The sequence below is a fragment of the Embiotoca jacksoni genome, unplaced genomic scaffold (genome assembly GCF_022577435.1).
Source record: "Embiotoca jacksoni isolate LCO1_2020_lvr unplaced genomic scaffold, fEmbJac1.0.p SCAF_5, whole genome shotgun sequence".
Lineage (NCBI taxonomy): Eukaryota > Metazoa > Chordata > Actinopteri > Embiotocidae > Embiotoca > Embiotoca jacksoni.
In genome coordinates this window covers 14,734,972-14,787,925 of record NW_027185403.1, presented here as the reverse complement: position 1 = coordinate 14,787,925, position 52,954 = coordinate 14,734,972, and the positions used below count along the sequence as shown (strand labels likewise).

Genomic DNA, 52,954 nt, shown 5'->3' with positions numbered 1-52,954 from the left:
CAGTCCGGTGCTTTTTTTTTTTTTTTTTTGGCTGCCCCCAACCCCCACCCCTCTTCCCTACCTCTCCTCAACCCACATTTTAGGATAAAGAAGACGGTGAAAGCCAAAAGTGAACTGAAGATTTACTGGGTGTCCTAAATGGGGGACTACGGGTTTGGAGTTCTGGTGAAGAACGGCAGTGGTAACAAATCTGCTTTCCCTGTGAGGATCCCTCCTCACCTTCAACCCCAGCACCCTCACCACCCCTCCAACCCCCCCAGCCCCCCTTCCTTCGTAAACAACACCTGCTCCACCAATGGGGGCAGTGCTTGGCTGTTCCCCACCGTAGCTCAGCACAGTAACATGCAAGATGAGATTCTGGAGTCAGACAAGTCCAAGGCCTTGGACCTCCAGGACATGCAGGAGAAGTCTCAGGTCCAGGCCCAGCCTCTGTCTCCAGGTCAACAGGAGGCTGGAGGAGGCCTAGGAGAGCTTGAGGGAGCTCTTCCTGAAGATGGCTCATTGGAGAAGGGTTCTTTGGAGAGCAGCGGTGGGAAGGAGAAGCTGAGGATGGAGTCCCCGGTGCTAAGCGGTTTTGATTACCAGGACAGCCTGGGAATGGGTACAAGCTGTGCACAATCCACCTCGTCCTCATCTTCACTGACTAGCTTCAACAACTGGTCCCCTGCTGTCCCATCCACCCAGTCTCCAGTGGTCGGGGAAGACGTTGGAGGGTTCTTTGGTCCCGCTGGCTCCAACGCCAACGGACCACCACTGCTGTTCCAGAACTTCTCCCACCATGCTGGCCCTGGCTTTGGAGCAGGAGGCAGTTTCTCCCCACAGATTGGACCAGTCTCCCAGCACCACCCTCCCACACCTCACCCCCAACATTACCACCCCCACGGTCAAGGGGTTCCACAGCAGCACCGGCGTTCCCCAGCAAGCCCCCATCCACCCCAACCCTCCTTCCCTCCGCATCCCCATCGCACTGGACCGTTCACCCAGCTGCCCCACCTTGCTCCTGCCCAGAGCAAACCCCCTTCACCTTGGGGAAACTACCAGAGCCCCTCCACCCCCTCATCCACCTCTTGGAGCCCAGGTGGGTATGGTGGCTGGGGAGGCACGCAGGGGGTTCGAGAGTACCGGCGAGGTGTGGGTGGAGGAATGACGGGCCTTAACTCCATCTCTCCACTGAAGAAGTCCTTCCCCAACAACCAGGTAGATACATTTGTAATTACTCATCTCACACATTGATTAATCATAATGGGTCGTTACATTTACTGATATGAAAGTACACACTATATTTGTTTACCAGACTCCTATGAAACTCATCAATCTGTTCTCCAGGTTCCCTCACAGAAGTTTCCCAGAAATAGTTCTGGCATCAATCACAAGGGCTGGGTGGAGGACAATATGAGCCGCAATGACAGCGTTTATCCTTTCCAGGTGGGCATACAAGCAAGAAATTATACTGGAACTAATGTTGAGGCAATTACTAGATGCCTAAAAGTTCAGTTTAGTTAATTCTCATCAAAACAGCACTAGACTTGGACTGTGGGCCCATATAAGTGTAAATATGTCTTTTGTATTTTTGAGAAGCAAACGATGTTAATCCTGTTATACATGTTCAGCCGTAGCAAATGCAACAAATAAGCCATTGAGCAAAACGGGATATGTGACAGTTCAGCCAAGTAAATGGATGAATTGAAACTTATTGTGTGTGCTTATGATGGCGGTCCTATTTAGATCATTTGGTTAAAGGAGCGCAGTCTTATCATCTGCTCTGATCACATGGTCTTCCTCTTGTCCTGATTTGAGAAGCCTTGTGCTCTACTGCAGCTTTGCATGCTCTCAGCCTTTTTATACACACAGTGATGCACACTCACTTGTTATCTATTACTCACCGATTTTCTGTATTTTTGGAATTATTTCAAAAGCCCAGTATTTCTTTTCACAGTTGGCTATCTAATTCGAATTTGTATTGATTTGAATTGGGTCAGGTTGAGGGATGCATTAGGTTTAGCTCCTTAAGTAGCATATCTTCCTAGCTGATGCTGTCAGATACACCGTGGAAATATGTGATACGACTCCGGTTAAATGCGGGTGATTTTCTTTGCTTTTTTTGCTACATGCTTTGGGCTCCATTTTCTGTTTACAGTGCTTTTGGCTGAATGTCTGAAGGGATTGTCTCAGTTGTTTTTCCCCAAAAAACCGTATTAGTTATAAGCATCACAGCGAACTATGTCAGGGATGCTGCAGCTCGTGCTGTTTCAGATGGTGACGTGGGAAGCGGGGAGGCTAATTGTTGTCTTCCTCTCTTTCAGCAGGAGAGAACACGGTCCTTTGATGGTTTCAATATGCACTCTCTGGAGAGCTCTCTGATTGACATTATGAGGGCTGAGCAGGATTCCTTAAAAGGTTGGTTCCCACACAAACAATAGTGAGGAAGAGATCGTTTTTCTGACCGCTAGCTGTAGATAAATACAGCAGTTGTTGCATATAATTAACAACAAGCAGAAATTGTTTGAGAATGCATGCTGCTTATCAAGTGATTGGTTACCCCGAGGCATTTTCATTCTTCCTTGCTAATGTAGTTATATTTGTGATCATTTTTGTCTTGGAGCAATTTACTCTGATCCTAATGACACCAACTAAAACCAATATTAATGGGCCTTACCAAATTTTAATAAGTGATATTTTGGTGTGAGTTGGGCTGGCTATCATTCCAAGTTTTTAAATATGGATTTCTGTATGACACGCGAGTCTTGGTAGGTAATGACAGCACAAAGATTCCATGATGTGATTCGTGATGGGCACGATTTTGCTGACACTCAAAGTATTCAGGTTAAATGCCTTAAAGCAGAGGTAAGATTATTTTTTTTCTTCTATTTTGGCTATCCCCTTTTGGCTACTCTACAGAATCCAGCTATCATACTAGGACTTGGGATCACCCAAAATGTTGAATATGTAAACTATTTTTGAATATTGGACAGCAGCAATATATCTCCCCATATATTTTTCCCTTTTTGATTTTAATACTCTGATTTCAAATGAAGTTGAAGTCTGGAAGGATGTTTAACGTCAATACGACGAAAATATGTCCATAGCAGTGACTTTCAAAAAATACCAAATGCTGGCATCTCCTGACTCTTTGATCCGATAAACATTTTAAACTATTTTACTCATACAAATTTGTACTTTGACGGGTGCTTTAGTTTAAACGGTTTACCATTACCATCTGTAGAAAAAGATGTTCCATATTTCGTATCCGTATCGAGGGTTTTGCTTTGGTGCTGGTATAAACACTGTACACGTAGAGTACGTTTCAGTCAAACCGGATGTAACATGTCAAGAATGAGACCCACTGAGATTAGTTCCAGTTCAGTCTCATTTCTGTCTTTCCATAAGGAAAACAATCACCTGCAGCATTTTTGCACTGGAGTCTGTTTGATCATGAAACGAACTCGCTCATTAATAAAACATTTCAGTTCCAATGTGTTACAGTCAGTTTTTAAAGGAGGCAGTTTACTTCCCAGCCAGTTCGGCTGATGCTAATGTGGCCTGCCGACCCACCTTCTGTTTTTTCAAACGTGTCTTTGATCATTTCTACAGCCATCCTGCCATTTGTCGTGAGGGGGTTTTCCATCACTTAATTTACAAGTCAGTTTACTCAATAATCAAAAATCCACTGATAATATGTATAGTGGTCAAGCAAAAAGTGGTCAAACACACATTCCTGGACTTATTTCAACAGCGTCATGCATATGATATCACATTGCGTTTGATATACATGCACTCATAATCTTAACTACATTTATAGGACCTTTTGGTTTCTTTGCCAAATTCTTCATACTTCATTTTCCTTTCCCTACAGAAACAGACCCCTAAACCGTTCCAACATAACATCAGTGGGTTGGCTGGTTATTTATACGTGAGAAAGAGGAATTAATATAGGTCGTACTGCAGGTGGAAATCCTTTCATGGCATCATGTTCTGAGGCCTCTTCTGTTTTTGTCATTTAGGGCGCTACAATTTCTCTCACCAGGGCGGAGACGGTCCCTTACCCATGAATGGTATGTAAATGATGTGCATATAAATATGCATTACTGTAGCTGAGGTCGGAGCTTGAAATTAATGCCTACCATATGCAGATAAAAACTGTGGCTCTTTCTTAAAATTGAAGTACGGATCCGCACCCTCGTTGCCATTTCAACATAATCGATAGGAATTTGCTTTGGTGAGCTCGTAAAATACAAAACAAAACTTGAAATGTCTGGATATCACACCACTAAGACTTTAAACAATTGGTAAATAAAATAAAACGACTATAGTCACATGACTTGTTGCTTACTAAATTGGCAGTGCTCTGCAGTGTGGTAAATTACCAAAATGGCGGCTTATTCACATTAAAAAATGATGCTTTTGTCAGGCAAGTTCAGAGATTGCAAATGAATAACTCCACAGATATGCTGTCAGAGGCCAACTGTGTGCGTTTGTTAACTGAATTTGTTTTAAGTGATACTGAAAATCCAGTCGCTGAGATTCTTTTCTTTTTAATGTTGCATCATAGTTTTTTTTTTAAGCTTCAAAGACATTTTGATTCATGGAGGGTTTCTTCAGTCATAATAACACTAATGCAAAGTTGTTTTACTTGCACACAGTAATGAGGTCATGAGGTGAATGTTATAAATTGTCTTTAACTACTATACGCAGTACAGATATACCAATTTGTCATCACTTACATTTTATGGATGCAGATACAATTAGATGCAGTAGATTTAAGTTGTTTAAATGGATGCATTTTCATGAAAATAGTTTTGGCCATTGTAATTTTAGAGTTATTTAAAGAATGCAGCTATGTTAGCCGGTGACCCCAAACATTAATTTCAAGCCCTGGCAGTGTTTCACATACTGTTTTTACATGTGCCTTTTCCAAAAAGTCATTTCAAGAGTGTTTTGTGTTGTTTTACATGCAGCGAGAAGTTATGGCAGAAGACGAGGTAAAGTCTGTTAATGTGTCTTGTCTAATGTTATTTAGAAAGCAGCAATGGCTCCTGATATGATCACTTTGTTGTTTTGGCTCTTTGTTTGTCTGCTTGATTTTGTCAGCGTCACTGATTATTTTCGCTTGAATGTTGTGAGGGTTTCTGCAGGGCATAAAAGTCTTTCAGGTTACCAAGTGCTAATCATGATAAAACTCTGGCTTATATCATCAAGGATAGCTGTCATGGCTGTTTTTGTCTTTCTTGACTTCATTTATTTGCATTTAATCAGTTTCCCTGCTCTTTGTAACATCCCTTTACAAAATGGTAAGGAGATCTTTTTAACCTCAGTAGTGGCGTGCCAACATGTGTGAACCAGATCCTTCTCTCCATCAGGCCATTCATCTCTGTTCCCAATGGAGGACGAACGCTCCTTTGGAGAGGACGAGTCCGGTGACCAGGGGCTCGCTGGCCTTGGGTCAGCCCACTGTTTCCCCCACCTCAATGGTGAACGTGTGGAGCGATATTCTCGTAAGGTGTTTGTTGGAGGTCTGCCTCCAGACATAGACGAAGGTAAAGACAACATTTCCATAAACCGTAACAAAGCAACAAATTAAAAAATTACTACAATTATTTTTCAACATTTATTTGTGAGAACTGATTGCATGCACAGTAGCTAGTGTTATATTTTGTGTCTACAACCTTTGCGCCCTAATTGAGATATACAGGAAATACATTCTTTCAGTTTCTCTAACAGTAATTAGTTTTGATGATGATCAATAATACCATTACTGATTGATTCACTTATTGGCTAACTGAGCTTCCTTTTTTCAGATGAAATCACTGCCAGTTTCCGTCGATTTGGCCATTTGTTCGTGGACTGGCCACACAAGGCCGAGAGCAAGTCCTATTTTCCACCCAAAGGTGAGTCAAACCAGTTTAACATAGTTACGCCAGTGTGTTGTGATGATTTATTTTGTTGTTGTTGTGTACACTCATTGTTCTGAATGTTTGACGTTTCCAGGATACGCGTTCCTGCTGTTTCAAGATGAGAGCTCTGTTCAGGCCCTGATTGATGCCTGCATTCAGGAGGATGGCAAGCTTTACCTGTGTGTATCCAGCCCCACCATCAAAGACAAGCCTGTGAGTGTGCTCGTTTGTTCAGCTGCCAGCTTGCTTGCTTGTTATCGGTCTGAGCCAACAATTAACACACTGAAACCAATGTTCAAATTGGAATCGCAAGTGAGCTTTGTTTTTGTGTTTCAAGCCACAGCACAGAAGAGTACAAACGCTAATGTTGACTTCCGTGGTACACCTACACTTCTAACGGGCTCATTGGCAACATCCTGCTGTAGCAGTCAAATTGAACCAAAAAAAATGTGTTAATCATACTACATAAACAGAAAAGCGCTTTGATTTTAAATCCAAAATGTGTGTTTGTCATAAAGGAGGAGTGTAACTTGAGGAAATGAATGACTTTTGTTTTCCATGTTGGTTTTTGTAGGTCCAGATCCGACCCTGGAACCTGAATGACAGCGACTTTGTGATGGATGGCTCTCAGCCATTGGACCCGAGGAAGACCATCTTTGTAGGAGGTGTCCCTCGTCCCCTTCGTGCAGGTACATGTGTGAGGTGACCCTTGAATGCGTTGAATTACTCGTCATTAACTTTCAAAATCACATTAATGTTCATCTTGTGTTGGTTTTTCCAGTCGAGCTTGCCATGATCATGGACCGTCTGTACGGAGGAGTTTGTTACGCCGGGATCGACACAGACCCTGAACTCAAGTATCCGAAAGGGGCGGGGCGAGTGGCCTTCTCCAATCAGCAAAGCTACATTGCAGCCATTAGTGCCCGATTTGTTCAACTGCAGCACGGGGAGATTGATAAACGGGTGAGTCCATCGGATGCCAGCAGGTCCATATTTAGATCCTAAAAATGACGAGCGGATGGTCATAAAATATGAATTTCCTCCTTTTTAACAGCTTTCCCGTCATCCATTTTATCTCCCCTCTCAGGTGGAAGTGAAGCCATATGTCCTGGATGACCAGCTGTGTGACGAGTGCCAGGGCACTCGCTGTGGGGGCAAGTTCGCTCCTTTCTTCTGCGCCAACGTGACCTGTCTGCAGTACTACTGCGAGTACTGCTGGGCAGCCATCCACTCCCGGGCCGGCCGCGAGTTCCACAAGCCGCTGGTGAAGGAGGGAGGAGACCGACCACGACACATCTCCTTCCGCTGGAACTGAGGCGAGAGGGTGAGGGAGGAGGTCGGCGCAGGATAGGGGAGGGACTGAGAGAAAGGGGTAGTTGGGGAAGGGGTGTGGGCTATGATATGAAAAATAAATGCACTTTTCTTTTAGTTTAAAAACAAAACAACCTAATTTATTTTTTTTTTATTATTTTTTTTTTTAAATTGGGCCTTCTAAAAGAAGTAAATGCTAAGAAGAGTGAAATCCCATTTCTGTTTTGACTTTAAGTGTGCATGAGCATATGGATGCATTAGATTTGGATTTAGATGTTTTTTGACTTGACTGTACTTTCTTTTCGTGTTAGCTGGCAAAGCTGCTTACATTTGTTGTTGAGAGTAACATAAAATTTAAGTGAGGTTCATCATACCTAAATCAGTATACTAACTATGGAAGTTGAGTTGAAGAAGGGTGCATTTTCTTACTTTTTGCTTGCAGGATTAGAGAACAACTGTACCATTTACCAAAGGTTAAGAGCAAATGGTTGAACAGAGGAGGAACTCAGTTTCAGACAGAAGGATGATTGGAGTTTTTCAAGCAGCTCAGTGTATAGCATCTGGCCACGTCACAAAACAAAAATCTCCCCTCAGTTTGGCACACACGCGTTTAGATTGTCGGCATGAGTTTTTAGGTCTCGGTTTAAAAGTCAACACTTTGTAACCAGAAAGGACAAACCAAAGATTGGCCTAAACGCATCATTTAAAAAACAGTTGTTGATCTGAGGGTTTTCAGGATATCGTTGTGTCCTCGTGTCATACGACGGAGGAAAAGCTGGAGTTTCGGTTGGTGGTTTTCAGCTAATAAAGACACAGCCCTCAGGGCTCAGGTATTGGCAGTAGTATTTACTCACTTTATATTGTCAGGGATATTAGCACTGGAAGCTAACATGCTAATGTAGTACAAACTAATGGGAATGCACAGTCCAGTCTCCCTGAGCTGTCCTCATGGTGTACCACTGCACGCTCTACCATGACTGGAGCTTCTATCACAAGTGTTGTGGTTGGATATGGTAGTAGCTAGAACTTGCTGTCACAGAGATAAAGATATTATTTTATACATGGCCTGCTGATTTTTGTACAGTGTTTTATAGCTGATTATTTTGTCATGAACATATATACATTTATTATGCACTACTTTTCTAAATATTTTTTTCAATAGTCATTTTAGGCACATTTTTCACAGATGGGAGAACTCCTTTTGCAATACCTCATTTTTTTCACTTGGTGAAAAATAATTTTGTACCTTTGTTACTAAGAGATCTGCATTTATGGTAAACTTAATTTAAAAAAAAAAGATGATATTAATATAATTTTCAATTAGCTTTTATATATTTAAGTGCTGGTAAATCTGAAAATTGTCTGGTGCATTGGTGTGATTCTGTAGATAAAAAAATAAATAAACAAAACAAAACAAAAAAATAAGGCTATCATACATTAGCCAGTCATATATGGATTCTCCTCTGTCCTAATAAACATAATTACAGGATCCTAAGGCATGGCAAGACCTTTCTAAACTGATTTTGATAGTCTTGAAAATATAACCTGATATTTTGCTCCTAGGTGTAGTCAATAAGATTATCATTAGGGTAAATGTTTTGGCTTTGGTCAACGTGAAATCTTCCCTTCAATCACCGGAGTGGATATCAGCTGTTTGAATATTTAGATCCTCTTTCTGGGACTGCCTGTAAGTTCTACTTATTATTGGCATGCATAAGAGATAACATGGCTAGTGATAATGCAGGACCTAATGTAATGCACTAGATCTCCTTTTTCCTTTTCAACTTTCTTTTCCTTATCTCTTTGAGATCGCCTCTCTTGTAGCCTCTCTTTACATGATGGAGTCTGCCTTCCTTACACAGACATGATGTTTATGCAATCTACACAGTGACAACACATTGGATGCGTTTTTGTAATGTAGAGGACACTCAGTAGGACATAGGTGAGGAGACTTGATCACTTGACCCCCTTTGTGATGTGGCATGCTTTGGGACATAACCTGAATGTGATTTAATGTTGCAAGTTAACTTTGAGCCATTATGTGCAATACTTATTCTTTCCAGAAACAGTTCTCTGCAGTGCAAGTCATTCAATCCGTAAAAAACATGCAGTCATTTTCACATTTTATTTTGTTTCCTATTGTTCATGCTGATGTCTGCAAAAGAAAAAAAATAATTTATACCTGAATTTATTTTTAAACATTAGTTTTGTGCTTATTTACTTATTTTGCTACTACCATGCTACTGTGATTGAAAACATTGTATATACTAGGTCGATAATGTATTTAGCATTTGCTATATTTTCAAATGTATAACTATCATTTTGATCAGATTTTTGTTATATTTTTTGGGGTGATGTGTTAAACTCGTTGATGTGTCTAGTTTTTCTAATTGCTGTATTGTGCTCCACATTGTCACATGAAAAGTATATTGATTATGTCGGTTAGTATTACTTGATTGCAAAATTTCAATAGTTTTTAATTGAATGCTGGGAAGGTTATATTTATTAACTTTTTTTTTTTTTTACCTGATATCATTTTGATTTTTATTCAGTCATTTCACATTTATATGTAAGTTCCAATTTTTATATTTTCTTCCTGATTAATTTACGCTACAATACAGACGTCAGTTTTTATAGTTGGTTTGTAGTATTGAAGTAAACAAAGATCTAATGTCATATATTCATTTGCTGCCAACTGTTTGTAACTGTATGCATACATTTGAAGTATTTGTAATGTGAGATGTTGAACGAATAAAACAGCTGTGAGGAAGAATGTCTGCTCTTATGTTGTTTCACAAGAATTATGCTTTTCTTCCCCTTTATCTCTATTTAATGAGGCCATTAATTGATTAGCTGTAAATGGGAATCGCATACCTGTCTGATGCCATTGTGTTGTGTGAAGGTACTTTTTGGCACATCAAGTTGGGAAAATCAGGTCAGAGGTATTTATAGGCTGAGGCTTATTGCAGGCCTGAGTGTTATTTAACTTGCCTAAACCAGCTGTCTTTTGTCCGAACAAACATTTTCCAGTCTAAAAAAAACTATTTGTTCCAAATGAGAATTCCAATATATGTGTGTATTTAAAGGGTATGAAGGCTTTTGCTAAATTAATGAGTAGTTTTGTCCTCCATCTAAAATACTGCTCGGGCTCGGAAATAAACTCAAGATGAGCTCATAAAACGAGATGCTTCATTTTCAAATTAAACTGCAGTGTAACAAAAAAAAAAATATTGAAATGAATGCATTAAAGATAAAAAGGCGAATATTCTTTTTATTTATTTTTTTTAATTCTGTACTTGCAGTGTTTGGGGTTTAGTGACATCTACCGGAGAAGTTGAATACTACAACAGAGTACTTCCCCTTCTACGGTGGCCCCAAAGCTCGAGAAACGTTTAAAGGCCCCCGGTGGTGCCCGTGCTCCGTTTGTCTGCTCTGGGCTACCGTGGAGACATGGCGGCGCACCACGGCGGGCTCCGTGGAAGAGAAGAAGACCCACTTCCAATGCAGATTTGAACAAGGAAATCAAGGAAAACACCTTGAGGAATCAGCTGGCGTTGCTCGGGATGTAAACGTATATTAGTGAATTAAATATGCACCAAAAAAAAAAACGACGGCTCCGTCTCCAGCTGTTCTTTTTCCATTAACAGTGACACCTGCTGGCCGACTGCGGTACAACACCCAAAAATACAGGACACACCGTGAAACAGGAAAACTGACAGAAAGGACAGAGGAGACAAGTTTATTCTGTCAGCTGGAGAGACACGGAAGACAAAAGATGCCGCCAGCTAAGACTGTGTACGTACCCCGCTTTGGCTCGCAGCAGGACTCCGGTCAAAAACATGAACCGCAACCGGGCCAGACCGGGTCGTCCTCTCGGGGCCAGACCGGGTCGTCCTCTCGGGGCCAGGAGGACAAGAGCGGGAACAAACGGGCTAATGACGGACGTGAAAAAACTCCAGGCTTAAAAGTCAAATTACCAAAACTCAACAGAGGATCTTTGCTCGCGAAAGTAAAGAAGGAGATCAAAACACCGACAAAATGGATGTTGGACCGCGCTGCAAATAAATCAGAGACAGCTGTGAACCTCGGAGCAGAAACACGGTGTAAGTGCTGCTGTGAACATTAGCTAATGGGCAAATGGCTTCGTTTGCTCGCTGGCAAGCTTCGTTTTTTGGGGCGAGGCATTAATCCAGATGTACAATTAGCACAGTTTTGGAAAGACAAACCAAATGAAACACAGTAAATACTCTGCGGGTCAGTGGTTTGTTATTAATGGTTCATTTGATATATGGGCAAGGGAAAAAAAAAACACGTGGGGATTTGCTCTTTAGTGATTACTGGTGTGTGTATTCATGTTAATCAATGTCCCTGTAAAATAATGAACACAACTTGGACTACGTTTTTCTCCTCGGGCTCTAAATTTCATGCAGCTGAAATTCCAGTTAAAAAGTTCAGGAGCTGCTGCTGCAAGGAAATCTGGTGGTGTTGCGGCTGCGCAGTGAAATACATATAACATGTGCTTTTGTAAAGATTTTGAGAGAAGGAAGAGTTAACGTTGACCTGATTTGTACAAAGCTGGCACAACAAAGCCTAAATATGTAATGAACTGCAGCTGTATATTTATAGACTAAACGGCAGAAGCCTCACATTCACGTTTTATTGTTGTTGTTGTTGTTGTTGTTGTTGCTGCTGTTGTTGTCAGGTGCGGACACCGGCTCTGCCCTTGCTGATGGAGATGTTTTCTTCTTCTCTCAAAGATGCAACACCAAGGCAACGAACGTAAAGGAAAAGGTGGGTCATGTGCAAAGTAAACGCTCCATGAAATGACAAAGGACACTCAAAATAGGAAAAACAGTGCTCAAATATTTTGTGCTCAAATTGCACTTCGCCCTGAATGATGTGGGGTTTAACATATTTAATAACAACAACAACAAAAAATCATTCATGTCATGTTTCCCCTTGAACATTCACTTTGTCAATGGAGACTTTAAGTGCATCCAAAACAACAAAGGATGGGCTGTACCTCTCTTTTTAATCAAGATATATATATGAACAGGTTTAACTACCAGTCTGTAAAAAAACTGTCTAAAACATATCTTCACTTGTTAGAAAAGGATCTGTTTCAAAGCCAAATCACTATGAATATTTATTCAATTTGGACTTTGATATTGATCCATTAATAATTGCTAGTACAAGTCACACTTCATGTTCTTTAAATCCAGTCAAAAGTTAAGCAACTCACGTTTTTTTACAAAACACATTTCTGCAAGTCACAGTTGGAAAAGTGCAGGTTTAAACAAGACAATTATTTATGGCTGTCTTTAATTTATAATATTAGAACAGAGTCATAGTTAAAGTGATCAGGAAAACCTGTCCTTTTTCTACGAGAACATGTGAAATTGTTTGCTGTGAAAAGCTGAAACTGCGCTGCTTCATCCACCGCACAGACACGCGTACTTTGTCGGTACGAGACGATCAAGCTCTTCTATCGCCCCCCTCTGTCTTTCCTTTGGGATGTGTCCTGCACTGGACAGGCCAAGCTTTCGGTTCTTAGGACCATCTCCAAGATGCTGGAGGAGAACCAGCTAATCAGACAGAGACTGGCCGCCCTCAGCCAGGTCGGCTGAGTCGGCATGGATCGAAACGACACACAACCACTGCAGGTTCACTTCCCCCACACTCATCGGTGTTTCGCCACACCACAGTTTTAGTTTGTGGATATTTGTAGTTCTTTAAGCGTGGAGGGTTGAAACAAAGAGAGCAGTCATTTACACAATGTTCAATGGGCTGTGTTATTTTATTAAATGAGTCCATGTTCGAATCTCTTTTGCTTTTCATCGTATTAGTCTGGTATTTTACAGCTCCATAATACAGGCTCATAAAGGTTTTCGGCTGTTATATGTGGATTAATTGGTACACATGAATGCAGTCCAGTACAGTGACGCCGCAGTAAATGTCTCCTTTGTAAAGCTTTTACTGTTCAGTGTAGGTTGAGACTATCACAACAGTACAGTAAATAATACTGCAATGTGTTTATATTTTGTCACCCATTATGAGGAGAAAAAAAATGATTTGCCATTCCTTACATGTTAACTTGTAACACAAAGTTTCCTCAGAAAATAAAATGTTGTGTTGCCTTAAGACTTAACAGTTATTTATGGTACAGAGTCCATCTGCAGTAACAGCTTGTTGCAGGGATTACCATCAGGATGTCAGATCTAACTGTATCCACCAGGGGGCACCAGCTCCTCTAGTATTAGTCTTCACTCTGGTTGCTCAGTTAATGGTTAGGAAACACCAGCCTCTAGGTTAGGTTAGGTACTTACTTTATTAATCCCCAAGGGGAAATTTTTTTCGCTACAGCAGCATACAGGAAAGCAATACAAAGCAATAAAATAACAGTAAAAAAATATTAAATATAAAATGCACAGTATATACAGTACAGTGTATATATATATATATTTTTTTTAAATATGTAAATAACCAAGAAACACAGACAACAGTGTTATTGTTGTGTGATGGATTTTGCCAGAGGTGAGTTATTGTACAGTCTTATTGCAGTGGGCAGGAATGATCTCCTGTATCAGGAATGATCTCCTGTATCTGTCCTTGAGACAGCGGAGCTGGAGGAATCTTTTGGAGAAAGTGCTCCGCTGTCCCTGCAGAGAGGGTGGTCAGGATGATCCAATATGGATAATAGTTTGTTCAGCGTCCTCCTCTCCACCACCTTTTCCAGGCTGTCCAGTTTGTAGCCGATGATGGAGCCGGCCTTCTTAACCAGTTTGTTAAGTCTGTTGGTGTCACCGGCTCTAATGCTGCCCCCAGCAGACCACAGCGAAGTACAATGCACTGGCCACAACAGACTGGTAGAACATCTCCAACACCTCGCTGCACACATTGAAGGATCGAAGTTTCCTCAAGAAAAAGAGTCGACTCATCCCCTTCTTGTAGACAGCATTGATGTTGGTCTTCCAGTTCAGTCTGTTGTCGATGGACACACCCAGGTACTTGTACTCCTCCACCATGTCCACCTCCTCTCCCAGAACTCTCAGCGGTTGTGGAGCCGTCGCCTTCCTCCTGAAGTCGACCACCATCTCTCTGGTCTTGGCTATGTTCAGGAGCAGGTGATTTCTTCCCGCCCACTCCACAAAGTCCTCCACTACTGCCCTGTACTCCTCCTCCCGTCCATCCCCTATACACCCGACCACTGCAGAGTCATCAGAGAACTTCTGCAGATGGCAGGACTCTGAGTTGTACTGGAAATCAGAGGGGGGAGGGAGGGAGGCAGCAGAGGTGTTTGGGAGGTGTGGGGGAGACAGATGAGGGCGGTGAACTAAACCTGTTGAAGAAACAGTTTAGGTTAGGTTAGGTTAGGTAGTTACTTTATTAATCCCCGAGGGGAAATTGTTTCGCTACAGCAGCATAAAGGAAGCAATAGATAGTAATAGAATAATAGAAAAGCAATAAAATAGCAGTAAAAACTATAAAATATAAATATAAAATGCACAGTATATACAGTACAGTATATATCTATATATATTATATACAAACAACCAAGAAACACAGTCAACAGTATTATTGTTATGTGATGGATTTTGCCAGAGGTGAGTTATTGTACAGTGTAATTGCGGTCGGCAGGCTCATTGGCCCTCTCCAGGGAGCCCCCTGGTTGTTCCTCTCCAGGTTCCCCCTGGTTGTTCCTCTCCAGGTTCCCCCTGGTTGTCTCTCTCTCCCCTTGAACCCAGTAATCTCCTTCATACCGGTCCACACCTCCCTCACGTTGTTCTGCTGGAGTTTGGCCTCCAGCTTCCTCCTGTAGGAGTCCCTGCACTCTCTCAGCTTCTCCTTCAGGTGGCGCTGCACTCTCCTGAGCTCCTCCCTGTCCCCAGACCTGAAGGCTGCTTTCTTCTTATTAAGAAGCACCTTCAGGTCACTGGTGATCCATGATTTATCTATGATAATGAAATAAGGAAAACTGATACATGCTATAATTTAAAGGATGCACGCCCTGATGTATGTTTGTACTACAGTAGATTAAAATGTAAAAGTTGCATTTATCACCGGGGTTTACATTTCAAATAGCAGCTTGTGTTCTGCTCCTGTTAATGGAAAAAACAAACATTTCCCCAAGACGAAGGATTGTGGTGTAATCTGTCCTCAAAACGTATCCTGTTTTACATCTTTTATGGTTACAAAGTTGCTAATTTTCCAGGTGCTACTGTACATATTTTAAAAGAGAATTGGGATTTTGAGTGATTAGAAGTAACTATTATATTAAATGTTCAAAAGTAAAGAATCTTTTTTAAAATGTATTTCTTTACAGTTTAAAATTAAATATTAAGTGGTAAATAATAAGAACTATTGACCCGGCTTCTAAAATTTATTCTCTTCAACTGGATTTATATTAGTAAATCAACTTGAAGGGTAGCATATGGCTGTGATTATTTTAACTGTAAAATAATTGCTGTTAAACCACGGAGTCGGACAATTTGATTTAAATTGTTCTGCAGTTTGTTAATGTTTTGATTGATGGGCCTCATTGCCTCTGTGCTCAGAGGCCAGTTGTTTTACCCTTTTCTGAGCCTGAACATAACATAGCGGCCTTATCAGAGTTCTCGGTAAAAGTTGTTGCCTCTGTAAGTATAGTATGTGCGGAAACATACAGCTCTTACTGTCTTTATGGAGTTACATGCGTTTTAGGTAAACACCTTGCAAAGATTTTTGTTGTAGCTTTTGAACGTTAATGGTTTATTAGATATATTGCTGACAGTATCACTACATTTAAGTTAAATGGTAAATTGACTCCACTTTTTATTCTCTGGTCTTGATATACTTGCGGCCACCAGTGTGATTATTCCTCTCATTACCTCTAAACCACCACATCATATAATACTTGTCCTCAAAAATAATTCACCTACAGCCTACCACTTAAAACAGGTTTGATGACAAGGTACGCTGTCAAACTGAGTGATGACAAGCTTCTACGGTTGACCTGTTTTTTTTGTGGATGTGGGCACTTTATTAGTCCCATTTATGCAATACAGGTGCAAGCAGCTTGGGTGTACCGAGTAATGTGATGAAGCCACACTACATTCAGATGGTATGAGTGCAAAAAATTGAAGGTTTTAGAAACAAACCGCTGTTGACAGATGCACTCTGCAGCAAATAGAGCAGGTGGTTTTAAACTAGTGAACAGGCAGATTTTGCGAGTGTTTTTTACAGCATTGACGATAAATGACTGTTGGAGTGGTGATTAGCAGTTGAACATGCCTTCAGACTGGCAGGCTGTGGCAGCTGTACCTCCAGACCGCACTGCCAAGCCTGTTGATCAGTGGGTCTTTGCATTGTTTAGGTGGTCAGAGGCCCCTGGAGGATGTTCAGTTTAAAACTAGATGGTTCTGTTGTGCTGGAGCTGTTCAGGAAATAATGTAGTCAGCAGAAACAGGCAAAGTGTTGGAGAGGAAACCAATAAAACACATTGAGCTGTAAAATCAAATGTAAAGTAATAAAGTGTGTTGCCCAGCTGCGAGTTCATGTTTATATGAAGTCACTCTGGGGTTTTTGCATCTATAAAATGTATTTTTTTAATCTAAGATGCTAGATAGTGTTGTGGTGGTGCCTCCGCTTTTGATGATGATGGTTGGTTCATTTTGTTTTAACACCTACTGGCACACGTCTGGACCGAAAAGGCTCAGTGAGAAACGGGACAATAAGTTTGAGGGCTGTGTTGTGACAACCCTCAAACATTTGATAAACATCTTTCAGTCAGCAGTGACTCAAAGATGTTTATCAAAATGCCAACCACCTGTCCTCTTAAAGCAAACGTACCAGCAGGTCAACCAGTTTATACAATCACGTAAACCAGCTTTTTAAAAAAAATTTTTTTACTTAGTCACAAAAGCTCCCGTGTCATTTTGTTTACCTTTGTCATAGAAGTGTTACACCCCTGATAAGACGTCAGATGGATCTTTTATAACAGCAACTTCTGGACAAGGTGAACAAAATGCACAGACCACACTTCAAACGGACTCCACCTGGATTTACCTTTCCCTAATTACAGATGGGTACATTTTTGCAAGTCTACATTTTATTTAGATAAATATATTTCATGTTTTTCATTAGGAATTTCTTAAAATAAACAATAAGCCAGTATTGTTATTGGGCCTTTCTGGGGCAGCACTACAGACTCTTAACACAACATAGACATCATATCACCTTATAGGTTGTTTAGGTGCGTCCAAGTCCAGTTTTCACACTTCTGTAAGATGCTTTTGTCTCCATCCACTCTGCTGGGTAATATGTACTTCTATATACTCCGCTATTTTCACCGTTTAGTTGCTTATTTTTCTTGTCAGCTGTTTGGTGGTTTATTAAGTGCCATGATAGCACTGAGTTACTCCTTTCCGATTACACGCAGACTTTTCTTCCATGTTTAAAATAACAAGACAATAATCTACAGCGATGCTAACAGCTCTCTGAGGGTGTATTACAGCACAGCAGGGTTTTGAGTAAAATGTTAGCATCAACATATTTATATGTTCACAATGACAATTTAGCATTTCAACATTAGATGATTACCACTGAGACAAAGTACAGTTCATGCAGGCTGGTTGAAATGTTATTTAATGAGTTAAATTCAAAATCTAATCTGTTAAAATCCCCAGAGTTTGTGAGAAAAGAAATCGAACCAATAATAAAAAAGAAAAAACTGAATCCGTCGTAGTGACTGGAGATGCCTTCATTGGACTTTACACCTTTCTAATTAAATGCTCACCATAGCTTATTGTCATTACTTCTCTTTTTTTTTTTGCCTCATAATATTTAGTATGCAAGTGGTTTGACAGCATGTCAGCATTTCACTTTCATCCCAGAAAAATCTAAGAAATACGTGCAAGAAGCACAACCTGAAATTACTAAAACCACGACTGGCTTGTGGTGCCTCGTGTTTTATGTAGATATCAACTCCTTAAGAGTATTTAATTATATTCAGTGCCAGACAGAGTTCAGAGTGTTGAAATTTGCAGGAAAACAAACGCTGTCACAGAGTTTCATCAGCCGTTACTGAGTCAATAAGCAGCATCTGTTCACAAGTGCAAACTGCTGAAGTGCGAGACTAATGTGTGTCTTAGCTCTGGTGGCTGCTGCAGCAGAAGAGAAGAAACATTTACCAACTAGGTGGTTTACCTGATGTCCTAGTGAGGAAAACCTGACCTTGGTCTGTGCATTTGTTGTATAACGATTAATGTTAGCATGTAGTTGATGTAAAGGTGTTTGTTTGTTAGATTGTTTCTAACAGATGAGTTCATGGGACAGACTGCACTTAATTTGAATGGGCCTCACCTTAACTTTACTGTAAGTAGTTCAGACTTGGATTAAAAACACTTTGACAGCAGAAAAAAAACCCTATCAACTCCAAATTATATTTTTGTCAGTGTTTTATCCTTATGACCAGTGGACTCTTGTGTATGTCGGTGCTGTCAGTCATACCTTGACAAATGATGGCAGTATTCTTTTGTGCAGGTGATGTTTTACCTGTGGATCACCGGGTTGCTGCCACACTACAGTGTCACCACGTCAACAAAGCCAAGCGAGAGGCACCACCCCCTGCAGGTGGTGCTTGTATTTATGTGCTAACGTCAGCTAGTTTGTACTATAATTGTACTTCTACTATACTGGACTAGTATTGTAATCAAGTACAATCACTCTCCTCAATCATATTGAAAGAACCGCAAACTTTAGAAACTTAAATATTGTAAAGTGAACTTTATTGTACTTTGTTTTACGAACACCACTTGTTTTTCCCTACTTTTTGAGTCTTATGGTGGCTTTAACTTTTATTATCTTTAGTGTTAATTGGTGTTAAAAAAAAAAAGAATAAAACTTGGAGAAGCAAAACACAACAATAAAATAAGCAATCAATGGCCAGTCTATAGCTGGATTAGATTGAAGCAATCTATCTTTAATTAGCAGATGAAAAAACAAGAGTTCAGACATGAAATTGCTTTTGCGACCTTATTGCTTATGTAGTGGTCACCTTTACAACCACAAAGCAGCACGCTTACTCACTTGTAATATCTCTGGCACCTGTGAGCTGAATCGTGTGATGACTCATATTTCCCAGTCCTTAATGTATTCTGAAGATTCACAGTGACCTTATAAAGCTGTCGCTCATTTTTTAGGAATTAATTTATGAGATCACGTAACTGAATCATTTTGGTGGTTTGTCTTGTGCAGTGTTACTCGGTTAGAAGTGTCACGTGCTACTAGACTCAGAGTCACGGTGTTAAGTGTGCATTATGCATTTGCATATACTGTAAGGTAGCGATACTTTGCTGGGGTGAGATGTTTTTTTTTTTTTTTGTCAGGGTATTTGTTTAATTGCATTTCTTTTCTCAAAACTACTTGCTATTAACAGCAGAGTGAGGGAACACAGCGACGCTTCTGAGATCCATCAGTGATGATTACATGGACTGAAGGGCCTGAAGAAGCAATAATGAGAAAACACATTTGACCACTTCCAGCTTCCCAGAGATAATTACCCCCTCAGATTGAACCCGGCTCCCCCTTTGCCCTTGCAAAGTATGATTAAAATCTAATAATTTGAACAAGTAATGTCTTCTGCACTGATTGTATTTGCATTTGGTAACCATGTTATGAAGAACCAGAAGGACACTCGGAGAGGGGAGATGTCCACCAAGGCCATTTGAAACAATACTCCTGGTCAGTATTACTGCTTGTTCTTGTGACGTGTCAACTTCAAAGTTTTTTCCTCAATGTCTTTGGTGGAATTTAATGCAGACAGTTCAGATTTTGATGTAAGAGTTAGTCGCTTGTGTGTATTTACATTTCCAGACCCACATCTTCAAAAGATGTGGTTTATTCGTAATTATTTCTATACTATCACAATGGTGTTATTGAAATTGTACCAGTTCTAATTCTCCCCTGTGAAACCACTGTCTTCTACTGTCCGTTAACGACCGCTAGCTGTATTAAATTTGACCAAGTATGTGTTTATCCTTGTGGATTACTGTTAATCCTGAATGTGGATTGTGATTCGGAGTCATTCTTTTTTCTAGAATTGTCTGTTTTGTTACTTTTGAACCTTGAAACCATTTAATAGATGGCATTTACAAGGCCAAGTACTCGCGCAATGGTAATAAAACTGTAACAATTATTTGTGACTCTGTACTAAAATTTTATTTACACAACTTTCAAGTTCAATGAAAATCGGGCTGGTGGTGTTTCTCTAATACTGCTGGCAATCAGACAATAAAATAACAGAAATAACCTGCTTGGTGGAGATAGTTACTTAAATCTTTAAAAATGTCTCAAGTTGTGTTACCTTTATATTTATTTGTTAGATCATTTTCATTTTGATAGCGCCACCCGGACGTTCTGTAGCTCCATTTCCATCTCACTCAGTTTGTCTTGCAAGGAAATTTTATTTGCAAAATCTTAAACAGTTAATGAACCCTTCTCAGAGCTCAAACTGAGACATTTATTCGCTTGTCTTTTTTTCTGTCCTGTTAACTATTATGATGTTGAAAATGTATTATTGCAAAGTAAAACTTTGACACACATTAGCATGTAGAAGAGTACTGAAACTTGAGTTGCAGTACTGTGTGAGAGCGTACTCTCCACTCAAGCAGTAATTCACCACGCTTTAGTAAATAAACAGTTTTGGGAGGGGTGGGTGTCAGCTGTATAACACAAGACCAGTCTGAAGACATGCAGGCCAAAGTGCACCCCAAATAAACTCCTGTCTTTAGATTTGGGTAAAACATTGTAAGGGCTCATTTTCCTTTTAGCTGTAATCCGTCCTAACCTATACTTATAACAACATTAAACATCAGTTATCTTGACGTTGTCCTTGATTGTGCCGTCTTGTTTTTTCCTGAGTTGTTTATGTTGGCTGTCTCCAAATGAAATATTGATTCGGTCCTGATTGGTCCACAGTGGAAAAGTCTGCGGGTTGTTATGTGAAGCAGTAGTTAGTGTTAGTGTTTAATTTTAAAACCTGTGAACATGTGCTGCATGTCTTGGAAACAATGTCGTTTGCTAAAATAGATGTAAACATCCCTAAAATTGCATATATAAGGTGTGTATGGAATGGTGGTGTCAGCTTATGATGGCGGCCATCCTATATTTAGGCCAGTACATTATGTAGCTGCGCAATGTTTGTTCAATGATCAATGGTGTAATACGACTACCTTTCTTTGGTCTTATGTTATCATCACCTGCTGCTGCTGTTATTCAAGTGTGTTTCACAAAGGTCACACCTCTGTACGTAATACCAACATCACCGCCATGATTCCGAAAAAAGTATTTCTCACGGCTAGCGCTAGTGTTGTTTGTAAGACCACAGAAAAAGCACCCCTTGATTTTGCAATGTGTATCCATACCCTACACCGTTGCCAGCAGAACTAATACAGGTGAAGCAAAGTGGAAGAGATAACAGGGCTAACTGGTGTTTTGGGCAGTCAGTGTGAGCTGAGGGTGTTAGATCTCTGGTCTGCTGCTCTGCCTTGACGGTCAGATTACTGCAGCTCCATCAGTAACTCGGGCCTGAACGCTGGAAGAGATGCGTTACACTGCTGGCAGATTGCAGGGGGCTTTTCCAATGCTTTTCCAAGCAATAGTTCATACACGCCTTTTCCCATTATATATTTTTGGGGAACATATAAAAGTCAGAATTTGGCAAAAACCAAACTGTTAAGCAAAGTTACAAAAACAGAAAAAAAGAAGCTTCCCTGTCACTTCTACTCTACTCACATCTTGTCAACTATGCGTACAATCTGTGAAATAAAAATATTTATGAATAAAAATGAAGACTAAGTAGAAAACAGCCATTTCACTTATTGGTTAATCCTCAAAGGCATAACTCAGGTTGTTAGCGAGCACGGTCTCCCTTGTATTCCTCAAAGTATTTGTCTTTCTCAAAGTTCTCGTATCAAATATGATACTACTACTACTACTACGAAACAAGCATTGTTTATTAATGCTTGTATGTGAAGAGCATACAGGGGTAAACCTGATATATGTAATGACAATTTTATGATTTACAGAGCACAATGTTGTAATTTCCAGTTTAACCTGACAGTAGCAGTGTTTCTCACCGTTTTAATGCCTAAAGGCAGACAAAGTGGTACAGAAGTGTATCAAACCGTGACATGAAGGTGCTGCAGCGGGTTCAGTTCACAGTGTTTGATGGTTTTGATCACAACAACAGCTCTGAAAATGAAAAAGCCACTAACAGCTTGTGAGAAAATATCACATCGTTACCTCAACTGCCGGACCGTGTTTCTATAAACATACACGTAAATAAGTACTTTTCCAGGCCAAATTTCCAAGATTGGAGACCAAAAATGGTCCTATTCAGCTGGGACTGAATACAATAAATTGACAGATAATAACGGCTTATTTTCTTCCTCTAACTTACCTCCATGCTGCAAAGTCAAATGCCTGACACTGTAACTTTAATTACAATAACTAAACCACTTCTCCATTGATCGACTACTATTATTACTCTTAATAGAGTTTTTCTGGCACTTTGCCGTGATTACTATGGAGATAGACAAAGAAAATGTGGGGAAAGAGAGCAAACACACTTGAATGCATATATCGAGTGCTTACAAATGACAGCCTAACAGTACTTCCCTCTTTAAGTACTTTTCCGTCTGTCCACCTGCCCCAGTATTGACTGTTAAAATACGATGATACAGCATGTTCTAGTTTAAATACATTTTTGTTGATGACTGATTTAGGATGATTTTATATGTGATTAGAGAGTTATTTTCAATAATGATTTGCAGCATGAGGATAATGGTATAAACTGTATCACCATTATCACATATACTTCCTGTTGTTCGTTCAACCTGACTTAATTTTTCCAGCTAATTGGACTCTACAGAAATGTAGTTGTTGTTATTAGCCTGTCGCTAAGTGTTTCCAGCGACTTTTGATCTTCTAAACTCTTCAGTCTCATTTGAATTTCCAACATGCATGTACACACTCACTGCCACGTGTCTGTGAACACCATGAACCTGCTGGGAGGGAATCAGTTGGGAGCACTTTGAAATAACAGAGAGGCCTCCCCTAATTGATTTGCATGTGTTTATTACAGGAGAATGAACTCGTGCTGTGTGAGCACTTTGCTTCACATGGAGACTAATAGCATTGAGGTGCTGGGGAGTGGAGACCCTGATGCCACTGTAATCCTGCTGATTACAGAGAGCACACGTTCTCTGAGGGCTGATCACAGAGCGGTGGACAGCACACTCCTATCACTTCACAGGTGGCCTTTGTATGTGTGGACATTTGTCTATGAGGAACACAGCGGACAAGGAGACAGATATAAGAGTATAAAAACAGACTGTCGACGCAGCGACCAGAACACGTCATGCAATAAGCACATAAATATTTCATCATCTTCTATGTATATCTAATAAGAAGCAGCAAACGGTGACTGATATTTGCCAGGCAGGTTCTCGGCTAAATTAACACTACATCTTATCAAGAATGGTATCATACATTATATTCTTTATAATTTGATGTCAGTTTTAACATATGTACATTTTCTGGCTGGTTTTCAGGATGCTGTTCTGTACTTCACTGAGTGGTTACAGGCTGTGTTTAGGAAGTCAAGAGCCGCACCTGAACTTCTCATGATGTTTCCTAATACCCCAGAGCCCTGCAGGTATGAGCTTCAAACAGGCATGAGACACCTCCGTCTCTACCGACAGAGCGGAGACTGGGCCTAATCGCAGCGGGCGCCACACACCTCGGGAAGGTAGCAATTTTCCATCATTACAGTTAAATCCTGCTTAAAAGAACCGGATTCCACAGACCTAATTACAAGGTGTTAATAATAACAATGTAATGACAGTCATTTTAAAGCCTGCCCAAAACCATAATCCATCTCCCAACTGACTCTCACGTCTAAGTGACTGGTTGCTGTACAGTGATGTCTGCATTTTAAAAGCATGATGATTCCGATTGATTACCATTGTGATTACTCCCACAATTGTGGTGTGGAGTCCTGCGAGTTAGGGCTTGAATTAGAAGCTCTGTCAGCTTTTGTCAGGTGGAAATACAGCTCTTAAGATGGATGCCAGACCAGTGCTTTTCACCATGGTGCTGCTGATGCTCTGAGACACAGCCATGTCTATGCAGCAGCAGAGTTTAGCAGGCAGGTGGAAGATTTATATATATATATATATATAAATATGAAGTCTTGTTCAAGGCTTCATTCTCAACCTCAATTTTTGTAATATTGATTCCAGACATCAAGCAGGACTATGTTCCTGTGCTTTAAATGCCAGCTGAGTGAAAGAAATTCAGGATGTTCCTGTCAGTGGTTATGATACAACTTTGTGAGCTATTTTGAAGAAACAATCCTGGTATATCAATCTTGATAATTACAGCTAAATGAGTCTGATGTGTAGCTGACCAGCTGTCTGGTTAGGGGTGTGGCAGACTGGCCCGTCCAATCACAAGTCTTCCCCAAACCCCAGGATCACACTCCGATTGGCTGAAAGTCCCGAGTGCCTGCCAAAGTGGTCCCCGCATTAACTTTGTCAACTTTGTGACAACTCGAGAGAAGTTCCTCCGCATTTCTGTCCGACTGGACGCTGCGTGTATGCACTCCGTGACATAAAGTTATGTGTTTGCTGGATTGGAATTAAATATTGATTCCGACCTGCCCCCCCAAAAAGAAAGTATGTCTGCCCCGGGAGACTCCAGAGACGAGTTTTCAACAGACGAGGATGTGCTGAAGAGACGCACTGCGCAGGTGTCCAGTCTGCCCTTCAGCGTTGAGGCTCTCATGTCGGACGGGGCACACAAGGGACATAACGATGTGAATGACGACGCAGCGCAGCAACAAGTGGTATCTGTTAAATCAGAGCCATCGGGACAAGGGGAAATCCCCCACTGGATCTCCAGCACCATGAAGATGTCTGCACCACCCCGTAAGTCAATTATTTTCAACACAGTTTTACTGCAGGTCGAAATCACATTCAGCATTGCTTGAATTCTGAAAAGATGAAGAAAAAGTTTCACAGCTGGCTCCAAGTTCTTATCTGGTAAATTTAAGGAGAGATAAACATAAGTCCAATTCATATATATACATTAATAAACAGGTTTAACCAACTTTGCTGATATCTGTATATATAGGAGGCATAACAAACAACCAATAATTATTTTCTAAACAAGTCAAATCTATTATTAATAATGATTTTGTTTTATAGATATTTATTTTTCCTCAATATTCAGTGATTAACTTATTCATCATTTAGTCTTAAAAAAAAAATCATAAAACAATAATTGTTGCCCACAACAATTCCTAAAGTTTCAAGTTTTTAATCAACCATTCAAAGATAATCAGTTTACATTGATATAATGATGTAAAATGGGAGCAAACATTCAGAGAAACAGATGCTTTCAGATTTGATTCAATCATTTGGATATTAAACCAATGAAATGGCATATAATAGCTGGTCTGTGTATCCATCTCTGCTAATTTAGTTGTCTTATATTTTCTTCATGTCCTCTAGGGCAGCTCAAACCAGCAGTCTGCCCCTTGAGAAAGCACAAAACCAACCGCAAGCCTCGCACCCCCTTCACCACGATGCAGCTCCTGGCCCTGGAGAGAAAATTTCGCCAGAAGCAGTACTTGTCCATCGCAGAGCGGGCTGAGTTCTCCTCCTCCCTGTCACTGTCCGAGACGCAGGTCAAGATCTGGTTCCAAAATCGACGAGCCAAAGCTAAGAGGCTTCAGGAGGCCGAGGTGGAGAAACTCAAAATAGCAGCAGGCTTAGGGTCCAAAGCTGTTTTCTACCCAGGCTTCTCATCTTTAGGTTTTCCCCTCCGTGTTAACCTGCAGACTGGTTCACCAGCGCTCTACGGACTGGGCTGCTCATACAGCCGCTCCCCCGTTCTCCCTGCTGCACATCTGGCCATGTACGCCTCACAGGTCGGCTACAGCCTGTTCCACCTCTCCTGAGAGGAAGCAGAAATATACAGACAGAGTGTTTAAGAAGGAATGATAAGAGTGTATCATTAAATCATGGGACTTAAAGGACCTGAAGTCCACGCTTCATGCTCTTTACTTGTTCTGAGTCACAAGGAGAATTAATACACGACTAATACTTTTATCAAGTGACTCGATGGACAAGGATACACCCTGAAGATCCTTATTTGTTGTTTGTAAACATATTTAAATACCAGAATGCATACATGCATTCCAGTATATCTTTCACTTGTATATGCAGTGAAATTTTATAATCATTCGGTAATAATAAGAAGCTGCAAACGGTGCCTGATATTTGCCAGGTGAAGTGCATGCTTTCATCGAAGCACTCCCAAATGACATTTATTTTTATATGATAGCAATTTGATTTATATATTTCATGATGCATATCTACATTGTTAAAGGTAATTATTTTATGTGTATGATATTCAATTGAAGTGTTTAATTAACAGTCTCTTTTGCACCCATTGTTTTTACAATATAGTACAAAGAAGCATCAGTTACCTTGTGAGCAAACTCTGGCCTTGCTCGAATACAGTTTTCTATTTACACAGCGTTATGGATGTTTCTGTACTGAATGGTGTTTTAGTTCTTCAGTTAGGTCTGACAGCCCGGATGGTTCTGTCAGCCAGCTGCCTCCTCTTGTTCACTCCACATCCAGCAATTAGCTCTCTGATTCTCATCCTATTCTGCATGCAGTGTTTTCATTCAGAAGTGTTCAGAGCAGTTAGAGGTTGACATATTGGAATTACCGCTCTCTTACTACTGAAGCTTTACATCAAACAGACCTCCTTTGCCTCCTCTCTTTTCACCTTGTGCCCCACCGTTAGTGTGGCTAATGATGGCTGTGTTCTATTCAAGTTCCCCAGTAAGCAACGACGGCGCGACACTCGTGTTTTTTTTAATTTTATTTACTCCTTTTTTAATTTTTTTTTATTCTGCTGCTGTTACATGTTAAAATGTCTTTAGTGAAAAAGCCCAGTAGGCTACAGTGTGTTGGATTTTTTTCTCCTCAACACAAATGGTTCCATCCTGGAGAATAGTGACAGCTGTGCTCACTGCTGCTCCAGTCCGGAGTTATTGCTTAAGAAAGTCTGCTAGACTTCTTCTTTTTTTAAGTTTAGAGCCTGAGTCATACTAATTTATAAAAAAAAAAAAAAAAAAAAAAAAAAGATTTTGTATTTCACATGATGTAAGCTGATTACAACAGTAAATCATTTGGGCCTTAGAACTGTGTTGTAGTTTTGAAGAGCTTATGAGTATTAAATGTAGAATGAGTTGCACTGTTATGGTTGTTCTTTATCTGCATTTTAACAATGATGCATCAAAGCAGCTTTAAAAAAATGATGACACACATGGTTTCATCCGATTATTGAAGTCGGTGTCTTTTTCAAACCTGATATTGAATGTCTGTATTTATCTTTCAAGACATCTTGAGCCGTGCGTGATGAACTAAAACATATTATTCAAACCACTGAACGATACAGTGTACCAATCTGCTTTGGAGCTTTACGCTGGAGATTGAAAGTATGCTAAAGTACTGTGTGACTGTCGGCTGCTCTCATGCATGAAGGGAAATGAGTTGGGATGTATGGGTGGATATGCAACTGGGTGGCCCAAGTGAAGAGGTGTTGCAATCTTTAATGGTTACTTATTTGGACAAATTTCCCCTAAAGATATGAAATTATGTTTGTGAAAAGGAATGTTTTTCTGCAAATAGCACACCTCGTGCCGTCTTAATTGTAAACATATTTAATGTTGCTGAGGCACACATTTGTTTGATGTGAGCTTTACTTTTAAACTGTATACTTTAAATGAACTCTTTCTGTGAAGTTAGTAACACAGTATTATACCAAGCTGTCCCTGGTTTAATTGTGCTTTTCCCAGAACTCTGATTCCAAAACTCTGTGAAATTATATGTGCAGACTCAGTGATAACAGAGCAGGGCATTATATGCGCTCTCCGCTCTCTCCTTCTGTAAACTTGGAGAAAGCTTGTTACCATTAGCACATATTTCACAGTCCATTTGCTCCCCTCCATTTTGAAATGAAACCCGGCGTTAAGCTGATAGTAAGGTCCTTAATGGCTTTGATTGGCCAGTAACCACAGTCTCCAGTTGCAGATGGATTCAGTGTGAAACATAAGCAGATGAAATGATCAGGGTGGTTATGTTTTATAATGAATAAATATGTCAATAATGATAATTATAAACATGTGAAAGGAATCACCAAGAATGCCATTGTTCAAATAACATGAGAAGTTATTTAAGTGATTGGGCTAATCTGAGTTTCTCAGGTCATGCAAGCTTCATAATATCCTCAGCCAAGAGTTCAAGGGGTTAAACAGAGCTCATACAGAGGCTTAAAGGATAAGTCCACATTTTTCATCTTAATTCAATACTCACATGTCCAAATGTACATTGAAACAGACTTTGGTTGCAGTAATCAATCCTCCTCTTCAGACTGGCCATGAAGACATTCCTTCTCAACTCACTTCCAATGTAGGGAATCATCCTGACATTAATATGAAACTTCAGCAGTCTGAATTAGACAAATTAAGTTGTTGTCTTCCGAAGTTTCTCTTTAGCCCCAAATGTTCTCTTTGTGTTTACCAAGACAGCATCAGGGGAGGAATAGACAGTACATCCAATCCATTAAGTTGAAGAGGACTAAAACGACAGAGACTTCCATTTCCATTACTTGCACCAGAACGATGACTCATTTCTTAAATTCGAATTGTTGTTGTCTCTTCAGGGCCCATATTGATGCACACCTCCTCCCACAACCAATAACAAACAATACACCTGAGAGCATGTGAGTATTATTTTATAATAGACTTGATAAAACATGTTTAATTCAGTTCTACCATAATGTTTCAGTCATTCATGAAATAGATTTTAAAGAGGTAACTATCAGGAAGTTGCCACACAAATGCTGCAAACCTGAAGTTCTTGCAGTTCTGCCAAACATACACTAGGTGTAGCAGCTTCCCATCTTTTGTTGTTTACTGATATCAACAAGGCCAAACTATACAGCATATACTTTCATATTAATGGACTTATTCTCAGCATTTAGAAGACATTTCAGACGACTGTAGGTAACAATATATCATCCTAGATAGAGCTTTACATGCCACCCAACCTAAAACTTACAGGCCATTAGATAATGTCTGTTTAATTCATCATGAGAAACCTGGTGAATAAAAGATGAAACTCTTCGGCTTTGTTCCGTCGTGCCTGTGGTAGAGGACACAAGTTTGGGAACTGGAAATTTATGGAGTTCAGTGTTGCAGGAAAAGACGCCTTTTTGACGTGCATCAATGAATAGAACATCTGCTCAGATTGAAATTAGATTTATTTTAAAATAAGTGTCTCCTGTCTCCTCTTATATTTGATAAATAAAAGAAATTCACAGTAATAGGCAGTCATGGAATTGCTTCTATCAGACTGGAATCTCATTAAACAAAACTGCACAGGATTCATGTATGCATTTAAGATCTGCATATGACTAAACAAAGCGTTTACAGTAAAGAAAAGCCAGTTTAGGATTTCTCGCTGCTCCTTTCCATCTCCTCTCCTCTCCTCTCCTCTCCTCTCCTCTCCTCTCCTCTCCTCTCCTCTCCTCTCCTCTCCTCTCCTCTCCTCTCCTCTCCTCTCCCAGCCTGTTAGCCAAAACTGAGATTCAGAGCAACATTTCAACATCACACTGCATGCAGGAGCACAGCTGAGTTACAGTACACGCTTTATCGCGCACCAGTAAGAAAACACATGCACAATTTTGAGGATCACATCTCCCAAGGGAGGCAGTAATGTGAGATATATCAAATGCAAGAAGGGGGTGGGGAGGGGGGTATACTGCACACACCTGGCAGGTCAGACAAGTAAAGCATTGCATTGTGTCCCTGAGAGCTCAATACATTTTAAGAAAACACAGGCAAAATAAAATAGCTTCAATAAGTCGACAACACATGCAGGAAAGAGAGAAAACATGACCACATACTGAAATGCTGTCACAGAAATGTTTCCAACATACAGTAAGTGGCTGGAACATGCTTGTTGTCGTCATGGTGACTCCTAAAGGTACTGATGATGATGATGATGATGATGTTATGCTTTCTGTATTTGGGGTTCATTTCAGTGTCTGGTTCTGTTTCCTCACTTTGCAGCATTATTTTATGATTGCACAGGTGTTGAAACTATTTTTTGTTGTCTATTAGCATGTGGTTTGATAAGTTAGACTGTGCAGAGCCACAACACACTGACATTTGTGTTGTTCAAAGAAAGAGGACACACTTTCATCTTGTCTTCAAAGCTGTGGAGCAGGTGTGTTTCCCCTGAACAACCTCTGCTCTATCCTCCATGTGAAATGTGGATTTTCAGGTTTTCAAATTGTTCTATTCTTTCTGTTTCTATTTCCATCTGAGTCTGTATATCTCATGTTGCATCAAAAGGTAGAAAGGGCAATCAGCAATCATAAAATGATTAGACACACAGTCAGCCTTCATCACTTTGCTGTTAAGACAATTTGTGTGCTCATTGTAATGGAACAAGAGTTGCCAGATCAAACTGTGGCTGCAGAGTAGCGAGCGGACAGATTGCTCACCGAGGGAACTTGATGTTAACAGAAACATGCATGCTCAAACACACGCACACACACACACACACACACACACACACACACACACACACACACACACACACACACACACACACACACACACACACACACACACACACACAGGCAGACATTGTGATATCCTGAGAGTAAACCCACCTCTAGCAGTTTCTGTCTTTTGTTCAATTCTTTCAACTGGTTTTCAAGGGGATGTTTCCCTCAAGCATGTCGGCCAAACAACATGACCTATTTAAACATAAAGACACACCTCTAAAAGCTTTGGCTTTGAGGTTAGGACACAGAAAGCTTCTCTTGGGTTATTACTTTTTTTTTTTTCAATCAAGATATGGGGCAGTGAACGCAACAACCTGAAGTCATCACAGAGATGAGAACAGCACACTCCAGAATATTCTTCTTCTTTATTTGTTCCAGTACTCAGGTTTTTAAATGTAACCCCCACCCCTCTCCCCCCTTCCCCCCCACACACACCTCCCCTGTCTCTCTCACCTTGTGGGTTTCTCCGTCTCTTTCTGTGTCTCTCAACCAGTGTATTATTTTTATATATATATATCCCAGGGTGTTATTGGAGGAAAACTGTTCTAAGCCTACAAAGTCTACAAAGCCTGGTGTTGTGTGCCCTGACATGTTTGGAAGTGTGTCTTCTCCTGTGGAGCCCCAGTGCTCTTTTGAAGGACTGAGACGAACACATCTGGCCTCAATCTTGCTGTTGACCTCTGAGACTAAAGAACAGCATGAAGTTGAATGTTTGTTACTGTTTGTTGTACTGCACCTTCAGCACATAGAGTAGGCTACATACTGTCTCTCTGTGTAAGCCTGTTAAGTACCGTCCCTTTAAGATTAGATGTTTTTGTATGCTCTGGAAGTGACTTCCAGATAGGACGCACCAATATCAGCTGAATTAGCGTCTCGCTGTGACATCCATACATTTCCCTGTGGGAGGTTTCTACCTTCTGTCCGAGCCTTTTCAGAGCAGCGCCATCTGTAACCTTCCCCATTGTCCGTGTCTCGTCACAGATCTGTGTTGTCCGCTCTGTCTCCTGAGATCCTCTGACTCATCAATCTCCCCCACGGCCTCCATTGTACTGAAGGAGACCTAGTCGTCCAACTCATTCTGGCAACTTAATAACACACTAGCCTACATGAGATATGCACTCGGAGACACAGAAACAAGAGGAGTGATTACTTCAGATTTCATGGAAAATATTGGAAAAGAGCAGCTCTGTTTAGCTTCGCATTTCTACTTCTGTTTGAAGGTGTTGAGTAAAGTTTGCTCTGATTTGCATCTGAAATCAAAGAAGTAGCATACTCCATCATTTTATCATTGAAGTTAATTTGTGAAGGTGTTGATCGCTTTTGTGGTGGATGAAAGAAGAGGAAGAAACTTTATTTAACTTCATTTTATAAAGCACTTTCAAAAACATTTACAAAGGAAAATCTACATAAAACTGTTCAGCACAATATAATTAAGTTGAATCGGATTGAATACCCATTAATAAAATAATATAACTACAATAAAAAAGCGGGGGGGGGGGGAGAATAGACGGTAATATTAATGGGGAACCTAAATAACATGATAGTAAAAAAATATAATATTTGTTTTAAGAAATGATTGAAAAGATGCATCAGATTATAAGGCAGGAGGTACTATAAATAAATCTGCTAGTTTTATCCAGCAGATTCATTGATGTTATGATTTCAGCTGAAGTTACGAGAACTCAGAATTTAGTATTTAGTAATAATTTGACCCCAGTAAAACATCACGAAAGGACTGTGAGCAGTTTGTTCCTGATTTTATCTTCCATTATCATTAAACATTTACACCAGAGGTCTTCAACAGGGGTTCCACGACCCCTAGGGGGCCCGCAGAGGTACTGCAGGGGGTCCGTGAAATTTTTGGTTGATTAGACAATTTTTTATTTATTTATTTATTTTTTTTCCACAAATTGAAATGTCTTTAAATACACATTAACATGAATCCAACATATTGTAGCGAATGGATAAATGGAGGCAGAAGATGTTATCGTTCAGTCAGAAATGCACACATTTCTACACACAGGAGCTCTCTCAAGATGAGTCGGTTCACTCGAGACTAGCCTGGACCTGTCCCTCCAAGCTTCCTGCACTCCTCCAGTTTAATATAAAACACAATTTTATACAATATATATAGGAGGGGGTCACTGCTCCATCTCTCTATCAGTTTGGGGGTCCTTGGCCTGAAAAACATTGAAGACCCCTAATTTACACGTTTACTACCAGAGGTACTGCTGGTAAACCTGCCTTAGTGGTCAGTCTTGTGAGGCCTATAATACAGCGAAGCAGGCTCGGCACCCTGTAGGGTCATACTGAAATATTGATGAACGGTGGGTGGTCTAAGCAGGAGAGCAGACTTCCAGTTGGGACAATTAAAGAAGATCAGCATAGTCCTCACAAAACCTGTCCATGTCCACTTCCTTTCCTGCACTCAGTCCGCCCAGTGTTCATCTGAACCTTTTAAATACAAATGACAAAAAATAGGTTCAGCTCATGTCATTCACTTCTTTCTGGTTGTCTGTTTTTCGACAAACAAATTCTCATGTCATTCTCGACCCGGCTTCACTCATTGGCCCTGTTTCCCGTCAGTTTGTCAGACGTTTCCCACCTCGCCATATTATCCTGCATACACTAAACAACTCAGTATTTATTGGTGCGTTCATGAACAACTGGTAAGTGGTAAGTTCCCAACGCCGAACTCCTATCAAACTGTGAGTGTCTTCCAGAGGGTTTTGAGAGCTGTGAGAGGTAGTTTGACGTCACTTGACAAGGCAGTGTTTGTAGTGAAAGGACAAAATGTAATTGGTCTGAAAATAGCCAGACTTTTGTTTGCCCAGCCTGCCTAGCTAGCCAACTGTGTTGAAAGTTAAAAACGTCAGTCTGTCAATACATTAAGAAATGCCGTTTACAAGTAATATTGACCTCCTGAACTCTACTTTGTCCCTGTGTTGGTAAATGTGCATCATGACAAGGTTGTTTATTTGGCTGTATTCTGACAGCAGAAATAGAGCCTGTTTTTGGAGAGCTCTTTGTTCACGCTCCTAACTAGGAAGTGGGTATTCCCAAACGGGAACTTCCCCAATTCTCAGCAGCCTGACCGCACAATGTGCCCCCAGTTAACTGTGCATCAGTTTCACTTTTCTGGATTGTCGTTGAATCCATTGCTATTACTTCTCAGCCTTACCTCTGGCTTGTTCACCTGCCTGTTTTGACCATGCCATAAAAACTTGTTCCGACCTCTACGTGTCAACATTTGTATCGCTTAATCTCAGTTGTGTCAACAAATCCTTTGTTTCAAAAGAGGGCTACCGTTAAGCTTAAATGTTGCTTGGTCATACCGGCTGTCCACCATTTTGCTCCCAACTGAAACATATCAACAGTAGTGGGGGAAATCATTGTGAGCTTGTTTGCATTGCAGGAGATTTTACTTGATAAACTCATTTATGTTGGATTCTCTCTATATGCTCACCTATGTATGATTTTCTTGACATATACTTACCTATATCTCTATGATCAAGTTTTGATTGAATATTAATCTTGGGCTGTTTAGTTAATAGGAGTATTAATTTTTTGGTAGTTCACAGTATAAAGTGCTGGATTATGTGTGTCAGTCACAGGTCAGTCACAAAGGCAGCATGATGTCAGTGGGTCACTTAAACAAGACCCTTTGTGTCACTATATAGGAAAACAGCAGCTGATGAGCAGAAGCGTGCATTTTTGATCATAGTGAATAGGGTTCATAAAAGATATGTGTTGTAATGCATGTTAGGACAAACGTGTTAGTTAAAACAGGACTCATGATGGCTGTGTGACTGTATGTGATTTCTTGGGGAACTCAACAACAGAAACGATGAGATGCCTGACAATTTCATTTCAGTCGCTCTCCTGAGATCACTCGGTTTGTTGAGACCCTTGAGTTTCAATAAACCTACATTGCATCAGACTGAGAGTGGAGTGAAGGGACCAGGCCAGTTAGGCCCAGGTGAAGAATTTCAATCACAGCATGCTGACGTTAGCATTGGAACTAAAACCAGGTGTGATTGTGCATGACCCTCACCGAGCCGCTTGCAGGGCAGCAGACTCGTATTTGCCCATTGATACATCTAAGAAACAATGTAATCGTGTTGGCCTCTTAAATCACAACTAATCCCTGCAGTTTATAATAATCACACTTTGCCAAACTTTCACGTGTAAGAAGAAACTAAAGAACCCGAGATGATGCTTTGCGAAGACATTTTCAGGGTAGTTAAAGTGGCCTTTTATTTCATTGAATAATAACTCTGTTATCCTGTGTTCAAACACTGATTAGACTGCGGTGAGACAGAGTTTATCACAGATCCGTCCTCTGATAAGGTGATTTTTCTCAGCTCATGAGGAAAGTTGTCATGCACTGGAGTTGTCAAGGGTAAATGGCAGCAGGGTGGTGTGGTGAGCAGACCGTCTTGGGTTCAGGCCCCCATGTATCCATCCTGCTGTGCTGTCCTTGAGCAACACATTACATCCCAACCAGCTGCAGGGTGGCTGTTCTTTAGCTGATCCCGACCTTTGACATGTGTGTGTAGGAGGGAAGGAGGGAGCAGGAGAGGATCCCCCCTCCCCCCCTCCCACACACACACCCACACACTTTTGGCTTTTTATTACATTGTTACATGCACAGTAAGCCCTGAAGTGTCTGACAGCAGGTTGTATGGGTTACAACTACATTTGATCAGCTTGTGAAATGTTAGATTTTTTTCTGTTTCAGCTCTGCTGTATTTCCTGTCATACAGCTCATGTGTTTAAGTGTAGAGAACAGATAATACATGAATGGTTGTCTCTCCATCTGGTTTAAGTGGTGAAATATTTTTTTGGTTTGATGGCTATGACCAAATGTAAAAATCCTTGTTCCCACAGTCTCGCCGCTGTGTCTCAGAGCGTCTCTTGTGTGTGTGCCTGTGAGCATGTTTATGTCTGCTCGTGTGGTCCCATCTGAACTTTCCAGAGGGTAAAATAAGCTCCTTCTGTGCTCCTGTTTGACAAGTCCCTCCCTGAAATAGACCAAATTGTCTCTGTTGTCTGCTTCTCTCCTATATGGAATCGGAAACACTCACAAATGCACAGCCAGAGTACCAGCTCACTGCAACACTGAATGTGAGGTATTTCTATTCTTGGACCATCTGAGTGAGGCTCTGCTTTCCTGACTCTCCTCATTGGTCCTGTTCATTATAATTACTGATAAAATGATTCACTCCTTGCATCAAATATGAAATCTGAGTTGTAAAACTCCCTGAAGTAAACTGTTAATCTTCTCAAATAACTTTTAAAGCAACGTAGTATTACAACTGTATTTTTTTCCCCCCTTTTTAGGAAAGACACTGGCAAATGTGTCAATTTCATTGACAGCTAAATGATAATGAATGAAGTCTTTGTTTTCAAACTTAATTTAAATGGTAAAGGAATCAACTAATTAAATTTGAGCCAATCCATCAAGTGTTATAAAACATCACCATTAAGCCACAATGTCTCAGCCCCAGTTATCATTATTATTTCTATTGATATTTTTAAGCTTGACTGATACTCCAGTTAAAGCTGAAAAGAATTGAAGAATTTTAACATAATCTCTCCCCTCTATCTATCTCGTACTTGCTTCTGATACACTGCAGTGTTAATAAAGTTCATAGGAAATACAGCACTGTGCAAACACGACCTCTAAATATTTTATGTAAACAATGTCGTGTCTAATAACCAGCATGTGGATTCAAATCACCCACGTTTGTACAGATAAATAAAAGAACAAAAGTCTCTCTACGATGACGTGTCCCTTCCTTCAGCAGGAGAGTGGACCACAACTGCTTCATAGCTTTTCTTTCTTATCGTAGACATGGTCACAATCTGCTCCAAGTTTTTTCTTTAACTCTCATGTATTTTTTGTTCCATCCCGCCTTCCTTATCTCCCTCCCCTCTCCTCCTTCCTGTTCTTTCTGTCTCTGTTGGGGATGTTTGTTCAGCTTGTCACTCTGCCATCGCTCAAGTGGGATGTCTGTTGCTGAGTGGTCCTCTGTACTTTCCTCCCGCTCTGTTAATCCCTTTTTTAGATGCACCGAGCAGAACCTAGAAAATATGCCAGGCATTTATTTTCTTCCCGGAGTCGCTAGTGGTTGTAGTTAGTGTTTACTTTTCCTGATCGCTCTGTTCTGCTCTTCCTGACAGATACATTCCAGCCAGCGATTCACTCAGTTTTATAATTTCAGTAATTTCAAGATGATTTAGATAATGTTACTATCATTCACATTCCACATGATATTGGATGACGTAGTAGATTAACTGTAGGCAGCTAGAAAAGAGTTTGAATAATGTTGAACATCTACTGACCTGTTTGTGTTTTCTTAACAGTGTACACCAGTAATTTAGCATTGCACTTTTATGGAGCTGAGGAACTTACAAGAGACTACATTAATTAGTAATATTTGAATAAAGAATGTTTAAAATCAAAGCCAAGGATGTCATAACTTGTCTTACACCAGCTCTTTTTCATCATGCAACTCAATAGCGTCATTCATGTCCTTTCATGTCCTTTCCTGTCTGATAAATGTCAACTTTTTAAAATTACACACCCAAAGACAGAAATAAATGCTTTTTGTGGATTACCCAGGGTCTCCCAGATATTAAATAGTACATTTCAAACTTGTTTGAAATCCTGTGAAAGAATAATGAGGGAATTTAGACAGAAACCAGCAATATCCAATAAGAACTGGGAAGCAAACACCAAGCCCACAAGCAAAATCCTCTATTGGGCACCAGGCATTAGACTCACAAAACAATTTTCTTCATAGGTTAAGTAGTACTCTTTGTAATGAGTAAACTGAAATTCATGTATAAAATTGGTGGCGTGCCCCCTTTACTTGGTCACCAGCGTAAATACACTACAAACTGAAAAATCGTGTGTTATGGAATCGGGGAAACGGTTCTGGGAAGGCGAAATGAAAAAATTAGAGAAAAACTGAGACACTGTAGGCTGTCATTATGACTTCACACAAAAGTCTTGTAAGGTAGATCTTTAACTCAGAAACAGAAAGCTAACCAAGAGTTTGGTGTTTGTCAGAGCAGATCATGGAGGTGTGGCTATGTGAGATCACAGTAACTTCAGCCAGAGAAAGAAGCTGCAGTTTAACAGTTTGTTATGACATTGCATGAATCCCCGCATCATGTGGTTGTTCCACTGAAAAATTAAACTTTGTGCAAGAGTAACACATTATCACTGTGTGAGATATCTGTGATATATGCATAGTGTTTTCCAGTCTCAGCAACACATGCTTTCTTTGACATTTTCTTTCAATAACAGAAAATGACTGAGCAGCCCTTTGTAAGGGGCGGGAACACAAGTGTGGACAGAACCATAATATCTAACAGTTTACAAAGAGCAGGAGTGCTGCACTGACATGGCTCTGCACACAGCTCCGGTCCTCTGTCGGTCATCACTCTTTAGTAGCACACTCAGGGCAGACAGACATCACCTATTTAAAACCCAGTTGGATTGGACAACTATCTCCCAGTTTCCCTGCACAGTTGTCACTAATCACTCTGTTGCTCTGTCAGTTCCTGCTGCTGATGTTGTGCTCTTAAAGGGATAAGACACATCTGTTTTCCCCCACAAGCTGGCTGACTAGCATTAGCATCACCACAGTTCACCTATGGGCATCCTACCAGCATGAACATTAACATTGGCATCATTAATAGCATGTCTTCCACTCTGAGCCGTCTCTGGCAGACAGCGCCTCTCCAGCTAAGCTGCGGAGCGAGGCTGGAACGGACATCACCCCTGTTGACAACACTATTCATCTGCCAGCATCATTTGTACCCAGCTTATTATTCATTGTATAATTGGATCAGCGCTCACTGTCTTGGCTTATTACTCATTTACCATGCTTCACTGATGTTTTCTGCTCTGCATCACTGACAGTTTGTGATAGGCCAGAGATGAGGGTGATAGGAGCATTTATGCAGCCAATACATAAAATCTGTCTTTCTTTCTCTGGTGGATTTGAATTTAACATCTGTGTTTTTGGCCCATCTTCAGTGGAGGTCATTCCATGACCGACTTTGACAGTGCAAACTGTATAAAGACTTATATCCTTTAATATTTGAAGTTAGGCAACAGTAAACATACACACTGAAACCCACAAATAAAAAAATAAAAAAAAATAAAAAGATAAATGAAGGGTGTGTGAGTGCAGTGAGGTATGAAACTGCTATCTGAATAATGAGAATATTTACTAGCCAGTGGCTGTGTACTTCTCATAAGGAAGCCTGTTGCTTCAACACGGCCTCTACAGTTTGTGCAACAGCATATTCTAAGTCTCACTTCCTGCCACCTATCTGATTAAATGAGTGAACCAATTCAGTAAATGCAATTGCATTAAGAGATTTTTCTTCCCGTCTGTAGGCGCTGTATCGGTTGCTTTCTTTGTCTTTTTACACTGCTGCTTGCTGCCTTTTTATGGTAGCCCTTTAAGAATGTTTTTCTTTTTGTCCTTTTCTTGCTCATCTCCACCCATTTTTCCACCTCTGCAAGGCATTGTCTACAGACCAGAACAGATATGGGTCACTGTTTGTGACACAGGGGTTCTCTGTAGGGGAGAAACTGGCGCCCTCTACTGTGAACGAGCAGTGCCCAAGCACTCACCTACTGCAGGTCCAAAAATATTCTCTGGCCCTGATCGAGGTTAGGTTAGGTTAGGTTAGGTTAGGTTAGGTTAGGTTAGGTTAGGTTAGGTTAGGTTAGGTTAGGCAGTTACTTTATTAATCCCCAAGGGGAATTTTTTTAAAGGTTAAGAGGTTGAACCGACATATAAAGACAGCGCTCTCCGCCACCATCATGAAAGATTTTCTTTCAGAGAATACTGTTCACCCCTTCAGGTCCATTGACTTGTGAAGGTGTACGGGCTCATTGTGGTCCAACACATTAGTCACTTAATGAGGGTAATTATTCTGTGTTGCAATGGTTCACTTTGAAGGATCATTAAGTTTTTTGTTCTTCTGAATACGTAAACTTTTTTATTTTTGTGATTATTTGTATATAGTCACTAAGTTACAGTAACAGTATGACATTTTGGGAAATAGGCGGGTTCATTTTCTTATTGAAAGGTTACATGAGAGGATTGAAGCCACTCTCGTTTCTGTCCATTTAATATAAAGCTACTGCCAGCTTACTTTAGCTTAGCATAGCTTCGTTTATAAACCCTATGACGGGGTAATACAGCCAGCCTGGTTTATTCCAGAAGTGAAAATAATATGCCTACAAATCCCCTAAAGCTCTCTAACTTACTCATACTGTATCTCATTTGTTTAGTGTAAAGCAAAGTAGCCCAATATGTGGCCCAGGGGACAAGTTTCTTTGTTTTGGCCCACCACAGCATTTGCCAAGCTTGTACTTATTCCCCTTATTCTTAAGTGCTGTGAAATCCTCACCGGAACAACTTCGAAGTGTAAATATTTTTAAGAAGAATTAAAGAATTATCTCTCTATCTCTCTTGCTAATGCTCACGTGCTGTTAGTGTGTCGTATGTCACTGACTTTGGGTTTCCAGTCAAGATGAGAGGTGGAGACAGCAGCACGCTGACAAGAGAAAATTTCAAAAAAAATTAGCAGGTCGACTGTTTTTGACGATAATTTCTGAAAAATAATGAAATTATTATTATTTTATTTTTATAAAATAATATTTATTATTATTTTATTATTATTAATGAAATACAGTAGTGTTTTAATGTTTCTAAAATTTTATTTTAGATGTAGAATGTAAATTTTCCGTAAAATATATTACATTTTAATCAAATGTAATTTCAACATAATCATGTATTTTGGGCCTGGGGCCCTTCATCAAGAATAATCTTTGGAGCCTTCATAGGGAAGAATTTGGGCACCTCTCTTCTAAAGTGTGCAGTTATGCAACTAAAAATCAAAACAAAAACAAAAAACAGTTGTGTCAATCCTCTCGTGTATTTGCTAAGATTAAAGGAGTCTGAATATTGTGCCCCCCCCCCTGCCCCATCATTATTTCTCTCTGCCCTCATCTCTCACTGAAGCGCCCTCTCTCTTTTTTTTTGCCTTTCCCCTCGTTCCCTTGCTCTTTTCCCAGTAGTTGGGTCAGAGGGCCTGTCCTCTCCACTGGAGCCAGTTGGAGTGATGAATGGCAACACAGCACTGCCAGCGGCCCACAGCAGTAAACAGTAAACAGAGCGAGGGGTGGAGGAAGAGAGCGGAGGGGTGTGATAAGGAACAAAAAAATGAAGGGCGAGAGTCAACGAGGAAGGGGAATGAAGGGGCTTGCCGCAAAGGACGGCCACTCAAGGTCAAAAGATTTGCAGGTCGAATCACGGCTGAGGCTTATGTGTCTATTTTTGAAGCACTAGATGAAATAGCCTATTGCTGAGATCAGATAATGTGCTCACATGCTCTTTGAATTGACCAGGATAGCCCCTTTTAAGCCTGAAATGAAGAGATTTCCACTCAGATGTTTGTACTGCACCTGCGGCCTGATGTGTTGATGTTTTGTGGAACTCTCTTTTCTAAGTCAGAAACAAATACAGAGCATCTGTTCATTTCACCAATTAGACCAGACAGACTTGGAAAAAAAAAAGCGACAGATTTCAGCATGCAAAGTGCATTCATGTCTGTCAGCATGTAAATGTGTTGACGCAGTTTGGCTGGAGTCACCAAAATGTTCACTCTCAATTATGCTTATCTTGGTGTCATGTGAGGTATTAAAATTGCATTAGGCTCAAGTGCAATTATGATAGCCCTGCCAGTTTTGAATAATACATATTTAATGGGGAGTAATACAGATTATTGCAAAGTGTTTAATTGCATTTGAATTCCCCTGAAGAGAGACAGTGAGGAGGAATCAGCTACATTAAAAATCTTCGTTCACATGGCTAGGTGTTAATCACTATAAGCAAACAGCATGTGACCACGTAGCTGCTCCATTATACATGTGACAGCAGTCTGACTTTGGCACTTTCTGCTGGGTTATGTGATATTTACAGAGCATCCTTCCATGTCTCTCTATTTGTTTTAAGTTGCTTGATTCTTACATAACACTCTGTCTCCTTGCCCCTTTCTTTCTCCCTCCCTGTCTCAGTAAATCATTTCCCCAGGGCCAGTCATTAGCATCATCTGAAGTTGCCACGTCTAACATCCCTTTTCTGATGTGCCAATCTAAAAAGACAGTATCGCTTTGAGAATCCCACAAGCTCCACTGTGGATTTAAAAAAAAAAAAAAAGGGCAAAAGGAAATTATTTCTCTGCGTTTACAAAGTGCGGTTGACATTGCAAGGACTCCGGGTTGGGTTGATGCAGCAGGTGATAGTAGCGCTGCACCACGAACATACACACACATTTCATCCACTCATGCACACACATCCTGTCTTGTCGCCACCTCAGCTATCACTCTGAATGATGTCAGTCAAATTAATTGCTGTTCCCTTCCCGTGGCACGCTTGAGGAGGTTTCACAGAGGCAAGGACGGTCCGGGGCCCACAGAAAGCGGACTTTAAAGGACAACTCTGTGTGTGTGTGTGTGTGTGTGTGTGTGTGTGTGTGTGTGTGTGTGTGTGTGTGTGTGTTTGCAGGAGTTCTCCTCACTGTATTTACCATTTTACACTTAAATTAATTAGAATTCTGATTTGTATGACTATGGAGGACCAGGCATATCTACCAGGATATCCATTAACAATAGTGAATAAAAACTTCATGCCAGACCATCCTAAAATTTGATTTATCCTTTAAGATACAGCAGGCTAATACATGCATGTTTTTACTGGGCCTTCCAAAATAAAATCCATCACATGTCCTTGTCGCTGCTCTGATCCCCTTTCACACTTCAGCTACCTCGATTTCCCTCTCACTCCCCATCCAAGCATCTGAATAGATTAGGGCATGTAGGTTCTCGTGACAGGTGCATCCTTAACATACTGAACCACAGAAAATTAAAATTTATAGTCACCCCTATCTCCTGGTTTTAACAACTAAATGAAACAAGGACACAAGAGGTGATTGTCTGTCTTCTTGGCAAAGATGACAAAAGTGTACATGACCCAAGATTCATGTTGAACTGAATTAGATATTATTTGAATTGTGAGTGGGTGAAAAGAAAAGAAAAGAAAAGAAAAGAAAAGAAAAGAAAAGAAAAGAAAAGAAAAGAAAAGAAAAGAAAAGAAAAGAAAAGAAAAGAAAAGAAAAGAAAAGAAAAGAAAAGAAAAGAAAAGAAAAGAAGCCAACAGTGAGGTTAAGAGATGCCACAGCCTTGTTCGCTCCAGGCTATTCACATCTCCAGATTGGGCGCTTCACTTTGCTAATGATGGTAATACATTAGCAGACTGAACAAACACATGGACACCAGAGTTTGGCCAGAGTGAAATTTTGGATGTGAAACACAGCTGGTCCCATCAGCTTTTAGCCTTTTTGGACTCGTGTGAAATTGGCTTCAGGAAGTTTGAATGTGTGGAGGTCAAAGCTGTACAACACACACACACACACACACACACACACACACACACACACACACACACACACACACACAGAGGATTCATCAAAATGGACACATTTATTAACGTGTGCACTGAGATATTTCCACATGGCTGAAGCAGACACTGCACATCTGTTAGTTCTGATGGGTTATACTGTCATGAATGTAACATAATAACATGTGATCACATAACAACTACATCTTCTTTAGCCATCACTTTTACAGACACCTACAACTTTTGTTTGTGTCATGACCTTAGCAAACCAAGTTGGAGGTAATTGCTGATGACGATGGCAATGCATTATGTTATTCATCTTCCACCACACAATACTTCTCTGTATGGGAAATTCCTGAGTCTAATTTTCATAGTTTTGGCTATAATTTCTGTCAGTAATGAAAGATCTCTCTGACCATGAGATTAGAGGATCTATTCCACTATCTGTCTCTTGAATTTCGAGCTCCTGCCCATGGATGCTTAGCTTAGTTTATTGTAAAGCTTGGAAGCTGTGGGAAATTTGGTTTGTCCAAAGGTAAAAAAAAAAATAAAAAAAAGAAGGTTATCAGCACCTCCAAAGTTCATGAATTTATTATTATGTCTCGACAAGCTGATTTGAAGTGAAAAAACAAGAAGTGATATTTTTACACTGAGTTACCTTTGACACTATTTCTGAACTTGCGGGAGTCCTACTGTCACTGTCAGGTTGGCAGGCAAAGACACAGCAGCTAAAAGGTGTATTTTGCAAAATGTGGAACTATTTCTTTGTCCTACAGATGCCTCTGGGACATCACTAAAATAACATCTGATAAGACAAGAAATGCAAGCAGTCAGAAAATATGATCACAGGTTGAGAAACAAACCCTCAGCTTACTTGGCTTGAAGAAAAAACTTGAAACTTTCCCTTTAAACATATATCACAGTTTACAACATGACTTCCACATTCAACTTTGGCTTACTGTACTGAACTCACTTTTGTGCACTATAGTAGTATCGTTTCTATTTTGATATTAAAACATTCTAACATGGCAAATTATTAAAAATCTGATCTATAATTATGCTTTTGAAATAATAATCCATAGTTTGTGTTCACAACATGACAGGACTGGGACATTCCTTAAACTCACTGCATCTAATCTTTTGGAGTAAACCAGGTTATTTTTTTTATCCTTCTCCTCACAAAGAGTGTGGAAAACTAAAATGCTCGTGAGGGGGCAGTTTGGTGTCAAAAAAATCTGAATAATAGGAAAGCTGTTTCCTGACTTAAAATGCAACTGCTTTACATCACCATTAGTTTAGGACTCAAGGGAATCAGTAGAGATATTGAATGAACTGAATATTTATCCACAGTTTCGGGTTACTGTTTTTGACTAAATTCAAACAAATCACACTTTAGTTCTGTTTCTTTCCAATTTAAGGTTTGAGTAACAGCCCCCATCCGTGTAACAGTTTCCTTGTGCTATCTAGAATAAGAAGTGACATTTTCAGGTTTCACATTCAGGTTTTCCTCCAATGAAGTGGCTTCAATAATTGATCAAAACTGAGGGCTGATCCATCTGACAGATGGTGTTTCTTGCCCTGTTTGATTTCACCGAGCTATTACTTGATTTAAATAGTGTGTACAAATAAGATAACTGATAAAAAAAAAATGACAGCCAAATCTAGAAGAATAAGACCCATGTTGATAACATAATCATTGAATAATTCAATCATTTCCAATTCGGTTTGAGATCCAAAACAAGCAGAACAGTCCTGAACATGACAAGCCAAGCCAAACCTTTGTTTTTAAAACGAGGTCATCAGCTGTTGTTTATGAAAAATACAGGACACACAAGGTAATATGAGACATTCATTCATAAAACAGTTTAGAGCATTGAACAAATAATTTATGAGGTGTCTGTTGCGTAAATTTGGTTTAAAGTTGTAATGATTTCACATTTGGATGAAGTACAAACAACAATTGTGAACCAATATCAGCAATGAGACAGTCTGCAGGTTGAAAAGCTGCATTTTTTTCCATGGTACTTCCAAAAGAAATTCACACCACATTTTCCTCCTCTTCCCCGAGCTTTTTCCTTAAACATTTACGTATCAAATCTCTTTTCATTCAAGCTGTAATATTAAGTCACTTGTGGATGATTTTACATGTACCTGTGTGCAACATGATTTGGTTTGATGCTTTACCACAGGAGTCCTTGCACAGCCCAGGAGTTTATTGTAATGAGTAACAGTATTTCTCAGTGCTGTCATGTCATTTGTTGTAGTGTGCATGCTGGGTGCTACAGTTGCACTGTATTTGGAGTAGCATGTTTTGACAGTGTTTGTTCTGGTGTGTGATGGTATTGAAGAGAGCAGTGTCTGACAGCATTAGGGGGTGCGCTGCCCAGTCAGGGGATTATCTATCCCAGGAGCGTGTCAGCACCGCTGCACTCCCACATCCCTGGCACAACAGCCGAGAGCCTTAATCTCAATCCCCAATCCAGTCGCCTCTCTCTGGAGCTGCTCCCATGTGGAGACAGTGTCGCAACCACGGCGAGCACAGCAGGCTCACTGTGACAGTCTGGACAAAGGCAGGCCACTGACCTAATGCAAACGCGGGTACATGTAGGGTCGCCGTACCCTTCAGTCACACTAAGAGTTGGCACAGAGTGCTGCATCCTCATTTAAAGTTGATCAGACCGGCTGCAACAGGAACTCTTGGACTCTTAGAGTTAAGGGATGAGTCAGTGCTGTGAGAGAGTCATGAGTCATTTCTTGTTTAGACTGGCCGTCTCTATGTTGTGGCCTCCTGGATGCAGTCTGTGGCAGCCCAGCAGGATGGAGAAGGCCTTGCGGAAATCGGCATTGAAGGCATAGATGATGGGGTTGAGGGAGGAATTAGCCCAGCCGAACCACACGAACACGTCAAATGTGGTGGGGCTGATGCAGGAGAAAGCCTCCCCTCCACTCGGCTGCTCACAGAAGGGCACCATGCAGTTGAGGATGAAAAATGGGAGCCAGCAGCATACAAACACCCCCATGATCACCGACAGCGTCTTCAGCACCTTCGTCTCCCTCTTGAATGTCATTTTGAAAGAGCTTTCAGACTCGCCGATGCTGGAGCCTCCGCTCATGCTGTCGTGTCTGTTCTTGGCACTCTCGGCCGCCCGCTCCAGGGCGGAGATCCTCCTGATCTGTCTGTGGGCAATACGGTAGATCTGAGTGTAGGTGGCCACCATGATGGCCACAGGGATGTAGAAGCTTATGAGAGAGGTGGAGATGGCATAGGTTCTGTTCAGGCTCGAGTCACAATTCTCTGGGCCGCGGTAAGATGTGCCATTTGATGCCAGAGAGACAGATGACCCAGTGAGAGGGCTGTAGGATTTAGTTTGGGCCTTATGCCAGTTGAGCTGTACCGGGATGAAGGAAATGAGGACAGACAGCGTCCAGGCCACGCTGATCATCACATAGGCCACTCTGGGTGTCATCTTCCTCTCATAACGAAAGGGGCTGGAGATGGCCCAGTAGCGGTCCAGGCTAATGACACAAAGGTTCAAAATGGACGCCGTGGAGCACATAATGTCAAAAGCCACCCAGGTGTCACAGAAGGAACCAAACGGCCAGAACCCAGCGATCTCTGTCACCGCCTTCCACGGCATCACCAAGATGGCAACCAACAGGTCGGACACAGCCAACGAGATCACAAAAAAGTTGGTCACCTTAGTGCGCAGGTGTCGAAACTTAGTGACGGCCGCACAAACTAGCGTGTTCCCCAGCAAGGTGGTGAGGATGAGCAGTGAGAGGAAACAGCCAGTCAGGACACGGCTCGACGGAGCCTCATCCAAGAACCCATCGTCGATGACAGTCGTGAAGTTCATGAGATCCATCCCTGAACTCGTGTGGGTTGTGAGGAGTGTACATTTATGTCATATTGAGGAGTCAGGCTACATTTTAATCCACTGGATTAGAATCTTGGAGGCTCCTGCTCGTCAGTTTTGCAAAACATCGCCATCCTTGTATCTTCTGATAAATGATGAAGGATGAGATGTTGGAGGTAAACACTTCCCGGGTCAGACATTTGGCCCCTGACTTTGTAAATTAGTTTTGACATCCTTTGAGCCACAGTGATAAAGAGTTAGTGGTAACTTAATTCCTCAGTGTAATGACTGCTTGTGTCCTGTGTGCCCGGCTTAAGTCATTTCAAGAATCCTCTGTCTGCTTACTGACCTCCTCAGCAGCCTGTGGATTACAGACATAAATCAAAACACTGGATACATGTCCTGATTTAGATAATAGTTGTTACCATAAAAGTGCTGAACTGTTTAAAATGTGGCATATTTACTTTGATTTGTTGCTTGTAATAGCTGTGTAGCTGATTATATTGAGTATTGATCTGATTTTAAATATCACTTTGAATTGGCTAGAACTGTCAGAGCAGAATTTTTCCATGAGTGGATTGCAATTATTAAAGCATGACTGACCGAGTCACACCTTCCTAATTCGAGATTATAAATCCCGGTTTTCCGTTTAAGTGTTTCTCATCATATCACCCTCTTACTCACAGAGATGCTGTAGCGTGATGTAACACTTCCAAACAAGTGTCTCATCGCTTCCATGTAAACTTCACGGTGCAAAGTCCATCCGAAGGGCATCCGGTCTCCCCAGTCCTACAAACACAAACGAATACACGGTCCGGTTATGTCCTCCGTGGGCGCCACATCCTTGACTGTTACTCTGGAAAAAAAAAATAGTAACACAGCGCGTGGATTTAGATGTTCATCGGCGCTCTCGCTGCGTCCTCCTGCAGCCACGGCGCGGGTCTGCGGCCAAACTCCGGAGACCGCCGGCTCAGTTTCACATCGCCGTCCCATTCAAGAGAAAGTAGGAATGGGAGCGCGTGACTGTGGCCCTGTGGCGACCAATCTCGGCACAATGCTGCGTGATAGGCTACAACAGGTAACTCCTGATTTGCGCTGAGTGGTCATTTAGGTTAAAACCATCATAATCCCAGCTGTTATGTACAGTGCCGTCTCTTAATTCCACTTTGGTTTGGTGTAGTTAAAATCAATTTAAATCAGGACAAGGGCCAAACATTCAGGCGCAGTGGTTCGCTGAGGCCACCTAATGGACAAAGATAACAGTTGCATCTGTGCAGGGAAAATAAGATGCATTTTAGAATGAAACAGATTTTCTGAAAGATATGGCGAGATAAAAAAAAAAGAAAAAAGATCCATTCTGCTCTGATAAACCGCACACTGCTGGTAGAAGTCCTGGCAATATGAGTGAGCGCCCTCCAACAATCGTGACACGCCAGCTGTCACCTTGCAGTGATGTAAGTACTTCTGACAGGAGGGAAAGAAACAGCTTTTACCCTTTTCCTTCACAAACATCCAACTCCATTAGATGGTTAATAGATGGTTTAAAGCCACGAGACTGAATGTAGGATGCAAACAAATTATTTAAAAAAGAAAATAACAGTTTTCTATACCTAAAAATGATCCTTTTTGTCATATTTTCCTGACAGTCTTTTGCCCTCTTATGATCTTTAATCCAAATTATGCAGCCGTAATTTACTCTCACATTAAATGCTGCGTAGAATTGGTATTTCTTTAGTATTTTAGCAGTCAATTTTGCTTTTCAAATACTGATCCCTGTCTTTCTTGTGTGCTTATCACTTCCCTCCAAAGACTGTTTAAATTTTGGCCCCAAATCCTGCAAATTAGTCAAATATCAGTGTCCTTCCCTCCTTCTGTTTATTATGATGGTTGTCAGTCCGTATGTGCTTCATTTTTTTTAATGATTTCCAGGACAACATGTTAAGATTTTAGTCCCTCCTGGTCTTTTGCTGTGACTCAGACTCCACTCTTGAATGCTGCCAGGATATGAAAGACACAGCAGAGAGTTGAAAGGTCAGAGAATAGACAGGCCAGTTGAGGTGCACCGTTGGCCTATATTTTCAGAGCGTCACTCTCCACCTGCCTCCTTCTCTGTGTTCAAAGGTGCAGCTGCTGCATGCGTCCAATATAGTTCAAAGACTTTCATGCCACACAGAGACTGTTGCTTGACTGTCAAAACCTCTGAATCTTACTTATGTTTTCTAACAAAATCATGAGCCTCTGAGCAATTTGCTGTCCAGACAGTGTAATATGACTGAAAAGACGTGAGAGAATAAGTAAGGCAAAAGTAATCTGCAGATTTTCTTTTCACCATCTACGTCAATCTCTGCATGCTCTCATGGAGGCGTGAGCTTTAGATCTTCAGATTTCTTATGTAGCTGTTAAAGTTATGACAAAACTCTTGAGTGTTTCTGGTCTGATGCGGGATGACAGGTACCCAGTCACCCGCAAAACGCACAAATGCTATGAGTAAGATGGCTGAGAGCAAAACCGTCTGTTTAAGGAAGCAGAAACCTTCGCCCTCTCTCGGCACTGCTGCATGTTTGTGAGTGCGTGTGAATATGCTACCCTGCATGTTTGTCAGACAATTATATCTGTGCAAATCTATGCATGACCGGCTTGTGTTTTTGTGTGCTTGCATACAAACATGTCAACTCTTACTGCTCTCCAGCTGGATGGAATAGATAAACTGATTCACTGTTGCTTGTTTTTTTCTTCTGCCTGTAAAACCTCTTATGTCCTTCTCAAACAGTTATGGGTGAGACAGGAGGTGGGAAATTTCAGCCTCTTCTAACCATGTCCTCTTCTCCTCCAACTCTTCCTCTTTCCACTCTTCACCTGTCATGGCCCTATGGTCATGGCATTTGTGGTGGTCAATTTCGGGAGACAGGTCACAGATGAGGATGGAGTCGAAGATTAGTTCGGAAGACTTCTTTATTGGACATGCAGCATGGTGAGAAGTTCACAGCTTGCTGGGCTGCAAAGTTCTCCAACTTCTTGAGAAAAACATAAAGCATATGTTCCATGGATCTTCCATATTATACATTCCTGTTACATAGTAGTGTGGTGGAACGTACTTTTCAGAATCAGTCACACTCCTATCTTAGGTACAATTGTTGTGCCTGGGGTGTTAGCTGACTAAACATAGGTACATACATGGATGTCAGCTGGCTAGCCGTATGTCCATACATTGAATAAACACCCATTGTTGTGATAACAATACATTACAAAAAACAACTATCATTCACCCCTACAATAGACAATAGTCCATAGATAAGTACAGAACACATGCATGCAGGTTGCCTTTAGTTCTGCTTTAAGCAACATGCCATTCGTGTCATGTGGTTAAACAGAGTTCCTCTACAAACAGCAGTATGTACATATACGTTGTCAGTTTTGCAATCATGGGTATAGTGTCGCAACAGGGTAAAACTATCTAAGCTGCTATCATAGTATGTTATGCTATGTTAGATGTGTTAATAAAATATGTTAGTAATATGTAATGTTATAAATCATAACACGTATATGAACAGGAGATATGAAAGATCTCCACACATTACAGTCTATAAACAATTTTTTTTAAAAGATTTCAAACAAACAGATTTCAAGAAAAAAATGTGCTCATATATGAAGAAATGGATGCTACACATGTCATGTGATATGTGCACTTAGTCTCTGTGGGCTCTCTTCTTCTCAATTATGTCTGTCACGCATCTTTAGAAATGAAAAGAAAAATACTTTTGCCAATATCATGATTTTTGGGCAGTCACTAATGAACTATTCACAGAACATTCAAACAAGTAATAATGATCTATGCTCTTGTCTTTAAATCTGCACATTTCATCCCTCCTTTCTCAACAAATCCCAGGCTTTTCAAGGCCCCCCTGCACTGGGGCCCTGCGTAGTCAGTCTCTCTTTCCCCCTACTACGTGTGAACTGAATGGCTTTATCACTGTCATGCTTTGTTTCTTGTGACTTATGAGTGGCACAAAAATACATCTTAAGTTGTTGCTGTTCTTGAACTTGTGTAAAATTTATATGGCCTTAATTTATTTTTTAGGACTTTTCAGCTTTATTGCTTAGTTTAAACATTCGTTAGAAAAGTCATCAAAAAGTCATCAAATGTAATAAATTACATTACTTCAATGAAGTAATTAAAATGGTAACATATATATTTAACAATGTAACTAGCAATCTGTAACCCATTAAAGTAACCTTCCCACCACAGCCACCTTGAGGTCAAACTGGGAATTATAATATTGTTATTTAAAAAAAACTGGAGGATTTAATGGACCGGAGTGGCTAGCAAAAAAAAGTTACATATAATATAATCATTTTTCGACAACGATGAAAGTTACACATTTGAGTATTAAACATCGTCGCAGTGGAATTTGAAATTAAAATGGATTTACAAAACTCAGTGAGCACATTTTAAAAGTAGTTGATTTATTCAAGGACAGCAGCACAATACTTCTGAAATAAGGTTTTTTACATTGTAAATATTACATGTCATCCAGTTGGCTTAATTACTTTCAATTACATTCGAAATCTATAGCACCAAGTCGCAACATAGGTCATTTCAGGACATGTAACACAGTGAGGTCCTTACAACAGAACCGTACAACATTATAGAGTGGAGCCCAACAATTCAACAATAATTTAGATGACTTAATAAACCATCTACATCAAAGGACTGAGTAAACCAACGATCGCATATAAAATAAATAAATAATTTAAATCAATAATATAAATAAATAGATAAAAAAGCTTTGCTTGAAAAATTCAAAATTTCAAATGCGTAAAAAAATACATATCTAAGACATTCACAGGTCATGTGTGTCATTTCATTTTACGTGAAAACTATGTGAAAATAACTTCATCAGTGCCAGCTGAAGCTGCCCAGCAGAAAACAGTGACCAGGCTTCAATCTTCATTTCTTGTTGTTCAGTTTCCTGAGGAAAGTCGAGTACTGGCCAAAAACGAGTTTGAGGTTCTTATGTGGTTTCATCTTGCACCTGCGATCACTCTAAAAGAGGACAGGAGAGGGTTTGAGGTCGAGTCACTTCTGAATGCCTACTACAGATGCAACAGTCTTACAGTAGACAGTTCTGACTGTCTATTTCATGATTTTGTTTCAAGTTATTTCTTTTGACTTACCTCTTGAGGTGCTTCCGGAGCATTTCCCTTAAGGTTATGGCATACCTCTTGACGTGCTTCCAGAGCATTTAAGTTTGCCATAAGATTCTGGAGAACAGTCTTGGCCTCTCCATTTCCCGTCACGTTGTTGAGAAGGTTCCTCAGCTCCTTACCAAAGACACCCACACAGGAGGTCTGCAGTGAAAAGGATAGGGCCCAGTCAGACTATTGTGTCAAATAAAATCGTCAACTGAACAAAATAAAACAGAGCAACAAAGCTTGGTCTAGACCATTCAAAGAAAAAGCAGTAAAAAATTGGCAATACTTACAGGAATCTTGTTCATATCCTTTCCTGGCACAAGCACTGTGTGCGGCTAGAAAAACAGAAGAATACTTATTTACTATTCAATGTGTAATGCACTTTTTTAAGTGGCAGATCATTGAGAGGGACGTGTTTGAAGCAGACACTTGCTGAAGCCACACTAAGCTAAATAAAGTGTGGTAAGATTAATTAATTGTACTTACAGATGTGAAATTGACTCTGCTCTCT

The 52,954-nt window shown here is 40.6% G+C and overlaps 3 protein-coding genes across 5 annotated transcripts in view; 2 read left to right on the top strand and 1 right to left on the bottom strand.

Annotated features, from left to right (window-relative positions):
- LOC138211088 (cytoplasmic polyadenylation element-binding protein 4-like) overlaps nt 1-9,972 on the top strand; it is an 11,071-nt gene extending 1,099 nt beyond the window's left edge. For 2 of the 3 annotated variants that reach the window (XM_069170697.1, XM_069170698.1), the window contains exons 2-12: nt 84-1,197; nt 1,327-1,425; nt 2,304-2,397; nt 4,002-4,052; nt 4,956-4,979; nt 5,358-5,534; nt 5,796-5,885; nt 5,986-6,104; nt 6,466-6,580; nt 6,673-6,854; nt 6,979-9,972. In XM_069170697.1, the coding sequence (XP_069026798.1) occupies nt 139-1,197; nt 1,327-1,425; nt 2,304-2,397; nt 4,002-4,052; nt 4,956-4,979; nt 5,358-5,534; nt 5,796-5,885; nt 5,986-6,104; nt 6,466-6,580; nt 6,673-6,854; nt 6,979-7,206 (2,238 nt within the window). In that variant the 5' untranslated portion in view covers nt 84-138 and the 3' untranslated portion in view covers nt 7,207-9,972. The remainder of the gene's footprint in view (nt 1-83; nt 1,198-1,326; nt 1,426-2,303; nt 2,398-4,001; nt 4,053-4,955; nt 4,980-5,357; nt 5,535-5,795; nt 5,886-5,985; nt 6,105-6,465; nt 6,581-6,672; nt 6,855-6,978) is intronic. The other variant, XM_069170699.1, reaches the window with a different exon arrangement.
- A 14,949-nt stretch (nt 9,973-24,921) lies between these two features.
- On the top strand, nt 24,922-26,205 carry LOC138211624 (homeobox protein MSX-2-like). The gene is made up of 2 exons (XM_069171594.1): nt 24,922-25,171; nt 25,757-26,205. Exons 1-2 carry the CDS (start codon nt 24,922-24,924, stop codon nt 26,203-26,205), a joined length of 699 nt encoding a protein of 232 aa, XP_069027695.1.
- Nucleotides 26,206-46,130: 19,925 nt separating this feature from the next.
- Nucleotides 46,131-47,450, bottom strand: drd1a (dopamine receptor D1a). Its single transcript, XM_069170991.1, has one exon. The coding sequence runs from the start codon at nt 47,257-47,259 to the stop codon at nt 46,141-46,143; it is 1,119 nt and encodes a 372-aa protein (XP_069027092.1). The 5' UTR covers nt 47,260-47,450; the 3' UTR covers nt 46,131-46,140.
- Nucleotides 47,451-52,954: the final 5,504 nt, after the last annotated feature.

Bases quoted from the DNA above. Each gene is read 5' to 3' on its own strand.
- LOC138211624 (XM_069171594.1), top strand. From the start codon at position 24,922: ATGTCTGCCCCGGGAGACTCCAGAGACGAGTTTTCAACAGACGAGGAT. The intron at 25,172-25,756 runs GTAAGTCAATTA...CATGTCCTCTAG, and splicing joins GAAGATGTCTGCACCACCCC to GGCAGCTCAAACCAGCAGTC.
- drd1a (XM_069170991.1), bottom strand. From the start codon at position 47,259: ATGGATCTCATGAACTTCACGACTGTCATCGACGATGGGTTCTTGGAT.